We start from the raw sequence: 72089 nt of genomic DNA on the forward strand, positions 1-72089 counted from the left end.
ATTTCTATTTACTTTGTAAGCCCTGGAAGCCCTGCTCATTCCCTTCATTCCTTTATTATTCATAGACACATTTCTATCACATGCTTATAATATTTTTTTTTACATAAAAAGCACTTTGGAACAAAGCCTGCTGGAATGGTTCGCGGCCGTTTGGCGGCAAAAAATCAAGGTTTAAGAGGTACATACATACATAGGACGGCATTGAAGGGTTAAAATTGACATTATAGGCTTTAACAACATTAATCATGACACAAGAGGAACAACCTATTCAATACTGTACCACAAGTATGTAAATCTTGTCATCAGGAGCAAAGTCCTTGCCGAGGGAGGGGAGGGGTTTGAGGGGAAGTCTCTAGTAAGTGGTGCGGGACATACCTCAGCGATGCCGCGGTGCGGGGTGGCGCCCTAGGGGGGAGATTGCATTACGACGGGCGATATCTCCTAAACGCTTAGAGATAGGTTAAAACAAACAGAAAATCGGCCTGAAGGGCTTTACTTTTACGTTTTACATAGAAATAGTGCTTTTTTGGCCCCAAAATACTCAATTGAGGGTCCTTAGTACTTAGGGCCCTTGGGGCACGGGTTGCCGTTATTTTAAAGTAACCAAATTTTAACACGTGAATATGAACACCATTTGGATCATTTTGAGACCAGGAAAACATAACTTTTCGCAATTCTGAAAAATAAGGGCCGGCCTACTCTACAAGCCTACTGACGAGCCAACCCTGACCTGGAGGATGAAAGATGCAGCAGCCAAATTCTACGAGAAAGCAGCCCTTAGCACCGTAAACACAACCAAAAGCTTATCAAACGACGTCCCGCAATGGTGGGATACCTACCGGCGGCCGATATCATCAACAACCCTGGCCGAACACGAGCCCCGAAGAAAGATTAATACCGCAATAAATTAATCACCAACGCGGGAAGTCGCGCACCAAACCAGCAACAGCTGCTGAGAGCCCTAAGGGCGAAAATCCGAATCCGTTACCCGGAGAACGGAAACATCCTCACTTGCGGTGAGTGATATATTCATTCAACATCGATGCTCTAGAATGACTCCAACGCTTTCCACCATAAGAGCTTGGGTAGCTACCTGGTTACTTGGTCATAGCCTAGTTGGTCATTCCTCTGACACGCCAACGACGCACCGCGTCAGCCAGCATTGCGGCGGCATTGAGCGCGGCACCGGCCAACCAGCGCCAACCGTTGAGGACGCCTAACAGCGTCGTCCGCCCAACTCCCCGGCAGTCGAGAACGTCTCCTGCCACCAACCGAGGACTAACGACGCCAGCCTGAATGGGCCTTCAAGGACCTAAAAAGGACCAATTTTGGGACTTGTGGTCTTAGTCAAGAAACTATCGCCACGACATCCGGACACCAAGGGGAGTCGAGCGCCCTCACGGAAAATGGCCGTAGAGGCCGCTAAGAGGACCTTTTCTCAAGAAATTGAAAATTTCTTGGGAACCATCGCCTCGTCACCCGGACGTGAAGACAAGCGCAGCGCCTTCAAGGCCTTCCGTGGCTTCTGGTTCGTAAAAAGACAAACTTTTTAAGCTCATCGGCCCTCTTAAGGGCCTTCTCACAATTTATGCGTAAATTTACTCACCACTAGATCACAAACAACATTGGCCTCCCTCAGAGGCCTATTTACACACATATATACACACGTCAGGTACACACTCGGCAAAGGCATCTTGGGGGAGGCGGGTGCAGTCCCCAGTTGGCGCATTGACCGTTCCTACACCATGGTCGTTCTCGGTCGGCAACCCCAAGGCAGAGGGCAACCTCACTGCACGTCTAGGGGGACCCGCCGGGTTCCCTTCGCTAGGACTACACTCATGCAATAGGTAACACAAACATGTCACTCGAACACCCAAACAAACACGACAATATGGAGTCCCTCGACTCTCCAAAATCTCCCGCCGCGGTAGCCATTATGCCGATAGATCAAGACCTGCGCTGTTGGCGCTCCTTAGTGAACGCAGAGCCGACCTGCGTGCTTTATTTGCAGGCCAGATAGAAGCAGCCAAAGCTATACCTCCGCGGCCGCCTGAATTTACGCCCGCTGTAGGCAAAAAGCGAGTTCGCTCAAATACTCCGCCAATGGAACTGCCCGTTTCCGCGCCGCCGCAGCAGCCGTCCATTGAAACCGCCAATCCCTTAATAGCCATTGCCCCGACAGACGACAACATGGAGGAGGACGCCACCGAAGACACTGAAGAAGCCGCCAACAGTAGGGATAGCAATCAAAAATCCCGCCAATATTTATCACAGATACGACCAAATGGCAACCAAAATGGCTTGCAAGTTTCTTCCTGTCGCTTCCCTCCGGAGTAAGGATATTATGGTCAAATGCCAGAGAGTGGACGACTTCAGAACCACGGCCAAAATTCTCGCGGAACATAAAATCCCACACTATACTTATCAACTAAAGAAGGACAACAAACAACATTTCGTAATCAGAGGACTTCCCGCCGATTCACCACCTGATCTGATTGCCCACGAGCACAAATCCAAAGGCGTCATCATAGAGCACGTGCATCAACTACACACGTCGCACCTTACTCCTGACGAATATCGCCAACGTACTCAGATGCGTCGTAACGACCCCAATACCAAACTGCCGCCAATTCAAATGAAACCACTGCCGATGTTCAAAGTTCGACTCGACAACCCGGAACAGCGAGCCAACTTAACAAATATTAATCATATGCTTGGACTCACGGCCAAAGTGGAAGTTTACAAAGCCGCCCCTGGACCAAAAGAATGCCGAATATGACAAGCTTTTGGACATTCACATAAAGCATGTGCCCTCAGCATCAAATGCTTTAAATGCGCAGGCCCGCACCATCACTCAGCTTGCACTAAGCCAAATGACCAGCCGGGGAAATATGCAAACTGTGCTGGGGCGCAAATTTCCACATACAGAGGCTGCCCATAATACAAGGAACTCGCTCTCGCGATGCGCCTGAAAAATACTCCGACCGAAGAAACCCCTGCAGCTCCGGCTAACACCGAAATCAAATTTCCTCCACCTCCTACTACAAATGCCTGGATGCAACGACGGACAACAAACCGCCCAGCCACCACTCCGCCCACAGTTCCACAGGCCCTGACCGCACCCTCTGCCGCAATAATGCCCTCAGCACCATCGACATCCTCGCCTACTGCCAATCTTCCCCGCCGCAACCCACAACCGCCACAAAACAGCCAGCCGCCATCGGCCCAAAGGCTACTAGTGATTCCTGGAAAAGCCAACTGAAAGACTGGCTCTCAGGTATCATTAAAACAATCATTGCCCCAGAGCAGAGCAAGTCCAGAATGGACGTATTCATAGAAGAAGTCATTGCAGGCGCAATGATCCTCCTCAATGGTTTATAAATCAAGTATCGTTCAGAATCTACGAATACAGGCCTGGAACGCGGGCAGTCTTCGGCCGTAAATACAAGAATTTCTACATCTCCTGCATTGCAATCAACCTGACATCTCCCTCGTCCAATAAACATGGCTCAAGCTGAGAGATGCCTTTAGTGTCCGAAATTACATCATCAGAAGAAAGGAACGAACCGAAGGGAATGGAGGAGGCGGTGAGATGCTCGACTACAAAAAGACTTTACCAGAAACTTCATTACAATCCCCCACCACCGATAGACTAGAACTCGTCGGGTCGAAGTTCACCACCGGCAATGACGTATGGAGTGCCTACCTCCCACCAAAGCAACACGGCATCAGCCGAACAGATCTTCATGCCATACAGACTGTCCTTAAGAACACCGCAATCATCGGCGGCGATCTTAATTGCAAGCACGCTGCCTGGGGATGCAACAGCACAAACTCTAGAGGACGAGACCAGCACCACGCAGAGTTAACTGTCCCGTTCACTATTCTTTCACCACCAAACCCCACGCACATATCTGCCGATCCCAACCATTCAGCTGATGTCCTAGATCTCTTTATAACAAAAAACCTTTCTCCATTCCTCTTGCCTACAACCCTTCCTCAACTTTCGTCTGACCATCTCCCAATTTCAATTTCATTACCTCTCTCGTATCCAATGACTCTACCCTCCCCAATAGTGAACTGGGACAAATTTACAACCTCTGCCTCAAAGATTATTCCTCCAGACCCAAGCACTGGATTTGGGGGCAACGCCCCCATAGACCCTCCACCACCCCTCCCGTTTTCAAGTCGTAGACTTATTAACGGGAGGCTGCTTTTCTTGCCTTGAGATTTTAATGGACTTGTTGATCGTGTTTGATTTTATTCCCGCATAATTATGGGGCCAGTGTCCCCCTTCCCTTACCCTATTGGGCAAGGCTCATCGGGAAGTCGATTTCTCATACTTTGAATCTTGGCTGTTGTTTTAGTTATTGTCATCTTGGTTTAATGTCCTTTTGTGATTTAGAATTTGATTCATAACTTTGCTTGTGGTTTTTTTGATCTCGGACATGAGCACTTTTCTTATTAGTGACGTGTCATACGGAAGGCCTTCCTCAACTATGGTTGGAGGCCATGAGTATCAAAATGTGTCCACTGGGGCAGTATATCACTGCATGTAATTATTTTTAAAGGTTTCTGTGTGTGTTTATTATTGTTCTTTACTTTAATGCATTGCGAGGTTTTTAAAATAGTATGTGTGTTGTTTTTGGCACTTTTTCCCTGTTTGGGCAATAAAAATTTAGTCAAAAGTAATTTTCTTATTGTCCTTTTCTCACAAAACTTTATCGTAGCACCGCTTAATTTTTGTAGTATTAAATGACAAGTGTGCTTTCCAATTTGATTCTTATTTTTAAAAGTTGCAATGATACGATTTCTAGATCCATATTTTTAAATTTTCATTGGTCAATCACGAATTATTCTTACCTTATTCTCAACGCTGTCTCAAGTAAATTTTTGGCAAGATGGTTGAATGACGTATTACATTTAGTTCATTGGGGAATGAATGAAGTTATATCTGGGTGTTCTTTGGAAGTGTTCATGATACTCAACTTGATACATATTAGAATCTTTCCTTTTCTCACGATAACTCTTGAAGTACAACGGCAGTATGCCACATGTACGGACAGGTGGCGTTAATAGGAATATTCTTTTGGGGAGGACTGGGGTGGCTACCCCCACAGGCAACAAGGAGTCCAGGAAAATTTTTGAACAATAACATGCCTAGAAATGCTTTTTGCATAATTTTGGAACTTCAAGTTTAACTTAAAGCAGATACAGTTATTGGGTGTCTAATTCAGGCAATAGTTTTTAAAATTTGTGAGGCTTTTGGGGTGGGGGAGCTATCTTCCCTGCCCCCATAGTTATGCTAATGCAATGGAATTTTTAGTTTGTAATTTTGACCAAGAAAGCTATCAATTAAGGACCCAAGCTCCATTTCCCTAAGATAAACTGATCCAATCATTTTGGCCCTTTAGCAGATTTCTTTCTAATATTAGCATTGGAAGAGATTGAGTGGTGAATCTTACTCTGGCTTGTGTGGACTTTAAATAGGATCTCAAATTTCTTTGTAAATACCATTTGTTTAAAAAAAGTATTATAGGAAGTAGGAATATTTCTTAATAGCTTTGTGTGTGGATTGTTTGTATAGTATACTATCAGGTTATTTCTACATCTGGTACAATAATATAGTTAATTTAGACAGAAATGAGTTCCATAGATGTAGAAATTATTTTCAGCGTTGATTCCAAGGCAACTCCGTAAGGAATCCAAACCTGCCACAAAGCAGTTTTTATGGTGTACAAATCAGTTTTATTGCCAATTCCAGGGTAGTTAAAAAGCAGTTTGGGTGGTGTACAAATCAGTTCCATTTGCCAATTCCAAAATAGTTACAACGCAGTGTGGATGGTGTACAAATCAGTTACACGGGTGGGTGAGTGGTACAAATCAGTTCCATTGCCAATTCTAAAGCAGTTACAAAGCAGTCTGGATGGTGTACAAATCAGTTCCACGGGTGGGCAAGTGGTACAAATCAGTTCCATTGCCAATTCTAATGCAGTTACAAAGCAGCCTGGATGGTGTACAAATCAGTTCCACAGGTGAGTGAGTGGTACAAATCAGTTCCATTGCCAATTCTAATGCAGTTACAAAGCAGCCTGGATGGTGTACAAATCAGTTACACGGGTGGGTGAGTGGTACAAATCAGTTCCATTGCCAATTCTAAAGCAGTTACAAAGCAGTCTGGATGGTATACAAATCAGTTCCACGGGTGGGCAAGTGGTACAAATCAGTTCCATTGCCAATTCTAAAGCAGTTACAAAGCAGTCTGGATGGCGTACAAATCAGTTCCACAGGTGAGTGAGTGGTACAAATCAGTTCCATTGCCATTTCTAATGCAGTTACAAAGCAGCCTGGATTGCGTACAAATCAGTTCCACAGGGGTGAAGTGGTACAAATCAGTTCAATCGCCAATTCTAATGCAGTTACAAAGCTGTTTGGATGGCGTAAAAATCAGTTCCAATGCTAATTCCAAATGAAATTCAAAGGTACAAGAGATGATGAAATGTATTCCAAAGCAGTTTCCATGGCAAATCCAAAATAGTTGATGACAAAGCAGGAAGGTATGATGTCATGAACTGCTGTGTACCTTGTTTCAATTCCACAGCAGTTCAAATGCACATACAAATCAATGGTACAAAGCAATTACACGGCAGTTCCAAATTCCTTACACAGCAGATATTTTTCCCTGAGAGACTACCGATGGATCATCACGGCGATAATATTAATCTTAAAATTTATCATCTTGCCACTTCTCCTCAAGTTCAATGAAAGAATGTTCGAAGAGGCACGGTATTGTAAGGACCATGACCCCTTCCCGCTCAGAAAAAGACTCTGGAATGATCTGAAAGCGGGAAAAACCAGAGTGGGACGTTTATTTGGAAGACGTACGGGGGCCTAAGATAGGCATCCAAGGACATGGACCAATAATCAACTCAAGTAAAACAATGGTTTGAAAAATATTACGAAAATCTTTCCTAGGCCGGAAGGTATGAATATTATGCCCACAAAGTGAAATTTAATTTTCCCACATATTAAGTGTATGAGCTATATGTATCATTTATAAATGTGTTACTCGAAAAAGTTAAATGGTCGACATCGTTCAACAAATTAAGTTTTTCATGGATGGTGGTTGAATATTTTCATGGTAAGTTCTAGTCAGATCTTGGTAAAAGATCGGTGTTACTTTTTAAAATTGTCTTTAAAAATTTGGCACCATAAGACTTTTTCATAAAACAAACATTGTAAAAGTTACGCATTGGACATATTTTTTTAACATATGGTTTTTTGGGTTGAGGTTTAGTATTAATATGTAAAGTTTTAGTTTTACGAGCATATTTATAATAGAATGTTATCAATATAGATCAGATAATTTATTGAAACTAATAAGGTTCTTGTTTTTCTGTAATTCCCAAGTTTTATAAAGTTATCTGATAAATTTTGGATCACTAATCGAGTTTTTAAGAATTGTGGTTAAAATACCTATTGGTAAAATTATATATTATATTATATTTGTGCGTAAAATGTGCTAGTGAAGTTATTTTTGTCTTTGAAGAATACATTTACTGTGATACTATGAGGTGTTTCACAGATTAATGCTCTGTTACTTGATCTCATTGTGTGATTGAATGATATAACATTTCAAGAGTCATCTGGTCGAAATCACATCGGAAAAAGAGTTCTTATGGCTGCAGTTAGAATGTTTGTGCGTAATACTTGAGTGGGTGGATGGGAACTTAGCCGTGATATTATGCATACACGATTTTAGTTCCCACCCCGTATGGGGAATGAATTAAGAAATATTCTTTCAACCACCCTTTCCGAGTGTCTTACAAGGAGTGAACCCTTATATAATCCGGGGCAACCCTTTCTCCTTTCTTATGAATGGGCCTACTTTTGACCTATTTTCGTATACAAATTAGCAGTCTAGAGCGGAAAAGAATCAATATGAAATGTGCAGTAGGATGTGAAAAGCCTGGAAAGGTCAACGTATTCTTTCTTGAGGGATGTCCGCGGGGGTAGAATGAAGCCGCAATAGCCTATGCCCACAGTCAGGGAGAGTGGCAGTGGGTATCGATAGAATTGGCCAATGGAGTGAATGGCAAGGGGATGGAATGTGTGAATGATGACCTTAAATAAGAACTAACTAGAGGGACAATGTCACATAAATAGAGCAATTGACATATACAACTACAAATGAATGTTTAATATTGACCATAAGATATCGAAAGAAATGGCTGGCATTTAGTTACTTGATATATATGTATAAATACCCAAAATTAAAGATCCTAAAAAACTATTTTTTTAACGCTAATGTTTTGATATTCAATTTTCCTATATGACATATTTGGTGCCCTAATAATGTTTTATTTACACATTTAAACTGTGATTTAAAAAATGAGTGAATAATAAGATAGGTAGATATTTAAAGTTTTGATGCAGTTATTCTTATTTCAAAAGTATTAAAAACCATGCATTTATTAAATAGTTCGCTAGAATTTGACTCATGACATATGTTGCTTCAACATAAAATGAGCTGTCGTTGAAGTGGCACTGTTCCTAGAGCAGTATATTTATTTGAAATCATTGCCAAATATTTATTGTGATCATGTTGTTGGTGGATGTGAAAAATGGTGATATCTTCTATTTTCGGCTGAGAGAGTATTTTTATTATTCAAAGAAATCACCGCAGACGAACGGCCTGTGAGATACCTTTATGGATTTCTGCATCTGCGGAGTATCCACTCTTTCTTAGGGGTTCATTTGTTTTAATTTTTCTGTTGTTTTAAAGTAGAAAGATACGTGTAAATATGATCTTTCCATTCTATTCGGTTATTTTCACCGTGTTTTTTGTTTTTAAAGACAACAGATTCGCTGGCGTTACAGTCTTCAGGTCGAAGGTATGTGAAAAAAATTGGAAATTTTTTTTTCGCCTTTTATAGGCATAACATTTTCCGCCTTATATAGTCGGCGGCGGCTGCTGATCCGTTGCTGCTCTCTCATTGGCCGGTTGTCCATCTCTCATTGTTGGTGGTCGGAAAATCCTCTTCCATGCAGTATGCAAGCTGTAGCCTTGATCTCGGTTGAAATTTGCGGGCGTTTTCGCTATCTCAATAGCTTCTCTGAGCAAGCGAGGGAAGTATTTATTCTCCTTAGCTATTATCCTGGCGTCCTCAAAGAGGATGTTATGCCCAGGTTCACTCCAAGCACGCTCAGATATGGCTGAGAGTTGGTGCTGCTTGTTTTTGTGTGGCCCTCCGATGTTCCTGCAATCGGACTTTCATTGATCTGCAGGCCTCGCCAATGTAATATTTACCACACGAACAAGGCACTCGATATATTCCCTCATACAGGTCCATTGGGAGTTTGTCCTTCGCTCCGGATAGCTTGTCTGATATCTTTGTCACGCAATTGAAACGTGCTTTACGTTGTGTTTTCTAAGCATTCTGGCAATGTTTTCTGATGTGCCCGCCACAAAGGGCACATCACATTTTTTTCACATACCTTCGACCTGAAGACGCTGACTGTAACGCCAGCGAAACTGTAGTCTTTAAAAAAACAACAAACGCGGTGAAAAACCCGAATGGAACGGAAAACCATATAACCAACGCCGCGAAAATCTTAGAACCTAGATGATACGTGTAAATATATATATAACTCAAGATCCATCGGAAAAATATTTTGTTCACACAAATATTTGCATGTTATACTTTTTCCTCAACGAAAAATATGTAGTCACTGGAGTTGCATTATACATTTAAACTGTGATTGTATGTATGAGAGAATATTTAGACGGTGTTCAAAGTTTTGATAGAATTATTACTACTTCAGCACTATATAAAAACTATGCATTTATTAAATTCTGCAATAGAATTTACTCATATATTTACTTAAGTATAAAGTGAGCTCTTGTTGATGTAGTCTTATTCCTAAAGTAAGATGTATGTTTCAAATCACTGCCAAATATTTATTGTGATCATGGGTAGATGGTAAAAATTGTGCTAGTTTATATTAATGCTTCAGGTAATGTTATTATTTTAAGACATCACCACGGATGGATGGCCTGTGAAATGCCTTAATGGATGTTTTCATGCATGGAATATGTGCTCTTTTACCCAGTGAGAAATGGATCGTCGAATCTACGTCGAATCTCCGTCGATTCGACGACTATAGATCGATATATGGTCGACGTCGATTTTATTTGTTCAATCGACGATTTTCCGACGTGTTATTCTCATTGGTCAGCGGGGTCAGCGTGTTGATTGGCTGAGGGGAGGACTTAGTGTTGTAGTTTTAATGTCTTAAAAATAACGGTGGGACGCTATTACAACATATGTGTCTTAAATAAGAAATATAAAATTAAATAATTATTTTATTTATCCATACATTTGTTTTTATCTCCTAGAATAATCTTTGATTCCTTTTAATTCTGTAACTTGACCGGAAGCGCATGGCATTGAAGCGTGAACGCATCCTCAACAGTCTCGCTGGTCTTTTGATCCATGTTTTGATCTTTGGTCTGTTGATCTAACAAGCCGGATTTAACAACAACCTGAAACCTGTGTCGGTTGCTGTCGGTGTTTGGTTCGCAATTTGTGTTGTGCATGAGGAGGAAATGATGCAGAGCAACTGTGAAACTCATGTAAGTATTTCATTGCTATGTAAATAAGGTGAAGTTTCAGTTCTTAGTGTCATTACTGTTCATGAACATACCTATGTACGGTCATGTCCCTGTCATTGGGCTTAGACGAAATGGGGTAAGTAATTCATTCGCTCTTGTTAATATCAAGCCCTGGGTACACGATACATTAACTCGAACGTTTTCATGTGGAAGTTAATGCAAGGATGCATGAACCAAATAGAGCAGGTTCATTTACTTGTTCACGCATGCATGCGTTCTTGCTAGTTAGTGTGGATACAAGGTGAATTTTCGCATTCATTTATTGACTCGCACAGGTTAATGTATGGTGTATACCTTTACGCAAGGTTAGTCGGTCGGCTTGAATCCGTGCATTTCTTGTTCAGTTCGCCGTGTAGTGAACATATAAGACGGAATTACCTACCTTGCTTTTAATGCATATTTATTTGGTCGATATCTTGCTGAATCTTTGAGTATATTTGTGAACTTGAGTGATGTGATATTCACCGTTTTATGTACACAGTATAGCGGCTCCCCAGTCTAATGAAGCATTAGATGTTGTAAATAATATTGCATTTGTATTTTTCCTGCAAAGATGACCACCTAAGTCAGTTTCAAACATGATGACCCCTTAGACTAAGGAGCCCCTAAACTTTTCAATTACCATAATAGGTTGTATTTTCTCTTGTCGTTGTTCAGAACCGAAGAAATGTCCGTAGGAGAGCGAGGTGGAGAGCTGAACGAGCGCTCCGAACTCTTGATCAAGTTAAAGCCTTAAGAGAACAGTTGCTGCTTCATCGTGGGTGTGATTCAAGTGATAGTGATAGTAGTAGTGGTAATTTTGAGGGTGAGATAAGTGATCAGAGTGAACATGTCACTCAGTAACGGAACAATGTGGAAGTTGTGGCAGAGGTTAATAACATGGATAGATTTCAAGAGAGGGTAATGCTGGACAATGCTGCTGAGGTTTCGGAGTCAAGCGAAGATAATGGTGGAAGTGGGGAAGAAATCCATGATGACCCAACTGACATGAATGACGAAGAGAAGGAAGCATATGTGATACAGTCTATACGAGAATGGGCCAGGAGTGGTGGTGTTCTGTCAATGAGGAAAGTGGATGACTTCCCAGACGGCACAGGAAGTTTTCGTACCTGAATACGAGGGTGGACCATCAAGATACAAAAATCGCGCTTATGAAGGTACTAAAAAGGTTTTGTTTCTTTATTTCCTATAATGACGAAAAAAGATGCAAGAGGACTGGCAAATTCATATGCATCGATAAAATTGTATCTCATCGATAAAACTGTATTCGGTCTGGGACTATTTTCTTTCGCGGGTGGTGCCATCTGGTGCCATCGTGCCATATCCTCCTAGAAAGATCACATGTCCACATGCACATGTTTTCACAAGCCGTTGGAGATCGCGTCGTTCACGTAACGTCTTACCACATTTCAGGGATTTTTGTGGTTAAGTTTGTGAAAAATAGAGTGTCTGGTAATAGTGAAGTTTCCCTTATTCTTTAATTTCATTCACTGGGCTTCAGAAACGTGTTTTTGAGATATTTTTGTTAAAAATGCCTTTCGTGAGTTTATTGTCGGGATGACGTAATGGAAACTCCGGGACATGGTTCAAGGTTTTAGCTTTCCAAAAGATCCTGAGTTGAAGAAGAAGTGCATTTGGGCGATAAGAAGAAAACATTTCACCCCTACGAAAAGCTGTGAGGTATGTACTGTTTCTCGCTGTAATTATTTGGATGTAATTTTAAGTTAGGTTAAAAGTAGAAACTAGGAATAAGCTGCCAAGTTTATAGGATCGAATATTGCTTCTTAGCTTGCCCTATGGTGTATTACACGTCGGCTTTCATCATTTCAAATTATCTTATGCTATAGTGTAAAACAATAAAAATATCAGGCATACAAATATTTACTATATTTACGAGCCTAGTAATTTGATTTCTCATGCAGAAATACCAAAAATTGGAAATGATTTGACCTAATAAGTTATATGGTATTTTATTATTTATTAATTTTAGGTGTGTGAGCTTCACATCGCACCATTGTGATATCAGAAAGTAATCTGTGGCCTTGGACGAGAAGACGAGGAGAAAATTCTTGCTGAATTGAAGGTGCCCAGATTGGAGGAAGGTACCATTGCTTCACTGTTACCTGTCGCCAAGAAGACAGACATTGTGGCAGACGTGACATATTTGTGGATGTGGATTTCATTTGTGTAAGTTGATTCTGTGATAGTGAACGTTCATCGGAGAAAGTATTGAAGATAGTTTTTATGTATCGACCAGTCCTCTTTTAAATAATTTTTTATTCGAAAGAGAATAAGAGTAACTGTTTCGCTAAATTAGATGGAGGATAGAAGAGAAAATTGGAAATATTATTGTGGTTGACAATAGAAAATACATAATACAGACATTGTGGCAGACGTGAAATATTTGTGGATGTGGATTTGATTTGTGCAAGTTGATGCTGTGATAGTGGACGTTCAGCGGAGAAAGTATTGAAGATAGTTTTTATGTATCGACCAGTCCTCTTTTAAATAATTTTCTATTCGAAAGAGAGTAAGAGTAATTGTTTCGCTAAATTAGATGTGGGATAGAAGAGAAAATTGGAAATATTACTGTGGTTGACAATAGAAAATACATAATATATGTATTGTATTTCTGTGGGTTTTTTCTTTCCTGCCTCTCTAACATTTCTTGTGGCGGTGACTTCATGCAAAGTAAGTATAAAATCGGAGGTGTGATCTAAGAGATACCATGTTTTATTTTACAAGTGTTTATGGTGGTGATTTGGCAGGACTTTCATATTTTTAATAGGTTGATACATTTACTGCAGTGACCTAGAGACTTTAACTCATCCCAAATAATTTTTCAAATACTTTAGCGCCTGATATGGGTAAGTTTTAGTAGCTTAGACTGAACTATTCGTTAATTTTTGCTTGCATTTTGATGAATTCGATCATACTAATAGCAGATGTGTCAGCAATCCTGTTTCATCGGCAATTTTTATTTAAAAATTTTATTTCGTCAGGCTTTAGGGTAAGCTTTTTAATGCTCGTGGGCTATGTGATGTCTTATTTAGTGTCAAAACTAATAAGAATTTACTCTTATTAACATCTCAAGGTTTCCAAGTAAGTACGAGCCACTTAAGAATGCTGGATGCTGGGGATGCGTGAATTAGCCTTGAGAATCTCATTTTTCGCAGTTATTTAACTGGCCGAATAAGTTTTGTAAGTTCTCAATGGGTAAATAATACTATATCATGAATTCTAATTACCATGAAAAACTCACAACCGACAAAAACTTTGTCGGTCGTGAGTCTTTCATGGTAATTAGAATTCATGATATGGTGTTATTTACCTATTGAGAACTTACAATTCATAATGATTCGTAGCAAGGTTCTCGCTACGGTCGGTAGCTATCAATTGTGTTGCGTTCGATACATCTTTCGATCGTGCGAGTTACGATATATCTAATTTCGACCTAATCGATTGAGATTAGCCTGAGTGCCGTGTTCCTGCGCGCTTCGTATCCAATCGTACGTGCTTAGTAGCGGACATTCACATGCTGCGTACGCGCTTCGTCGACAGGCCGCGAATGGAAATTATCCATTGACGAAAAGCGACGGAGCGGCACAGTATCCCCTTAGTCAATGGGTACTATGTACATACGAATTAGATACGGAGGGTTCTGTGCCGTCTGGGTTACTTGGACGGCTTTCACAAGTTTTCCATAAAATGCCAAAGTCCTATAAAACTTTGCTTTCCACAGCCGAAAGGACTGGCATATTAGTTACAGAAGACTTTAAATTATGGTACAAAGGCATTAAGGCAAACCTCAGTAAGATGGATTTAGATGAATATTTCCGGGTGAATGGCAAAATTGAAATCGACTGAAGTATAGATGGCTTGCCATTGCACAAAAATAAGGAATCAAAATTGAAGTTGTGGCCTATCCTTGGCAGATTAGTAGGTTCTCTTGACAGCCCATTCATTATTGCTATTTTTGTGGTGCTACTGATCCTAAAGATATTGATATCTTTTTGGGTGATTTTGTCCTTGAATTACAAGATCTCTTGAGCAACGGATATGGATAAGAAGGTGTGGAGTATCAGTTTTCTGTCCGTGATTTCATACTAGATGCTCCAGCAAGATCTTTGGTGAAGTGTTGCATTGGTCACAGTGGATACTCTGCTTGTGAAAAGTGTACAGTACTTGGGAAGTATTCTGTGGATCGGATGAACTTTGCTTGTGCTGGTCCAGACTGCACTTTGCGCACTGATGACTCCTTTGCCAACAGAGAAGACTTGAATCACCACTGTGGCCACTCACCCTTAGAGTTAGTAGGAATTGGCATGGTTTCCCAGTTTCGGCTTGACTCTGCACCTCTTGTACAAGGGTGCATTTCTGAGGTTTCTTGAAGCATTGCTGACTTGGGAAGGCCCATGGAATCCTGATATTAATAGTCGGAAGGCAATGACTAACAAGTTGGTAAGGTGGGTGGACTCATGCCCAAGATATTTCAATAGGAAACCACGAAGAATTGATGACTATTCAAAATATAAGGCAACAGAATAACGACGTTTGCTCCTTTATGATGGAGCTGTTGCTTTCCAAGAGTTGGATAACAGTGTGCACTGTTTGTATCTTTTGTTGCATTGTACAGTGTACATCCTTGGTAGTTCCTTTCTGAGACCATTGTATCTTGGTGAGGCTGAAGAATTCTTGAAGCATTTTGTAACTTATTCTGCTGAGCTATTTGGAGAAAATTTTGTGAGTTACAATATCCATTCTTTGACTCATCTGGCAGATGAATGCAGGCTTCGTGGAAATGTGGATGACTTAAGTGCATTTGTGTTTGAGAATTTCCTCAAAAGTATCAAGGAAACACTAAGGTCTGGGTATCTACCATTGGAGCAAATTGTTAAACGCGATTCAGAGAGTGGACATCGTGAAACCTGTTTTGGTTTCACAAGAAAACAAAGTTGAATTGTTTGACCCTTGCAGGGATCCGAATGATCAGGAACTTGGTCGTCGGTTCAACAGAATTTGTGTGAACAACATCACTTTTAAGGTTGGTGGAAGAGACTCCTGCTTCATGACAACAGACGGTACAGTGGTGTTATTGCAGAAAATAGTACAGAGAGATCCTGATGTCATCTTGTTCTTAGGGAAACAATTCACTCATTACGAAGATCTGTATAAGTACCCACTTAGATCATCTCGTCTTGGGATCCAGAAAGTTTCTGCACTGAGCAACATCTGTGAAGTGTTCCCCATTAATGATGTCTTTGGGAAGTGCTGGCTTTTAAAAACTGGAAATTATTTTGCTTCACTTCCTCTCCTTCACAGTGCACCATTGCTCCATTAAGTTTTCACTTATTCATTGTTTCACTTCTTTTGTAGTTTATAGTTTTGCGTCATTGTATTGTATCTATCATTTTTAAATTATTGCTTACAATTTCAATATTTAAATTGGATTTTGTGTCATTGTTTAACTAAATTATATCTTGTTTTTTTACCATTTTTGTTCAGTATTATTTTATTTGTGCACTATTTGAACATTTACTTGCTTACCAAATGATTACTCAGGCAAAAAAATCTGTGCTGTGATTGCACTAAATCTGCACTGTAACTGGACTAAACTATGCGTTTAGCACAGTCACAGTACACTCTTCTGTACTAGACTGTACTATGGCAGCTAGAATTTGAGAAGAACTCTACTGTAACAGTGCTGGATCACTGTGCTTGAACTGTGCTAGAGCTCAGACTGCACTGTGACTGGGCTGGGTAACATGACTGGAACTGTAGTATAGCTCAAACTGGACTGTGACAGGGCTAGAAAACTTGACTGGAAGTGTACTGTGGCAAAAAGTGGACTGTGACTGGGCTGGGTAACTGGACTGGAACTGTACTATAGCTCAAACTGGACTGTGACAGGGCTATAAAACATGACTGGAAGTGTACTGTGGCTAAAAGTGGACTGTTACTGGGCTGGGTAACTGGACTGGATCTGTACTATGGCTCAAACTGCACTCTGACAGGGCTGGACTTAAACTAGTCATCATTTAGAGATTTAGTGGAGTGAGGACGGGGGTCCACAGCAGGACACGTGTCTATGTGCCGCTCCCGTATAACCTCAGTTTTAGTGGCTAAATCATTGATTAACTGACGCTGATTATGTCATTAACGTCCGTGAATGTTCCCGCTGCCGCCTACTGTGAAAATATTCAAGATCCAACCAATTTTGGCTTTTTTGTGGCGTTTTTAGTGTTTGCCTCAATCTAGCCGCTGCCGAGAAATTTCAAAGTCCCACCAATCTTAGGGGGTGGCTTTGCCTACCTTGTGATTCTATGTGCTTCTAGTGCCATTCATTCTACTGCTCCTGTGAAAGTTTCGTTTCCCTACGTGCATTTTTCTTTCAATTACAAGTGTCTTAAGTTTTCAGTTATACCGAGTTGGTTTTTGTGTTATAATTCCCTCTGTTATTGAAAATCCGTCCTGATTGAGGTTAATCAGTGTTTCGGAGTTACTTTTCCTTTATATTTCACCCTTCAGTGACATTCTATGCCTTATTTTTTGTTATTTTTGTGTTTCACTCTTGAACATGTGACGAGTTGTCGATCGTGTCCCAATAATACGTTATTTCTTATCAGTGCATTTCCAAGTGTTTATATCCAGTGTAGAATATCAATATTATCTAATTATACTATTCTGTGTGCCTTTTATCTCGAAAAGTGAAAATCTGGGGTTATTTTTTGATGTTTTTCGTAGTGAAGGCGATCGTCCTTTGTTTTTGTCGACTGGTGTCTCCTTATAACCTCCCATTAGAACCCAAACATTGTGTTCCGGATCGGATTGTCAAGGTCCTGGTGTTATTCCGAACGTTCTGTGTTTATTAGGAGGCCGACAAATCATTTTTCAAATTTTAGTGATTTTTGAGTTGAACTTGCTGCTGTGGACCTCCGTCCTCACTACTCAGAACCCGCGAATCGACTCCCGTCCGACCCCGTTGCTGGTGACTTGTTTTTGCTCACCATAGCGTATCAGATTGAAGGACACTACCTCACTCCACGCACGACAGTGCACCGGTGAGCTAAAGACGGTGTAGGCAGGTGAGAGACACTGCAGGCCCGTAGGCCAACAGAGGATGATACGTTAAAGTCCCACTCGGCCACTTTACGGAAAACCTCCGCGAAATGTAACACCATGAATTTATGTAAAATGAAACACCATGTAAAATTCACCATGTATTATTGAATTTCATTGTAAGATATTACATTTTATATTAAATGATTTTATATCTGAATTGGCTTTCATGTCATTTGTATCCAATATCAAAACAGGGTTTAGATCATTCCCTTTTCCAGCTAGTTTTTAGGGTCTTCTTCAGAGTTTATCCATGGCTTTGGATGAAATTTAGTCAAACTTCCAGTCAGCTTCTTTGTGTTCATTGAAGTGCCAAAGAGGATTCGGTTGGACATAAATATCAGTCTGGCCAAATCTGCATCGCTACTTCAGTGGATCTGATGAAGCCAGCTGGAATGTTGGTGATTTTTCACAGAGCCATGTATAAAACGGAAGACGACCCAAAGAAATCACTTAGACTGTACTGTGGTGACTGCGCTGAGGCGACTGCACTCTGACCGTGCTATGGCCACTGCACTCTGACTGTGCTGTGGCCACTGCACTCTGACCGTGCTATGGCCACTGCACTCTGACCGTGCTATGGCCACTGCACTCTGACCGTGCTATGGCCACTGCACTCTGACTGTGCTTTGGTAACTGTACTTTACTGTACTATGGCAACTGTGCTGTATTGTTTCAATTAAGTGCAGTCTTAAGTGCATTCCCAGTCCAGATATTAAGTGCAGTTAGAGTATAGCTTTAGCTTATTTAGAGTACAGATTTTTTTGCCTGAGTAGCCATTGCCTTCCGACTATCAATATCATATGTGCATTAGGGTACTTGAAAGTGGTCACTGAAAGATATTTTTCATCCTCACTTCTTATCAGGTAACTAGTACATCAAGAGAGTACATATTTATTTAATCATTATTCTGTGATTGCTAATATTTTTTCAATCATCTATTTCAGTTTGTTCTGCTGCAGTTTTCTCTGCCAGATGAAAAAAATCCATCTGACACAAGGGAAGTACTAGAAGTAGGGAGCAAAAGTTGGCTGCGAGTTAATCTCGAGTCAAATGAACTCGAATGCTTTTGGCCTGCGGAAGATCTGGAACCCCATCAGCTGAGGGCTTTAGTCACAAAGCATGCCAAACCAGATAGTAGTTGGACTGTTCATGTTTGTGAAGTGGTCAAAAGTTACGGTAAGCCACTACCTTAAGGGAATGCACATGTTCTGTTATAACTCTGTTAGATAACTTGGTCATCTTTTCCCATTTTATTTTAGGTGACTACCTCTCTGCTCATTTAGGGTTGAAGAATCGTTTGGATGATTAAGTTAGGAAACCCAAATTGACCTTGGAAAGGGCAAAAGAAATCGTCTTAAGCGAGCCATAGACTCTTCTGATGAGGAGAGATATATGGGAAAAAAACGACTTTCCGGAAGAACTTCCAAGAATGCCACCTCAGATTTGCCAAAGCCTCCCATAATTTTTGATGACAAAAATCTTCCTGGCCCATCTTTCCGTGGGAAATCCCATTCCTCGGGAGTGCATAGGAAGAGGGTCGATATTAAGAGCAAAGCACTAAAGTCTAGAAAGGACAAAGGTACGAAGGCCAACAGCCTGACTGAGCTGAAGGAAATTTTGGCTCAAAAGAAGATACGTTTGACTCTCTAGGACAATGTGCAAAGAGGTGGTACCAGCAGTGATACACCTTCATTGCCTGATGCAGAGGTCACCACATTCAGCCTAGAATATATTTCCATCCCTCAATTTCCTTCTCAAAGTAATGGGATATTACTTGAAGATGTAATTTCTGGAAGGGTTCCCCACAGCCAGGAAGAGTTTTTCATCTTTCCTTTCTGTGATGTTCCCTCACTAAGTCCTGAGAGGACATCATCTCCAAAGCAAGAGTCAGCAAAGCAAGGGAAGTCATGCGATGCATCCTTGATCCAAGTTCCCTCTTCATCCAGGAATGTCCTCGCTAGTCAAGTTTCCCCAAATCGTATGTTCATTTCTTGATCTTTTCAGATGCTCTTGTGTTGTGATGCATGTTTTGTTTAATTAATCCTATTAATGTCGTTCTCTCTCTCAGGTGATGACTTTCAAAGATCAGTTTTACTTGCTTTGCGGGAGATTAATGAAAAACTAGAGGTTTTGGCTGCAAATCAGGCTAGGTTGAGCCTTCACCTTTTGCCTAGTGATAAGATAATAACGAGACCATCAGGGATACCACCCCTTCCTGTCCATGCAGAGGTGGATCTTCGGAAGGTGGAGGCATTGTTGATGGAATCTGATGAGAGAGTCTCTGACCTGGTAAGTGTCATGAACATTTATATCTTGTGCATTTAAAAATGCAAGTTGTGCTCCCCCTAATTCTTCTTTCATTTACTTCTGTATTTGTAGTCCATGTACCTGAGTGTACATGTTTCCAGCAATAAAGACCAGCAGTACAAAAGTGCTATCAAAGTTATGGTTCATGTAATGGGGAATTCGCTGGCAAAAGAGTACAGCTTCAAAGGACAACGGGGGAAAAACAGTTTCTCTGATTTGAAGCTGTGGACTGGTGTCAAAGGTGAGCTGATATCTTTTCTTTTTAGACAATTAACACTTAATGTTTGTATATCAAGATTTGAACAATTAACACAAGCAACGAAGCATAAATTTGATGGCCTATAAATATGATTTCTCCTACTTCATGACAGTGTTTGAGCATGACTTAAACAATTTTAAGAACACTGAAAAGCATAATTTTTTATTCAAAGAAGCATAAGGTATTATAGGTGTTATTACTGCATAAAGAGACAGAAAAGACATTTTGTAGCTTAATTCAGGCTTGCATGTGTGGAAAATTAGCAAGAACTACATTTTTATTTAATTTGTTGTCCCTGAAGTTGGTGTTAGGGTTACAAAGCACTGTGCAGTCAGTGTTATGTTGAATGCTAATGTTTTACTTTTAATGTAACACAAATTATGTATGTAAACCTTATATGTATTCCACTAAATATAAAGGGGTATGAATTGTGAGTTTTTTAAGTCCTGAACAGGTCAAAATTTGGAATGTAAAGGGTGGAAACAGGGCATAAATTTGAACTTACGGGATTTTAAACTTAGTGTAATGTTGTGCATATGAAGTGTTGCCTCATGTGAAGTGTTTGTATCACTATTTTTATTTTGCTGTTATATTTGTCTAAACTGAGTCTTTTCCTCACAGGAGCCATTCTTTGCAAATTAGACACTGATCTAGCTGAGAGTGAAAGAGCAGCGAAATCTTGGTTAAAGGATGCTGCGTATAGGTCTCAGTTGGATGGATATGTTTTTTCCAAGAAAATTCAGCAAGGCACATCAACTCGTCATCAGCCACAGGAATCACCAAAAAATATCTAAATTTTCATTGTGTTCATACTTGTGTTGACATACAAGGCTTTGGATTAACTACCCCTAATGCGTCTTTTCACTGCCGTAGAATGCGGTGAATAGGCTCACTTTTAAAATTTCTTGTGCTCTAACTTATAGACTTTGTAAAAACATCGCAGTGTATTCAATGCCATTTTGTGCCTCTTGCCCTATATTTCTGATTCATTACCTTAGCCATCTTAATGTTGTTATTGGTGAGATGTAATAATGGTTTTAGTGATCTGATCCAATTGGTCCACACAACGGGGTGCATACTCTTACACAATTTCCACTTGCAGATTATATCCTCGTTTAACTTTCAGATACAAAAATTGTATAGTAAGTACCCATTAACAAAGTAACTCAGTGGTTCGATCAAATGGGTAGCCCCATTCCGAACAAATTGTTATTCTGTCTAAAATAACTTTCTCCACATCTGGGGATAAAACTGTTTGACCACACTCTGGTTTCATGATGGAAACCAGAGTGTGGTCAAGCCGTGTGAGGAATATTTCTTTCAGGGGGTGCAATAAAAATACTTAACCCTGGTTTCACAGCTTCCACTGCCTGATTGATCTCTCGGATCACGTTTTCAAAATCAAGGCATAATGATGGGCAAGCCGATTCGACCCACTTCAAATGAGTTAAGCCACTATCTTGCGGTAATTGGCTGCTACTTTTCACCTAATGAGTTTAAAATTATCTAACTATAGGAGTGGGAGGGAAAATAACCATCTATATAACAGTGAAAATTACAACGACATCACCTCAACAGTTCTCGAACATGTATGCAAAGTTTTCTGTTGTTTGTGTTGACGAGTGCTGTGATAAATCTCACGCTAAAAGGGTTTCCATGACTATGATCCATTTCAATTTTTATACTTTTAAAATTCAAAATAAAATAGTAAGATCTATGCATTATGATAGGTTCAGGAGCCATAGCCACCCTCTTTTAAAAAAAGTTAGAATTGCTTACTGTACCATGTATTTGTATTTTATGTGCATGGGTTTTTACAAGGGAAAATTTATCTTTGTTTCTGAAAAAAATGTAATACCGAGAACATAAAACTAGACAGGTAACTGATCCATATCTTCAACAAAATTGTGAAGTCTCTTCTAGGAGGGACCAAGAGTTGTGTATTCAAGTGCGCAATGCCCTTCCAGTGCATCTAAAACACTCCAACAATGTCTGTATTTAAATGCCAGCTATTGTCATTCCTACAGTCAAAGTTTTTTTAAGAGTGTGTAGGATAACTTCTTTTAGTTTTAATCTAACCTATAACTTGCATTCCTGTAATGCCTCCAGGTTGGAATAAATTATTATTACCCATTTTTATTACATAGTAACAATAACTTTCATAGTTAATGCGACACCAACCCTTTTAGTCGCCTCTTACGACAAGCAGGGATACTGCGGAGGTATTCTCAAATCCCCTCTCCGCAGGGAATGCTTTCCTAAACAGCTACTATTAAATGCTTGTTATACTGAAGAGTAATTCTGATTTTTTTAAAGAATAATGTATAAGCAGCCTAGGTCTTTTATTGTGAAACTTCGAAAAAAAATAATAAGAAGTTGCTAATTCAAAATCAACATTATATTACAACTGAAAGTAACGTTGCACATGAGTTGCATATATTCCCTTCCAGAGTTAGGAGAAGAAGTGTGACTGCAATGTAGAGGTAAATTTACTGTATTCCAGTATATGCAGATTGTACAAAAATTAACGATTTAAGGAAACTCATTTGATGGCCCACTGTGGTGCAAGTATAGAGAACATACACTTTCACAATCGAAGACCATGACATGATCACATCAACAACCTAATTTAAATGACATTCTGCATATTAATAAAATTCTTAACTGCATACCTTGAAATTGCTGGGGTAATACTTACTGAAAGTTACTTTGGTAGAAGTCATCCAGTAAAATGAAGTAGTTGACACACATGTAAGCATTGAAACACAGTTATGAGCAATTTACGGATAAAAAGATTATTTTGCAAAAGCAAAAATTATTTTGCACAAAGGAGAGATTAATCTTTATTCATCACAAACAATCGAAATTTTGTCAGCAAAATTTACCAAAGGTTGTTTCACATTTTTTAGTGATTTGGGTAAAATAGTTCAAATTCAGGCCACTTTATTTCTTTCAACAACTATTTCACTCATTGCTTTCCTATTCCTAAGGTGAGATTTGTTAGGTAAGATACTTTAACAGTGAAATACACAGGTGGACACCATGGGTTTCACCTCTTGATGCTTAGTTGTGAGCAGGGCAGATCCAGACTGCTTTCTTGCCATTAAATCCAGTCTCTTCTGTGCCTGGATTAAGATGAATGTCTCATACTTAAGTACTTCTGGGTTAACATCCATACAACACTTCACAGCCTTGAGCTGAGCCTCTGGGACTCTTGAGGCATGGCTCTCTTCAGAGTATCTAAATGTTGTTTGGATAGACAGAGGGAAGAGATTTCCTGTTGTCCTAGTTTGCCTCTGCTCTGCCCTTTACATATTTTAAGAAATCCATCTGGAACAGTCAAGTAAAGAATACCTACATGAGAAAAATTGGAAAAACAAACTGGATAAACTTAATAACTGCTGCATAAAATTATATGTATTAGAAATGATGATTAAGATAATAATACCTATTAAGCATATTAGGAAATTTAATATTTTTATGTGGGTATATCACAGTTCTAAATATATAAGACCCTACAGGCAATTCCACAGCTGGCACTGATGAGCCTACATAACCACTAACCACTTCTAGTCATTGCCTAGAGATGTTACAGCATTTTGCAGCCTCTTATTAATGGGAGCGGTAGGATGGGAAGTGGATGGACAAGAGACTGTTCAGACTTACTGAGGGTAGAGATTATACCAGAGGTTACATGGGTCAAATTCCAATGCAGCAATGCGACTTCGGTCTATACCAATTATGTATTCTCCAGTACATCTGTGGAGCATTGCAGAAAACGAGAACATACTACTTATGACCAAAGCCCTGGTACACGAATGCAGCTGCCAAAAAACTATTAGCCAAAGTAAATCTCTAAAGAACCATGTTGTGCTGAAGGAAATGCATCAAATTTGCATATAAAAATGATGACTTGTAAAAAAATACCACCTTAGAATATGAAGCCATTGCTGAGAGAATCATTGCATCTACTAGATGGTTGGTGGAATTGTGGCAGCTGCAGGATGGAGAATGAAATGTGCTGACATAGAGATTCAATTTTTGTGTACATAGTACCTTACTACCACGCATATATTATTGATGAATTAAAACAGAGAAATATCAAAAGAGACTATCCCCACTTAAGTGAGAGACAATACTATGATAAACAATTTTGGTGGGTTACGCATACAACAGGTAAACATATTAGAGTTAAAAATAAGGAGATGAATTTCACACTCGAGGCTTTTAAACATGAGTGCTTTATATTTAAAAATCCAATTTGAATGAACCCATGCCTGCCGATCCCTTCAGTTTCACCAACTGGCAGGATCCCCAATCATGGATACCCTAATGTCAACATAACTCAAGACCTCTCCTAAATAGGCCCCATTCCCTTAAAAAATACTTGTCCCTTTAACATTCATGATAATATAGAAACTGGAAATCAAAGATTGAAGGAGAATCTTCCACCCCTCCATGTGACAACAGAGCTCCCCAATCCTGGGTTAAAAATTGCTGAAATGGGTAGATAGGCTATACTAGTGTACTCCAACAAACCTCCTTCGAGAGCCCATGCATTGAAACATGATGCCATGTGCTTCTCATTACAGCACTCACTGGTAGCATGTCATGTAATGATATATTTGACATGCTAAAATAAAAAAAATATGTTTCTCGCTGTTATGGCTTTTAATTTTTTTAATCCATGCATTAAGTACTAGTGATTCATAATCCTGAACAAAAAAATCACCACCAGCCATGCAGAACTGCCACGAATTTCAACAAATGCCAAAATGATATCAAATAACTCATACGAGAGATCAGGGTAAGTTGATGTGATGCGAATAAATTGTACAATAGCACACTCCAAAGAACTTCCTTTTTGGAGCTCATGCATTAATGTATCATGCAAGGTGCCTCTCATGAAGGCATATGGATTGCCGCTATTAAACTAAAATAAATCTATTTTGTAATGATGATCAGTTTGTTAAATATCCCGCAATAGCACCTATACCAATAAGCACATGATCACGTAACATTCATGTTTCGTGCACATACATGACTTTAAATGCACAAACAACCAAGCTTTTCAGTTAACAGAAGAATTTACTCATAACAGATGGGCCCAGCTGTAGATATGACATGTTGAGTGGTCAATATGGATGTCAAACTTAACGGTCGACAATTAATTATAAGCAAACAATTAAATATAGTGAAATCTCTGGCAAGGAATTGAAAATAGCCTCTCAAGAAGATTGCAGGACAAACAGTTACAGGTATGTAAGGCTTTGACAGGGAAAATGGAAGTGCAACAACAATACCCCGAAGGAAGCTCATGTAATCAACACCCCCCTCCACCAACCACGAAAGAACAGTATTACAATGCATTTATTCAACAATTAAAAACTTCTTTCTCTCATGCACCAGCTATTGAAATCGAGAGCGGCTTCATATGCTACAATGGATTTAATTTAACTGCTGCTGCATGCAAATTAAATTATAATTTAGAGACTTCTACAATGCTTTCAATGCCATTCGCTCATTAAAGCCTATATGTTTTCACAGTCATTGATAAAGAAACAGCTATGGTGACATTGACCAAAAACGAAAAACCGTGGAGATGGAAAATGTTTTTAAGAATCGTAACGTACAGTAATATCCATCACATCCTGAGTTAAAATAACCACATAAGGAAATGCAAATGCTTAATTGGTATAACGATGAGTTATGGAAGGAAAATAAAATAATTTAAATGTAAGCTTTTACAATTGGTATGAAACGCTTATGGTACGGTATTGGTATGATACGGTAATGGTCACTTCGTGACCTATTTTTTTGAAGCACACTTTCCTGGCTGAATAAACATCTTTATTCATCATACATTGTATTCCTGAATCAATGTATCAAAATGAAGTCATTCTAAATGTTTATGATTCCAAATACAACGAACACATTGAAGCCAAAATATTTCCTCTAGCTTCGAAGGAAATCAGCAGTTATTCAATGGTAAAGAAGTTTTGAAAATATTGTGAACACTGCCTTTGCATGTGTTTATGGTACTTCATGTCGCAAAACCCTATGTAATAAACATATATAGCGTAAAAATATGTTGATTCACTTCCCTCAACTACCAACAGCATATGTTACCACTTATTCCCTGGTTATTCCACATTACCTATCGAGGTTACCAGGCAAATGTTTCTTGATCTTATCCAGGGAATTACCTAAATGGAAAAGAAACCCCCTTTTACAGGCTTATTATGAAACTGTTAAAAACCAAGTGTTTTTACTCCTCCATAAAATATTTATGAGAAAACGCGTGCCTTCCCGGTTAATGTGGATAATATCCGGCCCCCAGCAGTCTCTGCATCCCATCCAGCTATAAATTATGGAGGTTATGTATGTAAGAACATATGCCCAATAGGTGAAGAAATAGCATATATATATAAATATATTAGTACAAAATTTGTGAGCTTACAATTCAAAATACCTCTCCCTCACCCTACAATCCCAAAGAAAAGGTGTGATGAAGTCAATCACCTGAAATCCACCAAAGGAATTTGAAATCACCAGAAAGGGAAATGAAATCACCAGAATGAATGTCATGTTAATGCACGAACGCAGTGGCAACTGTAACACAAATGAATAATTGACATAATTATGAATCAAGTGAGTGAAAACATTGTCTTACTCTCCCTTGTATCCATCAGTTGATGGCTGCTAAATGATGCTGATGAATAATGTTTCCCCATTGAGCTGGAGTGGAGATCATGCTTACTAACCTTCAATGTCAAGCAATGCATCCTTAGAAGTATCCAATGGAAATTACTCATCAGCTGGTGAAATCTTACGTCCCTCCCCAAGTCAATGGATCCTATTGATTATATCATTGGAGAATAGAAGCATCCAACATCCAGCAAAACTCTCCGCAATTCCATCATGCTCTGGCCCGATATGCAAAGACCAATGGCAGCGGACAACCTATGAGCAAAGGAAGCATTTAGTATAGAAAACAAGTTGCATTAAGGATTCGTTAAAAAGAGAAAAACTTCCCCTGCCTCTCTCAAGGTGGCACCCCAGAAGAGACACCAACCACACAAAATGGCTGTCTCCCACCATTATTTGCCCGTAAATCTCGGGTCTATCCATGGAGAATCCAAATCAATTACATGTGGAACACTAGCGATTGACTATGACAAGGCAAGTGTGGCCACAATAGGCAGGGTGAAGATCAGCCAAACAACTCCCCCTTCCACGCCTCATAAAAAAACACACCAACAATGTACGTGGTTGAAAATCAGGAGGACCTATGTCTCCAGATTGGCATAACGAGCTACTCTCAAGTTCAAACAGGCAACCGGGAAAAAAATGTTAGTGACCTCTGGATTATTTCCAATGCCACAAAAATATTGATGACAAAATGCTCAATTTGAATACACCTATGGTGACAATGTAAAATGAACACAGTGAACATGTGTAAAAATGTTTTTAAAAATCAAATAATCCAATTATATGCCCATACTTCATATTGAGTGACATATTGAGGAAATATTTAAAACAGAGGAAGGAAACATGGAATAGCAAAATGGAAATTCATTGAACACATTGCTAATTTGTAAAATAACAATAAAATCCATGCAAAACAGAACTATTATAGTAAGTACATAAATAAGGTTAAGTAACATTGCTTGCCGCAAAGCACCTTTACATATTTGATAGCAAAGAAATCGTGTGACTAATTCAATATAATTAAAAAGATATCGCTTTCAGTGTATTTAACCTTTTCTCAACTAAAGACAACAATATGTGTGTGGACATTTCTTGACCCGGGAGACGAAAGCCTCATATTTTCTTCACAGCATTTCTTATGCAAATAAATGAATGCCAAATAATTGCGTTACCTAGCTTTCCCCCTTCTACATGGGGATTCCTGGAGAGGGCATAAGCCCTCAGATGTGAAGCCATGCCTAACGGTACTCTTTGAGCATTTAGCCATCATGTCCTGCCCAGCTTCGTCAATTTGCTATAAGGCTGCATGTTAGGAAAATATTGAGTTTTTCTGAAACCAGTGGCTTCACCTTGCATTCTTTAGACAAATGAATCCGTTAGACATATTAAATGCAAAAACAATGACTTTAGACCTATGATTTAAAGGAGATTTTAGGGTTGCCACTCTGCCTACATACTGAAGTTCACCGTTTTTTCCAGGTTTTCACGGTCTCAATGTCACCAAATTGACAGTCTGTTAATAAGCCAACAATAAAACAATCACCAGCCATACATCAACAAAAAATTAACATATGCGACAGATGCTGTGAATGTAAACGCAGCGATGAAAGTGATATCTGTTATGAAATCGCCTTTTGTTTGTAAATTTCGGGAAGGCCCAACCCAACAGCATTCTTGCCCGGACACTGAATACCAAAGCCACATTTAATATGCTTATGCCTTTAGGACCTTTTTCCGTCTGGACACTGGAAGTCAGTTTTTAATTCCTTGGCAAGAGATTGTTTTTTGCATGCGTTGTTATTACCACACAGTTACCAAATTTCCCTAACCCATTTCAAATTCAAAAGGGAATTGAACATGTAACTTATTTTTACACAAATTTAAGTTATTGTGAGGCGTAAATAATATTTCTATTAAAAACAGTACCTAGTAATGCAATAATTTGATGGTGGACTCATGGGCTAGAGGGTCTACTACAGTGCCTGGGGTAACAGCCCGGCACCCCATTGACTTGAGTCCCAAATCAGAGGGAAGCAAACAAAAGGGAAGTGCACTCCTCTCAAAATTACACCTCAATAGAGAGAGATTAAAAATATTCTAATGCTATGAGTAGAATGGAAAACATTTTTCTTTGGCAGAAAGAGTTAAGTATGCCATCTTCAACATAGAGTTTTCCTTACTCAATAACTCACTGACCAGAGGATCTTCCTCAACTTCAGCATCAAGCAGCTGTTTTTCCATGGCTTTTACCAGGGTTTGGGAGTTTTTGTTTCCTCTCAATACATTCACCTCCTCAAGGAGGAACTCCGAGAGGAAATCTGAGATCCTCCTCCGAGAGGGGAGAATAGGAGAAGGGAGAAAGACCAAAAACTCTCACGCGTTTCTGAAGCCAGAATACTCCCTCCCGATCGAGGAAGAGGACATTTTGTCATGGAGGAAGAGCTATTTTGAGGATTATTTCAGGTAACCAAATGTTCTCCTCTTGTTAGAGCTATGCTGTGAAGACTCTGGGAGGAAATGAAAAGTGGGTCCCAACCGCCATTAGGGTCCCTCGGCGCGAGAGGTCCGACCCTTTCCTATTGTCCGTGTGGGGATTACCGCGGCCCATTCCTGCTCTCAGTGTCCCACTCAAGGAAGGGGCTCGTGGTCACTTATTTGTTTATAAGTTAAAATAACTAAAAACTTTCATGTTGCATTTATTGAAAATCAATGCGAGGAATTTCATTCTGTATGTTCTGCTGATTGGTTACAAATTTTAAACGGAATTCTAGCGTTCATATTAACGGAGTTGATCATCACCTAGAACAATTTTTGGAGACGCTAAGGTTAGATGTATAATTGTTATTTTTATAACTTACTAGCAAGTTTATAGGAGCGATATTGTAATGATTTACATCTAAAAATATACGTTACTCTGTTAGCTACATTCTAAGTGTACATTGGCGGTGAAATTCGATAGAATATCCGATTTAACTTCTATGAAAAAAGCCCTCGTAATGTAATAAAATATGATTCTCTCAGTTCTTTGTCGTGAGCCAAAATTACAGCGGCTATTTTTAATAGCCTCTTGCCAACCTATGAATACAAAGGTATTATAAACGAATTTCGCTATAAATTCTGATTAATGCATATCCTAAAAAATCGTAAATTTAACCCATTTCTTCCTAACGTTGCGTGAACGCAACGCAAACTTTGCGATTTTTTTCTCCGCAATTGTTATTGATAAGTAGTTAATATTTTTAATATAGGTAGTTCATTGCTTTCTAAAATGTTATGAATTTTTTCACGGAAGAAATTTAATAACTTTTGTTTTTACAATGGCCTTTTCATTTATATGTAAGTCGTTATTTTAGGTTATCTTCAAAGTTTACATATTTTTATTTATTTATTTATTTATTTCATACACCACCGAAAACAGCACTGTTCGGCCTTTACATCGGGGCTGATAACATACAACAATTACAAACATCCATGTTAAATCTTAGACACTCGATGATTATATCTCTCTGCAAGTACAATGATGCATTTTTATCCTAGGCCATTGCAACAAATTGGGTGAATTTGACTAAGTGGTTTTCAAATTATTTAAGAATAAACCAAGTGTTGCGCTCACGCAACGTTGGGAGGACCCCGGTAATCTAGGGAAACGGCGCGCCGCGGCGGTGTAGAGCGTTTCTTTTTGGGCTGAAAAATGAAAATCTTATCAAGAATATGTTACCTTTTTATGGAGAAACTTTAGTTTCAGGCAATTGTACAATGTTTTAGTCCTACATATTCATCTACATAAGTATTGAAGGGTCTTTACTAGGATGATTGACAGGTGGTGAGTTTTCACCGAGTTGTGACTGTTTGATATTTTTAACTTCACGTATCGAGCAAGATTAAATCAGTGTTTACTTGTACTATAGTGGAAATTTACTGTGACCTAAACAAAGGACGCATAAAAACTTTGCTGTAGAGTTGCCCAGAAAATATAATGATTTCTGTAGGCGTCTGCAATTTCTAGATATACTGGCATCCTAAGGTAAGAATGATCTGCTTACCACAGCTGACAAGTATCCAAAAAGCAAGTGAGTATGTGAGGGTTAGCAAATAGATCGTAAATTCGTATTTACGTGGTGTTGTTGACTAGGATCCAAAGGGAAGGTAGTGGGAGGGTAAAAAGCATAGTTAGGCTGGGCGGGGATATCCCGGCACCAATGGGTCTCCGTGCACAGCGGGGGTTGGCGAGTGAGCAAAATGAATGGAGAGATAAGAGGGATCACACTATCTCAGTATTTTCTGAGAAATTCATGCCCACTGGCCGCTGACGATAATGAGCTGGTAAGGCTCCAAATGAGGGTGCAGGTCATTCCGAAAGAAATTTTTTGAGAACTATGAGTGACTATGAATGCATTGGGATACCAAGAAAAATATTTCTTGGTATTTTGACTCAGGTAAAGGGCTTTCTGGGTATTACGGCATATAGAAGGGGCGATGTTCCGTTCCATCTGCTTTTACTATATCTGCGGTTGTCTGTTGAACAATCGTTCCCTCCAAATTACCTGAACTCACATTTGCAGCCTAAGTTGTTCACTATCGCCAGAGATCATAGTGCGTGAATTCTCAGAAAATATTCCAATAGCGTGGTATTTCTTCCGTTCTGATGTTTAGTGGTTATTACACCTTAGCAAAAAATATTACTGGAGTAAGGACGCGTTCATAATGTGCGTCAAACGATGTCCCGGAAGCGTTTTGTTGAACCTAAAATGTTCTTACGCCTGACTGGTAACAAAAGTTTGGACCAGGGGGATAAGTTTTCTAAGATACGTCCATACTTTGCGAGCTCAACCAAATATTTCTACGGTTTGACGCAATTTCTCATAAATTATCTTTTGACGAGAAGATGATGCCATTTTTTGGCGAAAGTGAAGGAGCAGTTACTCATTATCAATAGCACACACTTTGTTATTTCCGCGATATAAAAATTCCTGTTATTTGACCGGTTTCTTTTTATTTTCTGTACTTTATAATGGTTTAATAGCCGAAACCGGTCAAATAGTATACATTTTTATAAATACTTTGTGGAACGGAACGGGGATATCCCGGCGAATAACGGAATAAATAGTTTGCGAAATACAGTAAGGAAAGACAAGGTTGGCCACAATATTGTTCGTGACGATAAAATTCAAGACGAAGATGCCGAGTTTGTAGCAGTCACATGTTTAGTGATTACCAAAAGTGCTATATTCATTTACATACCGATTTGTCTTCTAAAATGCATGAACAATACCAATTTTAATCAATATTTTGGGTTAATTATATATTTGGGTTACAATAAAAGCGAATTATTTGCAAAAATAAAAGAGTTCCGAAAGAAAAGCAAAACGGCTCATTTGACCTGGGGAACTCCCAACGTTGCGTATACGCAACGTTTCACCAACCGCAAACTACATCTACATCTACATAATACCCTGCGAGCCACCTCTAGGGTGTTTGGCAGGGGGTGATCAATCACCAGCATGCAGCATGCATTTGGACTCCCACATGCACACCACACCGTCCAAAAAACGTCCTATCCTCGACGAGCTCATCCACGCAGGACCGTCTCCTCGACCCTATCAGCGGGGGGCCTACCTCCCGAAAAATGACCACTCTGACTGCGATTTCTAATTCAATTACTCAATCTGATCATCAAAAGTAATTGTTTTCATCGCACTCCTGCCAATCAAGCAATCAAGTACGTCTTTGAACCGTGTTTCTACGATGAAAAATAACGATTTTGTTAACTTTTCTAGAAACGTGGCTGCGGAAAACCGGAAAAATAGCCATTTCAGCAAAGTTAACAAAATCTTTATTTTTCATCGCAGAAACACGGTTCAAAGACGTACTTGATTGCATGATTTTCGGGAGTGCGATGAAAACAATCATTCTTTGATGATCGGATTGAGTAATTGATTTTCAACTTGCAGTCGGAGAGGTCACTTTTCGGGAGGTAGTCTGCCTGCTCGTAGGGTCGAGGAGACGGTCCTGCGTGGGTGAGCTGGTCGCGGATTAGCGACCCTTCGAAGTGCTTCGGCGTAAGTGCTGACCGCATGTCTCCACTCTGTCCAGAGCTTTGCCTCATGTGCCGTAAATACTTTTTTTGTATTGCTCTAGCTCATTTGGGAGGAAACTCTTTTCGGAGGAAAGCCTTTTCATTCTCCTCTTCACATATGTTGGAGGAGAAAAAAACTCTCAGAGTTTTTGTATTTCCTCTGAACAGAGTTCTCCTCCCAAGAGTTTCGGAGGTAAGGAGTTGGGAGGAATCCCTCCTGACTTTCCTCCAAGGAGGACTCCCAAACCCTGGCTTTTACCCTCCAATCATAACTATAGCTGGAAGGTGGAGCGTTACTCCTGACAATGGGGATTCTGAAAACACAGTAGTCCTCATAGATACTGTTTTACGTCAGCTTGTCCAGACAGACAGAACAGATGCATCTCGGTAAGCCATCTGACTGCACAACCTACAAATCAAGAGGAGGGAAATTTTTCATACTAATAATACGTGCAATGAAATCATTTCTTCAAATTCTCCTCAGTCGAAATTGCGATCGTTGAACAACGATGCCGAGTCACGAAAGTCAATCGATAGTCAAAGTATGGCTCGATAAGGGCTGAAGTATGAGAAAAAATCCTTTAAGTTTAGGGCCTCACAGCGACAATATCTCTAGTTCGGTCTAACAATTACACCTCAACAATTACCATAATTCTAAATGCATTATAGAAATAAACAAAAAAACTACTTACTTCAATTTGAAATAAGTCACATATAACTCAAGGAGTTTTTAAGGATGCCCAAGACAGTGGAGCAATAAACATATCCCTCTTGTTAGTTTTTGACCTCCGATGAATACGTAGGGGTCAAATGTCAAAGAATTGTTCGTGGGAATATCAGGACAACTAACATTACAGACAAAAGGTTTCAAAAGTTGTTCTAAGGTATAGCGCTGTCCACATATCATTACCCAACATAAGTTACACATTAACCTTATTGTATGCCTCAAAAACTGTTTGATGCATTTTTCAAGTATTTTCATGCAGGCACCCTTACCTCAGCAACAATGTTACCCATTTGGGAAACTCTTAAGCTGCATGTCTCTTTGGCATTGTTTGTCTTTAGTCATACTGGAAAGAACCACCATGAAGAGCCTTACTCCCGCAATCCGGGCGGATATAATCGAGACTTACATATTAAACGGAAAGTCAGCTATCAAAACGATTCGTAAAATTTTCTTTGAGCATTGGCGTTTGCCTTAGAAGAACAGAGGACCACACGTTATATGAAAAATTTAGGAAGGGAAATTGTTTCATCATGGAACATCTTAAGATGAGGAATTGTAAAGGACACCCAACAATCTTATCAAAGCACAGAAACACAGTTGTGGCTTCAGTCTTTAGCCATCAAGATACATCCACCATCGTGCACTTTCATTGCACATTTCCAGATCTGTGTTACAACACCCTTTAAAAATTCTAAACTTGAGGCCTTAAAAAATAGGAATAGTGCAGGAGCTTCGTGAAGGAGATCATGGCTATCGAAACCATTTCAGCAACTGGATGATTGACAAGCTTAATGAAAACCCTTTGATCACATTTAAGGTTAGTATCTTATTCATTCTGTTGTTTATGTTATTTTTATTTGCTCTTACTGTCTTTTGATAATATTATATCAACTTGTATGATGTATCTATATTAAAAATTAAATTCATCCACTGCCTTAATGTTTCAGCTTATGCTTTTAGACGAAGCAATATTTTTTTAAAATGGTGCTGTCTTTTCAACACACACACGATATTGGGTGACAAGTAATCCCAAGGTACAGCGTGAGAGGTCGTTAAACTGAAATGGTGTAATGGTGTTCATGGCCATTTAAGCTAGCCATGTTTTTGGGACATGCTTTTTCGAAAAAAGAACGTGAGGACAGACACCTATCAGGCTATGCTGGAGGAAAGCCTTTCCCGGGATATGGAGTGTGAAAACTTAGGAAATGCTGAGGAAGTGTGGTTGCAGCAGGTTGGAGCTCCTGCACACAGGTCTAAGGCAGTCCTCAATGTGCTGAAAGAGAAGTTTGGAAATCAGCTGATGTCCATGGGGACAGAAGTTGAGTGGCCACCAAGAAACCCCAACCTCACTCCGTGCGATTTCTTTTTATGGGGATTTTTAAAGCAGTTACTGTGTAAAAAACATTTAATAATGTTGAAGAAGAGAAAAGAGATATAATACGATGTGCAGAGTTTATTGCCCCAATTATGCTTGAGGACGTTTTTACTGGATCATTTGTCAAGTGAATTAAATTATGCTTGGCACGGGAGGAAGGGCTCATTGAATAATGGGTGCTTTATATTTATTTTTATTATTATTTATACATATGACTTTTACCTTCTCATTAATATAAACCAAAATTTTACATTCATTTTAATGCACAGTTAGATTTGAAATTGGCTCAAATCAACCCACCATACCCTTCTTAATCACTAATTTAGTAACTCTGAAATGGGAACGGCACCAACCTTTCAAACACATTTTAAACCTTTAACCCTTTCACTGCTGTTCAATCTCCGGAAACCTTCTCCTCACATGCGGCGAAAATGTTAAAATGTGTTTCCTAGCCCATGGAGCAGGTACTTCCAAGATGGGTGTGGTACACCTTCTGAAGGGTCGCTAATCCGCGACCCTATCCTCGACGAACTCACCCCCGCAAGACCGTCTCATCGGCCCTACCAGTGGGGGCCCTACCTCCGGAAAAGTGACCGCTCTGACTAAAATTTGAAAATCAATCAATCAATCCGATCATCACAAAATGATTGTTTTCATTGCACTCCTGCCAATCAAGCAATCAAGTACGCCTTTGAACCGTGTTTCTGCGATGAAAAATAACGATTTCGTTAACTTTGCAACAAAACGTGGCTGCGGACCACTGGAAACTGCCATTATATCAAAGTTAGCAAAATCGGTATTTTTCATCGCAGAAACAGGGTTCAAAGACGTACTTGATTGCTTGATTGGCAGGTGTGCAATGAAAACAATCATTTTGTGACGATCGGATTGATTGATTGATTTTCAAATTGTAGTCAGAGCGATCACTTTTCCGGAGGTAGGGCCCCCGCTGGTAGGGCCGATGAGACGGCCCTGCGTGGGGGAGTTCGTCGAGGAAAGGGTCCTGGATTAGTGGGTCCCTTCGAAGTGCTTCGGCGAAAGTGCTGACCGCATGGCAGGGAGGAAGAAAAAGTACGTCCACCGCAGTCTACCGTGCGGACGTACTAGGTACGTCCACAGCAGTGAAAGGGTTAATTTAGCATGGTGTTTACCGCTCCATTGCCTTGGGACAACCTTGAAAAACTTCCGGCTAGCAGTTTAATTCCCTGGATATTTTTGTGCAAACCTCAGTGAATGTTGGCCACCTTATGACCTCAGGAGGTTAACGACTTAACAAAATGGGCACTATTCACTCACTTGGTCACCCTTTGGTTGGGGACATTAGTTTCCTTGATATATCAAAGCATGCCTTTATGAGCTTTGACTCACATTATAACCTATGGAGGTCAAAAAATCAACAATACCGATAAATGAACTACAAAACTGTCACAAGCACCCTTAAAAACCTATGGTTTGACAAGCTGGCAGTCACCATGGCCCGACGTTTACCTCTAAGACACTTGACCCCCATTGTGACCTCCTTAGGTCAAAAAATCAACAATACTGATAAATGAACTGCAAAAATGACTTAAGCACCCTTTAAAACCCATGGATCGACACCTTTGATTGTATGCTATTCTTTTTGTCACCCATATGTCCTTGACCGTGACCTTACTGGGTCAACAGTTGAATTTTCATGAACAAAAGTGTTATTTTTGGTTTTCCTTGTATCCGAAAACCTAAGAATTGATATTCTGATCAATGAAATTCTGACTTTTTTCAATCTCGACTTTTATTTACATTGAAATCCCATAAGGCGAATTAAAAATTTTGGTTTGAGCCCACATTGTAAGGTCAAAATTCTAAAATTTTGCTTGCATTCAACAAAACATAGAACCTTTCCGCATAAGTATGACAATTTTCACGAACATTGCTGGAGTGGAAGTTGCTAAAATTAGAGGTCAAAAATGACACACGACTGTTGGGACAGTCTGTACAATAACATAAATCTAGGAAGCAAGACGTATAGATCAGAATTCCTGCAAAAATTTTTGAGGGAGTTGGTAGTCATTTATAAGGAGAAGATCAGAAATAAAGTGATCTCAAGTGTGCTGAAAAGAAAGACAGCTTATTTTGCTGATTTATCAACACGTGAAAGTGCAATGAAGCAAAGAAAAGGAAGAAGTAGTAGATGTATTGTTTGTCCGCAGAATAAAGACATTAAAACAAAATTGTTCTGTTGCTCGCGCAATAATTGGATGTACGTGAGCAATATGATTTATATTTCCAAGGACTGTAAGAAAAATTCTAAGGATCACTGACGAGGAAAATTAGGTGTAAAAATATCAATATGTGTTTATCTTCATTAGAAACCTAGACTAGGAAACTTTGATAGGTTTCGGAAATATGAGTCAGCACACGGCAAAAAATGACTACCATGCATATGCCATGATAACATTATTCACAGTGCATATTGAAGATTCTAAGAAAGTAAATTTCGTAGGAGACAGATGAGAAATAGGTTAAAAATTTTGGAGGGAACACCACCAAGAATAATCTCAGGATAATCCAAGTATTATCGGGTACGTATTTGAAGTGTGAACAAAAATTTCTCAGATGGAGCACCGGGTCACAGTGTCATTGTTTCAGACATGTCAACACTATAATCCATAAGTACTTTCATATGATTAAATGCTAAACTCAAACTTAAATTTTTCCCTTCTATTAGATTCATTCACTATAAAATCTAATTCCATTTGTTCATCTATATTGTACTGCATTTGGGTACTAATAATAACAATAATTAAATTGTTTACTCTTTTATGCCATAACCCATTGTAGATTCAATGAAGCTATACTTAAAAATACATTAATCCTAGAAATTTTTTCAGATAAAATATTGTCTAACCCATATTTTTTTAATGTTCTATGTGGTTTCAGGAGCACCCCACTCGAGTAACCTTGATTCCGAATCTCAGGCGAGTAACGCCGGGTTGGCTGAGCGTGACATCAGAGGCCAGTAAACAATAGTTTACATGGTGCCAGTAGACTATTTATCCAAGTTTTAGTAAAACCTATGCATCTCTCAACAAAATTTATTTTTTAATATCTTAATTCCATCATCAGCTATGTGAAATATTAATCCTGAATAATTGACAGATTTAAAGAATGTATGCAAACTGGAAGACTAATAGCGCTTATTACTTTTTCATCCTCCTCATCCACGGAGATTTCCACAGTATAAGGTTATTGCTCTCACTTAATATTCTGGTGTCTCCTTAGCCCCAACAGTGCAAACGTTCAAATTTATTAACACCTGAACCTAACAAACTACTGAAACACGGTATGTCTCTCTTATAGACCTTAGGGATGCTAAGTAAATTGGCGTAAAATATGATCTGTTGTATTTCTCCAAAACGTTAACATCATATATTCCAATATTGCACCATTAAAAGTAATGTACCATCAAACATCATCAATAAGTATCATCACCACTAAAGTACACATTAAAAGCAATGAGTAAATGACAGTAGTTAAATGAGACACAAACCAAGCTTTAGATTACCAGCGAATGAGATTATTGATTTAATTTATGTTACATTTCAATTTTGTGGCTTCTCAACTCCGCACCAAGAAATCTTCATTACTAGAGAAGAAATAGGTGGCCATGAATTAATCTACCATCAGAATTTTCCCAGGATGCGTCTTTACAAAGTCAGAGTCATCCATTATGCAATACAAGCACCATAAAAACTTTAAAACTATTAACAACTGTTTTTGACACACCGTTGAAGTTATGAATCATTATCGTCATAGACATTTGTTATCATTGTTACTGTTTTGTTATTGTCATGGAGTGAGTCTGCTTTCTCGCTGATGTCACAGGGCGTTTTTACAGCATGAAATAATTTGGTAATTGTTGGGAACTTAGAAGCTCTTTAGCAACAAGAATATTGAGAATCATGAATTATTTATAATGCATATACATTTTATATGCAAAAGTATTATATTGTATATGCTAATAACTTTAATTTACTCAACTAAACTTGAAAAAAATAGCTTTTTATTTTTGTGTAACCCATTCCTTCGTAAGGACTGGGAGAAATTCCCAATGGTAATACCTGTGTTTTTCACTGCTTTTACTCACTCACTTTTAACTCATTCATGTCCAGGTGCATGATGAAAATACATTGGAAATGGAGACATTTAGACATTTGGAGTTCAAGCCTGCTTTTGAGGTTGAACACTTTCAATGTGTTAGTTACTTTCATTGGAATCCCTAGTTTCATGTTGCTATGCTTCAGCTCTCAACACAGAGTAGACATCTTTTCGACCATCAGCCTTTGACATTGAAGATTAGAGTTCTAGTGTGTTGACTACTAATTTTACAAATTTAGACATCCCCGGAGTTTGTGAATTTTTAGTTTAAAGTTTCGTGTTTTATGGAATGGGGGTTTTTATATCTACTTTGCTGGAAAAGTTTTGGAAGATGAATGTCACTAGACCACTTACACTCAAGAACAAAGACTGTGCAACTTAAATGATCTTCGATTGGAATTGAAAGGTAGCTTACTATGGAGAAGGGTGTTTCGTCATATCTCCTCTACAGGAACTATCTCACCAGATTTTTAGGTTTATTTCCTTCACAAGTGTGTTCGTTTGGAAAAATATGCATTTTTACCATGATGCTGCAACCCCCTTTGGGAACATTCTAGACAGCTCAGAAAAAGCTTAAGGGAAATTAGTGTGCAGACAGCAAGAAAAATTGAAATGTAGAGCGGAAAATCTGTGAAGTTTGGTCAAAAGTTATACCCTTGATGTGTAGCTTTGGATTCAAGTTTTGTGGACATTCAGGTTGAAGATGCATACTGCCCACCACAGTGTATCAAGCATGAAGATGTACATTGAAGGATATTAATACAAGTTTCAGAGGTCTTAGCTGTTCCATAATCAAAAGTTCAAAAGTGAGTAAGACTAATAGATTAAGTTATGGCAGGAACGAAATTCACTCTTGTCAAATAGTCAATCCACTTCTGGAAGAAAAAGTGAGCACTTGCTTAGATGCTCCAGGGAAAAGTTTTCATAATTAAGACAGAGTCTAAATGTGATAATTGTTCTGATTACAATGCAATGATAGAGGATCTCAAAAAATGTAAAGAATCAAACTGGGAAAAGCAGTTGTCAGTTCTTACGCTGGTGCCAACAATAGGGACTATATAAAAAACTGCTGAAGTATGCAGTGTCACTAAATAGCAAGTGAAGCAAGCTCAAGATCTGAGGACAAGGAAATGTATACTTCCATATGTGCTCTGGAAAAAAGGAAAACCGTTAGCTAATAATATCAAAAAAGGTGTTATCATAATTTATGAAAGTGATGAGTTTAGCAGCATTTGTCCTGGAAAGAGAGGCACTGTGACTATTGTTATTGAAGGCCAGATAGTGCATTTTCAAAAAGAATTACTTTTATGTAACTTTTCAGAGTGGTAAATTATTTTTAAGCAGCAAATCACCCAATTAAAAGTAGGTTTGTCAAATATATCCCAAATGGTGTGTGACAGTTGGAGCAAGAGGTACCCATTCAATATGTGTTTGTATGGAGCACCATAATGTTACGCTTATGCTAGATGTACTTCCTTCTGTTAAAATGGAATAAAAAAGCAAGGATGTGTTTAGTTTGTGATATAGATGACAATGGGTGTATGGTGCACAGGTGTGAGCAGTGCTCTGGTAAAAAGCAGCTGTGTGAATTGCTGTGCAAACATTTAGCCGAGGAGTTATCTGATGATTTAACTCTTACTTATTCTTAGAGGACATTTATAGATCAAACAATAATTGAGAACACACAAGTAAATGTACGCGATTATATAGACCGGCTTGCCAAAATGGTGGACGACCTTAAGATTGATCATTTTACTGCTGTATCTCAGGACAAACCTTAAAGAAGATTTTAATATCACTGAGGTCATAATTTTACTTGGACAACCGTTAGGCAACAGTTCATCCAATTGCTATCTATCATAAAGTTGATGAAAATGTGTCCTCTATGCCTATATCAGATAAGTTAATTATATAACTTGCGATGGATTCGGGGGAACTGTAAAAAGTCAACCAACAAGCGCCTGTTTACAGCGACCCAGTAGACATTTTATCAGTGTGTGATTTCTTTGAGTGGGTTGATAAAAATTTTGAAGGCATAAAAACATCATTTGTTTTCAGTGATGATGTAGAGATTTGGAAACCAAAATTGAACATGGAGTTTAAAAAATCTAAAACAATTAAGGGAAAAGATCTCATTACTGTAAATTTTCAATCAGTTAAAATGAGTTACAAATCAGTGGACTTTCTCTGCTCAAGATCAGAGTGCCGAAAAAAGCTGATTTTAAATAGAAATGCATAATCATGAGCCAAGGACATTATTAAAAATCCTGGAACTTAAGTCGCCTTGGTGTATGAAGACAGATGGTACATTGGCTATGTTATTCATGCAGTTGAGGACGCTTACCATCAGGCTTAGAGGTCAGACGTATGTACTAATTCTACAAATAGGTACATATTCAACCAGTTTTTCTGCCGAATTGCAAATATCTATTAAGTCCATATATTTGCTAATATGTTGCAATTTTATATTCTTTGAAAATTAAAAATAGATTGGCTGCTAAATTAAAGAATGATATGGGTTTACAGGAACGTCAATGCTCAAATTCTAATCACCTTTTGGGGGAAGCCCTGAAAAATAAGTGATGTAGCCCACCATTTTACAACCATCACTAAAATAAATCATAGAAGCAGTATCAATCATGGGATCAACTTCTGGTTTAATTTTCCTTAAAAAGGGAGGATAGTGCAGGTTATATTAAAAAACTCAGCCCCCTAATTGGTGTTGCTTTTTTGTTATTAGAAGTTTAAAATGTGGCATTTTTCAACAGAAAACATGAAGTGGAATGATCATTTTCATAAGATTCATCAACAAATAAATTCAAAATTGCCCTAAACCTCACTCTATTTTAAAGTTGTTGGTCTTTACCATTCTTACAGAGATTTTTATGGCTTTCATTTGATATATCTGATTTTGACATGTGTTTGAAAATGTCACTTTTTTGTCGAAATTTGTTAAAAGTGCAATTTTTGAACATTTGTAGAAAAAAATGTTTTCAAGTGAAATCGTTTAGATAACAAATTTGATAACTATAGCAGCATGTTTATAGCCTCTAAAATTTTTACTATCTTTGCTCATTTGGTTTAGGTTTTTCAGGGGCACAAATATGGTAGTTTTGAATAATTCGACTGTTGCACAGAATTTTTGTGTGTGCCTCATTGACTTCAAACACTCATACCTTGGAAAATACTTGCAATGGGTCATTAATATTTTGGATTTTTCTTAACTAAGGTTGAAACTAAAAACAAGGAAAAAATGATCAAAATCTAAGATGGTGAGCGTGAGAGCCCTGAAAAATTGGTTGAGTTGACATGGAATGACCCATGTGTACATATGCGTTGAGCATATCAGAACAGGATCTATTTTCTACTCATGCATTCACACAAGTTGTGTGTGGTTACACAGTGCATTTTTGTTCACCTTCATGGGTTCATATATTTAGAAAATAATAGTGCAGGTAAATGCATGGAGTAAACAGACCTTTAAGTAAGAACGGTGAAGCAACGACCTCCACTGCTTTAAAAAGCACTGCAGTTTAATATCCCTTGCAAGAATTATGAGGGCTACTGCATGGGAAAAACATCTAAATATATATAAAATAGTATTTCACAGCAAAAATATCTGTTAGAAATAACACACCTATGGGAATGAGCCCATTTTCCCGAGCAATAAATGTATACCACACTTTCATTTTTGACAGCACCAATATTATGTACACAAAACATTATTAAACAAACAAGTATTTGAATAAACATTTTTAAATGCGAGCACAAATTTTTTTAAATAAATATCTGGCATGTATAATTTTAGAAAATAATAAAGTTATCACATCAATCAATCATGAAAAAAATGCATTCGTAAATAATATTGTTACATAGTAACGAACAAGCACACTAAATAGCCAGGTATGTCAAATCAACTTTCTCAACTTGTTTTAAAATATTTAAATCTATTTGTTGAAATGCCTCATTGGATATTCTTTGCAGCTGAATTATTCTGTTGTAAAACCAAAGAGGAGGTAAGAAACAAAAGAAATATATCAAAACATATTCCACAAAATTCTTCACGTTCATTGATGAGTGTTATGAGTTGGTCATTGGTAAATTCAAATTATTCACTTTTATGACAGAATGAATTGTAAACACTTGTTACACCAAAATAAAAAGCGACTTCGGTCGTCCCCATTGAGGTATCAAGAGCTAGTTAATTAATGCCTCGTCAGGATTCGGAAACACAATGTGGGAAATTGGACTTTTTTCACTGCTCCGTCGATCATTGGCGGGGTCCTATCATAACATTTAATATTGTTAATTAATAAATTTAATGCTACATAAAGTTTTGGTCTCTAATAAGAAGTGCTTTTCAGTTGATTTTTCATGTAATACATTGATGCAGTCACTAAGCATTTAGGCCTGTTTCCACGATGCATGAACAGGTATGAGTTAATGTACGTTTTCTTGAATGATTTTTGCTGACCGGAACTGTACATGTGCGATTGCATGAACCAAATTAGAACAAGTTATATTTTCTGTGCATGCATCCGCAAAAGCTGGGTGGTCACACAGTGCATTATGGCGTTCACTCTCGCGTTCATACATTTAGACATTAACCCGTACGTGTTAATGTACTGTGCAAACAAATACATCGCCCGCCTTGGCAAGTGAATTATCAAATACACGAATCATTACATTTTCAAGTTATTGCTATAATCTCTTGAAACCACAAGTACAAACATTTTACAAAAATTTCATTCCAGTCCATACGAACTTTAAACTATTAAGGCCGGGCTACAAGTTAAGTTAACACGAACAAGTTAATATCGGGTTACGTGAATGATTTCACATTATTTGAAAGTTACACCAGGCTTCCAATGAAATAAAATAAGATGCACTCACCCTCAGGTAATTTCTACACGAAAATTATGTCAGTTCTGCGTCCGATTCATGACAAATATTTCTGAAATTATTGACTTCGATGAGCTTTATCAAGCACAGTGTACATATAGTGGCATGCAGGCCATCTCCAACAGCAACCTACGAAAGGAATGAAAACATATCCGCGAGAGATTACAGACTTGTTGTAGAAAACATACCCATAAAACGGAATAAAACAATAAAAAAGGAGATCAGTAAAATGTAAACCCTCACTTACTTGTAAGTCAACAAAATCGCCTAAGGCACCCTTCACAGTTATCTGGCTTCCAGCAATTGAAAAGAATATGTTGTAATAATAAACATTTTTCTTCATGCAAAGTCTGCACGGAGTGCCCTCGAAATTCCTTTCTGAAGACTCAGAGAAATTCCCAGTGGTAATACTAATATTTTCACAGCAATAACTCATTCTATCTCTAAACCAGTTCACTCCTCAAACAAACCATGCACACAGCACTCTGTTATTTACAAATTTCTAATACATTATTTTCATTTCTATGACTTACGCCAACGCAAAAACTTCAAAATAATAAAGGAAAATTGCATAAAAAGCTCACATTTACATTGTACCTGAAAAATAAATCGCATTTCGACAGAAAAAACAGTCAAATATTTTACCGTAGCCTACGTTATAGGCTACGATTTTACACGTATTCAACGCTCATTGAAGCCCTAACACTTAACTGACCAGGCTAGCAAGGATTAGTTTACATACCGGACTTCATTTTCGTGTTCCACCGCTAGAGGACTGCGCATGCAAAAGGCCTAAAATCGAAAAATCAAATATTTCCAACAATATGTGATGCATCATTCTGGTTTATAGCATTATTTGAATAACACATGTTTTAAATTTTTTTAATTCTGCATTAGAGAATTTTGAACTCTCTCTCATAAATTCTCATTTCTTTAAAGACTGTAGATGTAATGTGACCTTGTGGCCGACGAAGTTGGGCTTTAAATTTCGTTTCTTGCCAGGTGATTGAATAACTTTTAACCAAACATTTTTCCACTAAAATCAATTGAACATTTGATGAATTTTAAATGAAATGGTCCTTTATTTTTTTAAAGAAATAAATTACTCTTCACACACACCGATGTTTGGCCTGCTCTGTAGGTGTGCTGTTAGCGGATAAAATGGCAACTAGAAAACTTGGGTTTTATAGTGTGGTTGATTATATAGTCATATAATAACAAGAGAACGTTATGGATTAATCTTATCGTGGATGTTTGTCCGAAGAATAATCAGTCGTGTCATAAATTGTTGAAATTTTTCTCAATCCATGCTATTGAGTCGTGATATATCTTTCCATCGATTCATCATGCGTTGGATTTTGTGTTCCTTTCTTTGAGAATTCTAATGAAATTCATTTAACTCATCATCTTAGTGAATGTAGTTTCCTTGTTAGATTTTGTGATCTATGTCAATGCTTAGTGGATGATTTCTTTAACGATAAACCTGATTCAAAGAGTGAATGAGATTTTGAATCGAAAACATGAATCGCACCACCGCACAGTGGGCGGAATACCCAATCTAGGCGGAAAAAAATATTTTTTTCTAAATTTGGGAAAAATATGAACTACCTCCATATTTTTGTTAATTTATTAGTGAAAATTATTAGCCAATGATATTTTTAAGTATAAATTCGCTTTAAACTCAATTTTAGCCATTCAATACCATTTGACGGTAGTTAGGGTCTAGTCCTAAACCAGCGGTTTGACAATGGCAACCTTGCATGCACATCCGATAATGGTACTTCCTTTTACTTGCCCAGGAATTGTGATTGTCTCCAAAACTATATCTTCCAAATCGTAGAAAATAATGGCACTTTTGTTTGCGGGGAGGCGGTTAATGGCAGTACATGCCACAGCGTACGTGCGGCTAACAAAGAAACTTACCGTGATCACCCGCCTCCACGAATTCGATTCCGCACAAATTTTGTTGATTTTGACTGAGGCAGAAGTAAAATATAGAAAAGAGATATAAATGATTTTATTGTATACGATCAGGTATTTAAATCATTCCTCAAGACAAAACAAAAACAAATATGAGCAGAGCAAGGCTACAAACATTCAAATAAAATAAAATGTCTATTTCATTAATTCACTCAGTACAAGCGAAGTAGAGAAAAATAATAGTTTTATACAAATGGTAAAGGTGGCTAAAAGTTTAATTAATATTAATATAAGAGTCAAAATTTTGAATGCATGTAATTTTCCCTGCGGCAGAATGATAATATTCACAGTAATGTTACCATATTATTAGTCACTGTCTGACGTTTCGATTTCACTGCTATAATCTACCTCACTTTCTCCTGGTTTCACATGGCTCTTTTAATAATTACAAAACTTCAGCAGAAATACCATTACTTTTCTTTGTACTTTGTTGACGTTTGGATGAAATGAGAGGATCTGAATAAATTAGCAACCTAATGAAGGCATCCTCAATATTTGCGGAACGAGAAATCTTCATAGCATGTCTACTCCTAATTTTTTTAAATCCTTTTCTCTTGCCTCCTGTGCCTCTTCTGACAACTGTCCAATAAGAAGAATGGCTGATTCTATTATGGAAGCATCATGTATTACTTTTATTGGCCGGCAGAATTCAGTGGACGACGGTTGTGGATTTTTCCACAGTATCGTTCAATTCCCCACTAGTCCCTGCATTTCATATAATTCTAGAGGTACGAGAGAGATGACAAAAATAGATGAATCATTCTGAGCACCCTCGTTAAGTTTCATAGCGCTGTTTATATACGCTTTGACCACTACTAGCGTCACACCCCCATTTCAACATTAAATGCAGTTCTCTCTTAATAGTGCACTGCATGAGAACATCCTTTTGCACTAGTGCAATGCGTTCGATTGTGTGGTCCAAAAGAGCTAGTAATTTATTTCTGCACACCTTTCTGGTACTTTTAAAGTTTCCTTAGGAGGATAGCACTGCAATTTTGACTATTTTAACACATCATAAGACGGGTAAATGTTGCTTAATCTGTCATTCGCTCCTGTCCTGATTCTCGTGTACTGCGCCTTTGTCAATCCAGTTTCAATCAGAAGCGCTAGCGCCTCCTCCCTAGGTATTGTGGGTTATGGGGGCGATTTGTAGGCTTTCTTTATTGTATTAGCCCTACTTAGTATTTTGGGTAACTTCTCTCACCATAGCTGCAGCGTCTCGGTTCCCAGAAGAATGGAGAGTATACTGGGCCGCGAACACGATTTCATCCTCTGCGTGCGACTTAATCAACGGCTGCACTCTAGTCCGTTTCGCTCTATTCGTGCAGTGTTCGAACACTTTTCTGGGTCTTCCCTTGGAGGTTGATGACTCAGCTTCGGCACTAAAGTCAATTCTGAGACGTTTTTCGGTCACTTTTTTGGGCAGGAGCAATGGGTTTTGAAGCCACGTGTTATATTTTTTTAAACGCCACTTTTTTTAAACACCTGGCGTAATTGTTTAAAAAATTCCTAATAGCTACACTGTTACACTTCTTAGCATCAATTTTACTGTGACTCAACTCAAATTTCTTCATTAAATAATCTGGTAATGAGTCTTTTGTCTCGATTTTGTCGTGAAGTAGGCTACATAGCTCTCCGTGCGTCACGACAGCGCTCTCCATGTCGCCAGAAAAAAACACAAAAACTATATTTCCGCACTTTTCCGCACCAAATCCTTTTATGGCCTCATTTTTAAATACATTCTCTAGACATTATTACTTAAATTAGATTGACATCCCTAGAACATTTTTTTATAAGTCAAACCAAACATTTGGTATCACAAAAAATCAAGTATTTTTGCAATGTTTATTTCAAAAAACAGTAAAAAAATTGAAATGGCAAATGTAACACTAAATATCATGAAAAACGGTGGAACATACCTTAAAAATAGTAATCCAAATTCTACATATATGCCTTTTGCACTGTTCACCTTACTGCAAGCTCTTCACTTCACTGTCAAAACACAACTGAGCCTGGTCGGAAATTGGTCTATGTAGAAAGGGTGCCTTTAAATGGCCATAGCGGCGCTATTATGCCGAGGGTAGTGACCTCAATGGTGAAAAAGGGTGCTCCAACTATCCCAGGATAAGGCTAACGGCAAAAATTGTCCCAACTGTAAAGTCGGTTTTTGGACTTTTTTCCGCCTAGATCCTGGATTCCGCCCACTGTGCACCGGGATTATCACGGAATCTTTAGATAGGAATCCAGAAATAGACCTTTGCAGACTTTGTAGGGAGAAGCATGATTGTTATTACAGCATATTCACTTCGAATTTAGCATGCAAAATAACTGTGAAGGATGCCCTACATGATTTAGTTGGTTTACAAGTAAGTGGCACATAAAATGATTATCGATTTTCTTTACAATGGTGCTTACTACATTTTATGTTTTAATTCCAAACTCTATTGATGTGTAACTTGTTTATTAACATCTCAGGTTGCTGTGGGAGATGGCCTGCCCACTACCATGTGTCCACAGTGTTTGAAGAAACTTACAGAATTCAGTGTTTTCAAAAAGATTTGTTTAGAATCAAACGCCATTCTGAGAAAAAGCTTCCCGAGTAGTTGCTTCAGGGTGAGTACTTATCGTAATTTCTTATTTGAAGACTGGTGAAGTAGAAGTATTACAGTGTTAGAGGTGAAACTCTTTGGTTCATGTCGACAGCAGTAGGAATCAACAAAGATGCATTTTGCGAAACGGTTTACGGAAAAGTGTAACAAGTCCAATTTCTCGTAAATGGTTTTTCCCTATCCGTCAATCCTTGGCAAGGTCCTATTAATGTTGAGGTTGGTGTTACAATTGCGACGATTGAAGAAATTTTGTCTTCTGGTAAAATTAAGTGTGTGCTAAACTACTAGGAAAGTATGGCATTCAAATTCAATATTTATGAACTCAAAAAGGCAATGTACCCACTGTGCTATACCACGCTACCTTTTTAAGTATTTGATTAGGTAATCGGAGCATGTTAAAGTGAACAAAAAAGTACCTGACGATTTGCTGCTAAAGATTGAAGTGTCAGAGACCCAGAAATTGGTTTGTCAATGCCTTGTCAAATAAAGTCTCGTGTGCACGTAAACATATTACCTTTCTTTAGCTCGGAGCCTCTTCCTTGCCTTTAACTATTATCTCATGAGGCTATGATTATGTGTAACTAAAAATATATTTGCGAAGTTTCGGAAATTGATTGTTTATTTTCAGGTCATCTTGTATGAATAGATGGTGGTTACAATGAAGGTAAGACTGGCAAAGTATTAGAAATTAATTTATGTGCGGAAAAATTAACACAGAAAACATTTTCATCAAAAATGTAAAAATGGAAAGCAAATTAGGAACTTGGATGTGGTATATCTTTTCTGTATTTGTTAAGTTTGTTTTTATTAACTATTTTCCAATATTGGAATATAATTTTTATATTTGCATCAACTTTGATTATTTAAATTACAGCATATTTGACTAGAACCATTTCTGTTAATGCCTTAATTAAAATTATTTGCATTTGTACTTATAAAAACAGGTTTTTACACAATCAATTAGATAAACTTTTCTCTTTCTAAAAATGCATTGTAAAATTTGAAATTTTTATACAAATTTTATGGTAAGCAAGTTTAAGTATGACCTTAGCATAAATACGTTCAAAGGTTACCTGTGTTAGGAAATACACTTTTAAGGTACTGAGATGTTCATCCTTCATAATGGTCTTCAAAATCTTTGCAAAGAATATGACATGCAGAAGCTTACTCAAGAATTCTCAGATTCTCCAACTCCATCATGGCCGACATTTCTATTTCGACGAGTTGCCCAGGTGCCCTGATGTTGATGGACAACTCACACATCGAAACTTCGGCTGATTGTAAGATAGAGTTGGAGAACCTGACCCAGTGGAATTCCCATGTAACTTTCAACGATTCTATATGAAGGAAAAACCTGTTATAATCCTTTTTATGATATGCATGCCTGGCAAGGTTATTGCATTCTTATTTTTTTGGGGCTATCGATGTAAATAAAGGCTATAAATCATCCTCAGAGTAGCTTAATTCTTACAATCTATTTTGAGGTATTTTCTTGAAACCTTTTTTTGTATTTGTTTTGATAACGTTTTGTGTATTAATTGCGTGATATTTGGAATGGGATGCTGTTTTAATTTGTGGATCAATTTTGCTCAATGAGTTTGGAGTGTGTTGACAGAAATAGTTTCCTAGTTCATAAGGAGTAATTAATGTTTTTTGCTAATTTTTGTGGATTACCTTTGAGTTTATGCAGGTAACTGTGGTGATAAACTTTTTCACCTAACTGTAGAGTTAAAGATTTACTTCGTGATGGGTATTTATTTTGTATTTTAATGAACGATGTGATTGATAATTAATAATTGTGGTTAATTAATAAGGCTCTGCCCACCCTATGATAGAAATGTAGCTATTAGAATATCTTATGGGTGAGGTTTAAAAGGAAGGATGTTGTCCATTGCTAGCTTGAGTTTTTCCCCATCATTGTGGCAGAGCTTGAACACGGGAATGGTTTAAGTGTTCATCTTTTGAGGTTATGCATGAATGAAGCCATTTTTAAATGTATTCATATGAGTGCAACTGCTGATCTGCCAGTCCATGTATTATTGAATGCAACAAATAATAATCAGATGTTTCAATATCTGGGGAATTTGGTGGGTGCATTCAGCCTTTGCACTGTTTCCAGCTTGGTTTTAATGCACAATGTTCTAGGCTTGTAATGTGAGGTTGAGCATTTCATGCTGTGGAATTACTGTTCAATCGTTGGAAACACAATTTCCTTGCTTGACACTAAATTCCCAATGCATGCAATCCCTTTGAAATGGCTTGGTGGGCAGCTCCAAATACAAAGCAGTCTCTTCTTGAGTATGGCATTGATCTTCATTGAGAAATGCCTCCAGTTGATTTTCTCTGGAGGTTTTTGGCCTTTCTTCACATAGACAGTTTTCATCATTGAAATGGTTGTCTTTGAAGCAATGATACCAATTGTGTAACAGTGTTTCTGTTATAGCAGCATCTCAGTTAACTTTATGGTGCTCTTCTCTCAACACTAAGTATCTAATGCCGTGACGTATTCATCATGGTTGTTGAGCAGTTTGTTTACTTCATGTCTAAGGTTGAGTCATGATTATTCTGGTAGTTCAAAATTGACCAACAATCAGTGCTACAGCCATCTATTGACTGGCAGTAGGAACTTTGTTTCGAGCATAATACATAATTGATGTGTGATTGGTTTCGCATGTTTTAAGGATAATAACAACAGGCTAATTTTAAAAACCATTTCATGAAATAGTTTTGGAACAGAGGATGATTTTGAGGTCTTTTTTCTTTCTGCATAAATATTACACCGTGTATTCTCTTCCGGAGTTTATATTTGAATATTAACAAGAGGTAAGAGAACATAACAAATGCATTGAAAACATGCTCCACATGTTTTTTCCATGATTCTACTGTTGAGAAAAGAGTAAATAGTGAATTTGGCCTGTTAACAGCTACTACTACAAAAGTGACAATTGCAGAAGCCAATGGAGTGCAAAAATAAGGAACTCGATTTATTCATTTTGTTAACTGCAAAAAATTTCATCTTCAGTCTCATTTGATTTCTCATGATTTGAAAAAATGGAAAACTGATACATCTTAATAATTTCCATTCTCTGTCATGTATTTTGCTGTGAAAGGGCAGCTTCCATGGTCCCAAAGATATTTAGAAAAGACACTGTGTGAACTTGGAATATCAGGGATCTTCGTGTCAAATTTTTTTTCAGTTTGCGCTGAAGTTTTTCAGTATTTGATTAACAGGCATGCAGAGACTAGGCTATTTTTTATATAATAGCAGAGGCAATATGTGTAACATTCTTCTTTGCAATGCTTAGAGTATTCCATATATGTGTTTTTAAAGAGATAAAGGTTTATCCGTTACTTTTTCTGCAGAGTTTTGGAGGACGGGGGGCAGATGATGAGGAGTCAGAGCCTTGTGTGGAGTCTAAGGACTGCATTCAAGATGCCATTGAAAAGACTTCAGAGTTCACATGCTCAGCCCAAAGGACTGAAGTATACATTCCTGTGCCAGACTGCTTACTGCCCCGGGACGATAAGTTGGTAAGTTATATTTTCATTCACTGTGAATACTGAGTCTAATCACCTTCAGTTTTACAAATTTCTCGGTTGTATGAGGAATGGGGGTGTGTCTGTTATAAATTTACGTGGTGTGGTGCCTGAGTTTAGATTATATCCAATATCCCAAATTATAGTTTTCAATTAGTTTTCGGAATCCTCACGACTTCTTTAGTGAACCTGCAAATTTTCATAAGAATCGGATAAAAACTATGGCTGAGACAAATTATTTCCCTCTGGAGGTACAATGCCTCTGGAGACCGCATTCATTGAAAAACTGCAGTTTCACCCAAACTTCAAATGGTCGTGAAAAAAAAATTATTAGAGATAGCCAAGAAATATTTTGCTCTGTTGTATTCCTACATGGAAGGATGAAAATTGCCAAGTTTCATCAAAATTCGAGTCGGTGGGTGTCATGCCTGGATGAACTGACATGGAATGACCCAGGAGGTTTTGAAAAGGCTACCATAGGAATCCAAGGTTGATAAAAAGTCCAGGCATTACAGTAGGATGAGCTATTGGTATGATGCAACCCTGCGATGTGAGTAATCACATCTAATCCATCTCTCAGCAAAGCATGTTTTGTAATTTTTCTGTACTCTTGTGGGTAATTTTCCCAAAATTGAATCTTTTTATCTATATTTTCAAAGACTAATGACAATTTTTACAAATAAAACCGAATATTATCTGCGGAAGACAAAAACTTTTTGTATGCGAGGAAGATAAGACAAAGTTAAGAATGATAGTGAAAACAATATCTTGAACCAATTTAAAATACATCTAAGTCTCAGTCACACATTCAAGCATGAAAAATACTCATTTACACTTTAGTATTGATTTGTTACTTGATACTAATCCTACATTTTCTTGTTAAAATGAGTTTTTTTATTTTAGCACTATGATGGACTTTTTTTGCAATTAAGTGTGTATAAATGTGACACACAAGCTGTGAATATTACACAAGTGAATGTTTTAGGGTGGTGTGTAGATATATATCCATGTCTTAAATAGGAATCATTATTTTTTTGGTGAACCCACAAAGCTATTTCTCTATTGTGTATCTCTGTGTTTAAGGATGCTGATTGTGATCATATGCAGGCACAGGCCTCAACATCTTCCCAGGGTGAAGAGGTGGATGCTGAAGGCACAGGAGCCATTGTGATAGACCTGGACTCTATACCGGTTTTGGCTGAGAAAGAATCTGCCAAGGAGACTGATGCCACTGAGGTATGTATGAAATTCAAATTCAATTAAAATGTTGGAAGAAAAGGATGTTGAGGAGAAATCTTCAATTTTAAATGCTGTAAGCATGGGCTTCTTGAGTTCAGATATTGAAACCTTTATCATTATTATCAAAAATGGCCAAACGTATTTTAACCAATGTCACTTGGCACTCTTAATGGGTAATTTAAAATTGGTGTGCACGAGGGAATGGGAGCTGATGCAATATCATGCGAGTGTGTGTGTATGTGTGTGCAAGGGAGCCTGAATGGAGTGTAAAATGTTTTCCCCTTCCCCCCACGATTCTGCGTCTTCCCGACTTAGGTGTTTTGTACGTGACCAGTGAAAGGTCCACATTTTCCCCCATCCCCACCCTCCAATCAACACCTGTGAGCAGCGAATGGAGAATGACGGAATGTGCACCCCTTCCCTCTACAAAATGAGCACATGCTTTGCCAACCCCCCTCCCCATGTTGAAGATTCTAAGAAAACACACTTCTACCTGTGTTTCCCCCACATGCTCCTACCCCAGAACAGTAACCATCTCTAGGATGTAAAACTAGGATGTGAATCTCAAGAAGACACATTGACCTCAGCTTCGTATTGCGGCCAAAGGCTATGCTGGAGAGCTGAAGGTGTCTTGCCAATGATGTGGAGGTGAGGTAGAGAGAGAAGAGAATGGTGGAAGATAGATCTAGAAGTGTGGTGAAGAAGAGGAAACAGGAGAATACAAGGGTAGATTTCCTGCACCAAGAGGAATAAAGTCAACTCGCAATGGCCATAATTACATTTCTCTCAACCCACGGGAATGAAGATGCAGCAACCCTGACAGGAACCAGCCAAGGATGTCATACACATCTGTGACCGAGAGTCAATAAGTAAAACTGTTATCCCACATTAAAAACATTCACGAAGAATTCCCCAATCAAGAATACAAGAACTAACAGTGAAGAGTTCCCATTGCCTTACAAAAATTTTCCTTTGAATTTTTTTATTCTTTTGGCCCTCCTGTTTTTCCCGTGACTGAGTATATTTTAGTATTTCGGATAGAATGTAGTATTGGTTAGTTTTTGAGTTGATGTTGGTTTGGTCACTTCATTTGTTTTTGTTTTCACACCCGTGATTTAGTAGAAGTGAAGATTCTTGTTTCATTTTTTATTATTTTTAGATGTCATTTGTTTTAGGTAAATTTGATTACTTTTGGTTTCTTTTCACTTTCCAGTATTGCGCTTAAAGTAAAGATAATTGGGCAATAATTTCACTTTTTTGTGTATTTTTCCTTGTTGATTTTTTTATTGCATTAAATTTTTTGTTGAATTTATAATCCGTGCATGTAGTAAGCACTCGTTCTTTCGTGCACGCCAGCAGGCCATCAGCAAACAGCCCTCCCACAACAGGACCCTCCCCTTACCCCCCTTTCTTCCCCTCCCCCTCTTCCCCAACCCTTTGGTACAGGACCACGTCCCTCTAAACGAATCCTTTCACTCCCCTTTCTTCCCCCCACGTCACGTCCTCATGTGATTTGTAGTGTTGTGGCATTGCTGTCTTTGAAATACTTATTTTATGTATTTAAATTAAGCTTGAAGATATAATTTTTGCTAAGTAAATACGGGCGGTCCTCGACTTTCGTACAATTTGCACTTTCGTACGTTCATAATTGACACCTTTTACTCGACTTTAGTACGCTAAATTCGGACTTTCGGACGTTGGTCTGTAATTTTTTTAAAAATTCCCGCGATGTATAATGCGCATCCCAACATTCAATTGTTTCAAATGGCAGTATATGCGAGCAATACGAACGTATATAATGAAGGGAATTGTTAGTAATTGACTCTTAATCTAGGTGATTTATTTGGGAGAGGGACTGCCTGCTATAGGCTCCTTTATCAAGAGAAGAAGAAAGCCTTCATTGAAGACATTTTTCAAAAGAAGTTGACTAGACATCATCGAATAGCTTTCAATTGAACTAATTGTGTTTTTTCGTTTGAGTGCTGTTTAATTCATGTAAACCTTCAGCAACAGTATTGCACGAAATATCACCTGAATTCCATTTGTCTTTTGTCTTTTTTGAATAACATGCGGAATATACGCGATCATGAATGTCACCTGCCAAATATCGAATTTTGGTGTAAAAATTAAAATTTATCTAGAGTGCGGGTTCAACAAATACATTTTGTTATGCTTCTTGATATGTCCTTTTATTTATAGTGGACGTAATAAGTGGAATGTCAACTTAAACGCCAAGAGGAAGTTTCACTCGATAGCCAACGGAGTTCTTGTTTTTTTAACTTTTATTTGCATTTTATGCGTATTTTCGAAAGAAATTAGATGATTTGAGGAGTTTTATTAACATAATATTAAAATTAAGTCAATTGAAATGAATTTCGCGAAAAAAAAGGTTTTTGTACGTATATTCCGCTCTTTTGGAACGTAACCCCTAATTAGTATGGAATTCAATGGTTCGACTTTCGTACATTCGACTTTCGTACAAGTTTTCGGGAACGCATTGTGTACAAAAGTCGGGGACCGCCTGTACTTGAAAGTTTTATTTTATTTGGGATTGAGTTAACCTTAATATTGGATTAATCGACCCCAAACTGTAATACCTCTAATAACTACCATTTGAGGGGAGTTTGGGTTCAAGTAGGGTGACTGTTATTGCAATGAATAATTTTTTATCATCCTGTAGGTTTCAAAACATGAATCCCACGGACAAGTTATTGTAAAAACATAATTTCTGAAAAGCACTTTAAACATTACTTCCAGCAAGCCTGTAAACATATTGTACAAACAAAATAAGATTTGTGTATGGCAATGTTTAGAGTCCAGCGAAAGAAAATATACTTCTTTTTATTTGTTTAGAGGATCTACTACTATTTCCTGAAAGGGTCTAGCCGGTTAAGGTGGTGAAAACTGCACCCTGATATTTCGAAAAATTAAAAAATATGCACTTACAATGAATCCAAAATTACATGTTTTCCCAAAGTTTCAGGCCTTAAAAATGTATAATAACCCAAAAAAATTGAAACAATATTTTTGGTTTTTAAACCATATCTCTAATTTTTATTTTTGTAAAACCATTGTCTTTTTTTTAATTTAAATACAATTACGTTCTACTATCCTGTTTTTTCCAAATTTTTTTGACCGAAAACTTAACTTTTGTGTAAGAGTGAATTTTTCAAAATTAAATTTAAAAATTGAGGAAACAATAGACATGCCGAAAATATATACGTTGTTACCCCAAATGTAAAATATGTTCCGAATTTTTTTTCCAGATTCTTAAAATTGGTGGAACACGGTCAAACACACAAATAACTGCTTCGCGCCATTTGCATCTATGTATTTCAGGAGTATATTTGATTTGATTGTTGAGAGCAACTATTTTTGATCAGTTTCTAATATTATTGATTGAGAATAAAAATTAACATTGCCTATCACATTTAGATTAATCTGAATCATTGTTCATGATAATGCTGTTAAGCTTTAATTTTTCAAGTACTGCATGAATATGACAGAAGCGGTGATAATTGGTATATAATCCTTTCGAATATGCTCAAAGGCTTGGGGAAAATCATTGAGTAGGTTAGTATTAAAATCATTTGTTGAAATTACAAGAATCCGAGCCTGCAAATTTTCAAAATATCTGGGGGCACTTATAGCAATATATCATTGACTTTGGTCCACCTCCAAACATAGATCATGGGCTCCATGCAGTTAGCCTTATCTCTTATACTCTATCTAGGTGACATATGAGTATTTCTTCCACGTAGTGGGTAGTGTCACAAACTCTCATCTCTTATCTTGCAGTCCTTGAAGAAATTCATTCCTAATCATAGACAAGTCTCCATTGGCTTTGGACTTTTCTTGAATTGGCTAATGGCTTATAATCTAATTGTCTTCTGTTAGCACTACTCCAACTTTCTTTCAGCCTGCCTATAGGTTGCTTTCCAATTTCGTCAAAAACTGCTCGCAACAGCATTGAGGGCTCATTCTATGGGAGAACTGATCATTTTACCAGAAGTAAATATTTCCAACGGTGAATAATGCCCTTCTGCTCCATTTGAGTACAAAAAGTATGCCACATCCAGTGCTGTAGCGAGGTGGGATGAATTAGGGGGAAGAAAAACGAAGGGTTTATCACAGAATTGAATTGCATTAATAATGAGGTGTGAAGTAAGATTGTCTCCAATAACCAACTTCTTCCCATATTGTTTCTTAAAAATTATAAGTGGTTAATTGATGTCCCAGTCCTTAAAAATTTTAAATGTGACAAAATTTGTGTGGGAAACTTGAGTGGAAACCCCTCATACACTAAAGAACATTAAAAGAGGTAATAAATTACTGGAGGCCACGGCTCAGAGTAGATACATCCCTACTCTGTGCCCACGTGCTCGAGTCACCTAAGTTTTTGGATAATGTGTACAAACTGTGCTTAACAACATACTGTACAAAAAATGAGTTACTAAGGTTACAAAAAGGCCTCAATTTCCTTCGACAACAGACCCCATATGAAATATATACAATCATATCCAGTTTTGCGCTATTCCTGATGTTTTTTACTGATGAAAGTTTACCGAGTGGGATAAAAAAGAAAGTCGCGTGTCAGTTAATTAACCAGTACTGCTCTCGACGGTGACTTTCCAAACCTCCTAGACATGATCTACTGTCTACCTTCTGCCTATACCTACCAGCAAAGCACTGAACTACATCGCTTTGCTGGAGTTGAGAGCTTGCAGAGAGCCATACATCATTTTCAGTTTTTGGCTCATGTTAGCCCACAGGACTCAAGTAGCTCATGTGTAAATAACTGAACTTGTTATATACTTTCTACACAGGTTTTGAAGTAACCCAATCGATTCAAACTTGGCAACATTATCCTAAGCATACTATTAAACTTCTTATGCTCTGTACATAACAGGATACTGGGAGGAGAATAATGCTGCAGAGATATGGATGAAAATTTTCTCCTGAATTATCCTGAATTTCAAGTGTTGTTAATCATTGAACTAGATACATACATACTTCCAACACAGGTTTTTAAGAAGCTTAATCGATTCAAACTTGCCAACATTGTCCTATGCATACTATTAAACTTCTTATGCTTTGTATCTATTTTCATACATCTTCTTCTTCTGCTTATACTCAAAGAATACTTCTTGTAAGAGCTCATCTTCTTTGCCCAAGTGCATGGGAAACTGACTCAACATGGTGAGGATGTATTCATGGTCTGCAATTTCACAGCAGTGCACAGCAAGAGACCCTTTTATGTGGCCACCAAAGTAAAGAATCTTTCGCCTCAGAGCATCATTTACACTTCTCTGAGACGGTAGTTCAAGTATAAAATGAAACTTCTTTGTGTGGTTTAAGTTACTTCAGCCTAAATGAGTGGTTGGAGGTGCATTCACATCACAAGACAAGTTGATCGTTTCTTTTTATTGTTGCATGCATGCATTATAATTGACTTATGTTTTACTAAGTGAAATAATGGGACCTATAAATGACATCTGTTATAGTATTGAATCAAGTGTAATATTAACATAATTGATAATAGCGCTGGAACTTGGTGGAAATCTTTTATTGTGGGAGTTGAAGAAATAAAAACTTGGCTATTTCTCTATAGTGATTTATTGTGACGATGAACTTGCAAGCCTGCTCTTGCAATAACTGTTACAACATAGTTGCGTATTAGTTTCATTTGACATAGTGAATCTGTTGCCGAATATCCCAAAAAAGGAGGTAGTGCATTTAGGGGAAATCACCCTCATCGAGTCACATACACCATATCTAGTGACGAGTGAACTTTGTGAACTCCTGAAGTTGTGCAAAAATCAAGACAGTTTTTTCGTCATTGCCAGGCATTACAAATAATTAGATAGCGTAGCTATGGGGTCACCGAAATTTGTATGGATAATTTTGAAAAACTTCAGTTCCCTATTATTTGTCCTCCTAAAAAAGCATAAAATGATATCGATATGCAAAAAATGTGTTTTTAGAGTCACAACGCATGTAATTACTATTAATGCGATTTCTGAGAGTTCTCCATTCAAAGGATAAATACATGTATAAATGAATAAAAACAATTTTAGTATGGAAGTCAAGACAGAGGGCATACAATGGAATGTAATGGGTGTAGACCACAGAGTCAATTTGATTACGTATCCACTGCTGTTTATGATTTTTTTATCGTTTTGAAACGATGGAAAATCAGATTTATTTACATTTGCTGTCATCCATAGAGAATTCATATTTTATCATAAATATTATTGATTTACTTCTTGGTCACATGGAAAATATAAGCTAATATGTGCGTTTATATGGTTAAAGAAGTGGTTGTATTTAATCACCTGCTAAGATAGTTCCAATTCCCTGTCCATTCATATAAAATTTAATGCTTACTTTCAGCCTACTTCTATGGAGAATGGAGAGCTGATTCAGAAACAGACAATGGCCATGGAGTCTATGACGGAGGCAGTGGGTAAGTGCTCTTGGGTGCTTGAAAATGACTTCACAGAAAAGACTTGTAACTAATTCTTATGAGGCAAATGTCCCAAAACTGGATTTCAGAATTCAATCAAATTTTGCGATCCTGGCATGAAATTTTTCATGCTGTCATTCTACGTTCTATTCCACAGAATCATGTTATTCGTCAGTATTTTTTTTAGGTTGCTGAAAATTATTTAGATTTTATTTTTATGCGTGGCTTGACACCAGGTCCTCTGGGTGACAACTGAACAGCTTAAGCACTAGACTAATGCTCACCCTTTGCAGAGTGGCTCTTATACATTAATACATTTCACCTGCAAATGTTTTACTGGATTTGTAGTTTGAAATATTTGTTATACATGTTACCCTATATGGGGGTGATTCGAGGACAACTCGCAATGGACTATAACAACAAAATTTGGTTGAATTCCAAGACTAGGTTTTCAGACACTCCACTTGTGAAGGATGTAGCATCTGAATTTTGTCATCCTTCTATGCTTTCTTTTGTTTATGTTAATAGTTCTGCTGGTTAATTTAATCAGGTATGCAATTGTCTATTAGAACTTTCTTCATGTTTCAGTGATAGAAAGCAATATTTGCAGTCATATGCGTTCATGTGGGAATTCCCCCAAAAGTTTACCTAATAATTTTACCTTTAATATTGGTAAATAGAATATTAGCACTATGAAATCACTTGTGAAGAATACTAAGCATGAGATTCCAGCTCCCATGTCAGTTGTGGCGTCCATACACAAAGTTGACATGGATCTTGTTGAAATGAGCACAAATGGTTTGTTTCAGTTTTGAAATAATGGGAAAATTTGGCTTTGATACACACCCCATCCAATTCACTTTTTTGTGCTCATGGCAACTGTGCTTTATTAGGCCAAACAACTATTCATGGAAGAAGTGAACATGGAAAAAAACTGATTTGGCTAAAAATGAGCTAAAATCAATTTCAATACTGTGTGCCAAAGTTATAATTCTGCAGAGTGATGACCGTAAACAACCAGCCCATGCTAACTTATTCGTCGTAGCTAATATTTCAAGGCTATAGTTTCATCTAAATTTTTGAAGGTGGTACAATGAAGTAGAAGGCATCACCCTCATCGATGGTGGATATGAGAAGATCGAATGATTCGGATGTAATTTAACTTATAACTGCTAGGTATATTTTTTCATTAGGATACTATACTTCCATTTTGTACATTGATTTACATTTTAAATACCTTGGCTTTAATGAAAATTGATTCAGATCATATTCAAAATTAAAGTAATATCTTGAATTGTGGTCCTTTCTGCAACTAATTGATTTACTGTAAGGGAAGAGTTAGGGATTTAGAAATTGGGTACTTGTCAAGCACAGGGTAATCAAGAATCATTGATATTTTTATCTTTTTCAAATTAAGTCTATAAATCGACAGTAAGTAAATGCAAAACATATTCCTACAGACTAACTCATGAATCCGGCATTTAGGGTGATTGCTGGCTATACCTAATTATTGGTGAATTCAACCCTGCCAGTGAAAACGAACGATTTTAGGTCGCCCTAGGATGGAGCTGGGAAGTAATGTGGTTTGAATGCGTTACGAGTTGTACAGTTTGCCGATTAAATTCCTGTTTGCATGCAAAGCCTTTTATCAAAATGGTGGAATCATTGTTCAAACATGACAAGCTTTTTGTCATTTTACGATTATGCATAACTGGTCTGTTCTGACGGACACCAATCCGTACTGACTCATCCATGCTTTCAAACTAAGACTCGCAGAAAGAGATAGGGGCGGCACTGTGAGGGCACATTCAAAGAGAGAATCAGAACTCTTTGTACTCTTCTCTTGTGGGGTGTGCATTCACTGAAGCTATAATTTAAAACTTTAAATCCAGATCCGATGCCATCTGCAAATTCGGATCCGATGTATCTGATGAATGGCAATATCAATGGATATTTGGATATAAGGCATCCCATCTGACCATGCTTAATGTTTACCTCGGTATGATGTCAATAATACCCTAGCCCTTTACACTTGAAAGAATTTTATCAATATTGCAAGGTACAGTGGTTACTTAAGTTTCTTTAGAAATTGAAGGGACTGCCCTGAAGAGAAATTGATCTTCACTTGTTGCCATTGTTTCCTTGGTTATGCACCTGAAATATTTCGTTTTTTGAATTTGTGTTATCCTTGAAGGTAAAATCGTATAATATACAGTTTTTTTGCCCATCTATCTTCCTCTCAATGATTTATTAAGCTAGCAGTCATTTGTTTGTGGGCTTTAATTACCTTTTGGTACCTGCTGTTCCTGTCCGTTTTTATTCTGTATATTTTAAGTCTTGTACTGCTGGGAAGAACATATTTTGTTTAATAATAATGGTAACTGTTTCAATTTAACATTATGTGTATGTTATGCCATTCGTAAATTGTCTTAATGGTTACTTTAATGCATAATATGGTGCACTGGGGTGTTTTTTGAAGTATGTATTTGAGGTAATTATATAATAACTTGCTGAATTTCTCTCAGCAGCAGCGCCACTCAACTTGTGAAAACAACGTATGTACACCACCATAGAAAATTTACTCACACCTTTGTTATGGGCATATCATCTAACTTTAACATTGGTTGAAGTGGCTACTTTGATATTTTTCTAATGGATATTATAAATTAGGCCAACAAATCGTAGATTACATGCTTGACGTTACTTGTTTTAAATGTGGATTTCTTTTCTAGATCTCCCAGCTCCTGAAAGAGCTTCAGCTTTTTTTGCTCTCCTTGAACCAAAAATTAAAGCGTCAAATTTATGCAAAGCATGGAAGGTGATGGATAAAGACATTGAAGTATGTGGTTCCCTGCTTGCTGATAAAATAACTCTGTGCTCAATTCCAGGTGATGGACAGTTTCATTCGAAATCTAGGCGTGTGTCTGAAATCAGAGGAGATAGTGCAACAACGACTGTTGTGGGTGAAATAAGTGGTTGTGATAATCCAGAAAGCACAAAGGTTTCCAGGGTCACTGACAGTGGAAAGAGTGGCCCCAAGGCTGTCGTGCGAGAAAACAAAGAGATAAGTACTAGCATGATCAAAAATCCTGGGAAGCGTGCCAAATCAAAGGACAATTCTTATCATTGCTTCAACTGTGGAGATGCATTCAATTCCAAATATGATCTCGGCGAGCACTTCAAGATTCATTTTGGTTCTGGCAGCTTGGATATAGATGCAAATTTGTCCATCGGAAAACAATTGGCTCTGAAACCCCTTGTCTCAAGAGGAGAAACTGATAGTTTTTATCAGCCCACCTCCTCCAAGAGTTTGAATAAGCCGCTAATTAAAAGGCAAGGGGTGATACAGAAAGGAAAAGGGGTTATTGAGGAAAAATTTGGTGGAACAATGGAGAAGAGAAATGTGAGGGAAGTGAGGAGAAGCTCCATTTCAGATGAGAGTTCATACACAGAAAGTCCACGTTCAACAAAGAAACCTTATTCCTGTGGTGAATGTGAAAAGTCTTTCTCTCAAAAGAGTCACCTTGTCCGACACATTCGCACTCATACGAATGAGAAACCTTATTCCTGCAGTGAATGTGAAAAGTCTTTCTCTCAAAATAGTAGCCTTGTCCGTCACATTCGGACTCATACGAAGGAGAAACCATATTCCTGCAGTGAATGTGAAAAGTCTTTCTCTGATAGGAGCAACCTTGTCTGTCACATGAGGATTCATACAAAGGAGAAACCTTATTCTTGCGGTGAATGTGAAAAGTCTTTCTCTGTAAAGTGTAACCTAGTCAATCACATTCGGACTCATACGAAGGAGAAACCGTATTTCTGTGGTGAATGTGAAAATTCTTCCTCTCGGAAGGATCTCCCTGTCAAACACATTCGGACTCATACAAAGGAGAAACCTTTTTCATGTAACGAATGTGAAAAGTCTTTCTCTGTAAAGAGTCACCTAAACTATCACATTTGGACTCACACGATGAAGAAATCTTATTCCTGCTGTGAATGTGAAAAGTCTTATACTACCAAACGAAACCTTGTCTTACACATGTGTGTACATAGGAAAGAAGCCTTATTCTTGCATTGATTGTGAAAAGACGTCTCAATAAGTTCACGTTTTCTTTTATTTAAAAAACAGTTTAAGGATTCTAATTCATTAGTGTTCATTAGCTTATAAGGTTAATAATTGTTATTACTGCGATAACTGCATGCTTGAAATGAAAGAATTGCCTCATAATGTGAAAATAATACAATAATATTCATTTAGGTCTGTGACCTAATTTCTCAATGTTCAGTAACTGCACCTATTTTCAAGGATCGAATAAATTATTCTTTTATCTTAAACTGCTATTTTTACTGGTAGATGGAGTGAATGGTAGAAAAGTGTTCGACTTTAAATGGTATCCGAGCATCTCAACACTTTTGATAAAAGGTTAAGGCATTTAGTCTCAAGAATAATAAATTCTAAGTGGTATAAATTCTAACTGCATTGTTAATTAATAATAGTTTGTCTGATCGATGTTGGTTCATGTATGGCTTCCATGTAATATTTATGAAAATATCAAGTTGATAATTTACGACTGATTAAGAGAGTTCTAAACTATGGAGAAAGTATATTCTAGAGGGCTCACGGCATAGTAGGGAATCGTATTTACTATTTTAATTTTAAATAAGCTGATATATTGCTCCGGAGCTGCGAGCAAGAGGCGAGAGTTCCATTGAGATCGTTCAAGATTGTTCTAATTCCCTCTCTTCTTTCTCTCCCTTCCCACTTCCTAACTCTTCCTCCGTCTTCATCGCCTTCGGCTGAGAGAAGGCGATCTTCGCCTCGGACCGAGAGAATAGCTTAATAGTCTCTCTCCTACAAGCATGCGGAATTGGGACGTTGTGTCAGGGTCCTGTAAGAGGGGTTCTTTCACGCTTGGCGAGCTGCGTCCTCCACGAATCCATCGATCTTCTCTTCTGCTTAGCTTTTCCCATTATCACTTAAACAGTTTTACAGCATGCAGCTGTGAACAAGTATTGAAACATTCTAATGTACTTCGAAGATCGAAGCCTGAACGCTAGACAGAAGAGGCAGGGAATTTTCAGGGGGCCTTGGGCGATATAAATATGTATATTGATAAACAAAACGAATAGGCTATCAAGTTAATAGCGTCTCGAAAATATGTACTCGACCACCACGGATTATGACAAAATTGCGATGGGAGATATGCTCGAATATTGAATGGAGGTTGGAGTGGTTTTTATATACAGCATGGTAACACTATGCGAAACAATGATTCCTTTGCCGAAGAACTGCAGCCTTTCGCAGAGCGGTACTGGAACATAGGCAAAATTGAAATTTAATATCGCCAATGGTACTTTCTCGGAAGACTTGATACTGAGCTACAATGTGAAACTTATGGGCACCATTAAATGAGGCAATGAAATAATATCTATACACAATAGGGCGGATCGCAAAAATTGATTTTTTCAAATTCATCGGGCCCTATGAAAACAAGTTGTGGGAAATAAGGCCTGAAAAATTTGAGACCTCTAGTTGAACCCCTGACCCTCGCTCAAATGCAATTTAGGGGGTGGGTAAAAATTCGAAAAATATAATATTTTATGGTCATTCCGAGAGAATTTCCATTCACTGCCCTTTTAGGACAAAACGTTCGTGCATTTCGACGTATCTTCCACCTTTTAGCCACAAAATTCTTAATTTGAGTTCGCGCCCGCGAAGAAAACATTGATGTGGGTAAACTCTTTTCGGGGCTCAACAAAATTTATCCCTTAGGTTGAGCCCCGAGTCGGAGCTTGAAATGTTGGCCATTATGGAAAAAATAACCCGGTGGGAATCCCGAGAAGAATTTACCCACGCTACAAAGGGAAGTTGGAATCATGCTTATAGAAAAGGGATGATACCTCTTTTTTGGGCGGTATTCGCTTGGTACTATTATAATCAAATACCTTTTAAATTTTTGTAGCTGCTTTTCACTCGGAAAGGAATCGATAATCGCAGATTTTATAACTTTTTCTAATCCTCCGACGGGGAGGGAAACCACCAAAAGTGGAACTCTGTTTCTTCAACTAACACCACATATTCCCCTCTAAACTTGTATTGATAAGTCCGCTTCCCTTTTTTCATCAGACAAGAGTATAGTCTTTCATTTGAATAAAATGGAGCCCTTTGATGACACCTCTCTTTTCTTATTCACAGTAATTTGCATCTTTTTCTGTCTACGTAAGTGATTCAGGTACACTAGCTTTGATATATCTTACGAAGTTATGACTTTTGCGTCAGCTTAAGTTTCGGGAACGATCATTGCTGGTGCTTGGTTCTTGCATATACGTATGGTGCTTGGTGCTTGCGTATTTTCCGTGAAGAAGTTCCAATATGAGTTTATAGTCTCAATGTTTATTTTATGAGGAAAGTAGATATACAAATCGGCTAATTTCTCGCCAGTTTAATTTCCTTCGGATGAATCGATGAAGAAAATTTTTGATACTATTTTCCCGTACAATAATGGACGATATTGACTCATCGCTCTCCGATGATTCCCTTTTTTCGCTCAGTTGTCGAGTTGCTTTGGGATTCAATCCATCAGCCATCATCATCTTTCTTTTCGTCAGCTTGTCTCTCAAAATATTTCTTCATTCGGGGAAACTTACGCCCCACAGTGGTCCCAAATCGAAAAAAGCTGGCCAAAAGTCGTTTTTTCGAAAATTTTCAAGGAATTTTTGGACCTTATATTCGGACTCTACAGGATATGGTCTACAAATTACACTGCTAAGTTAGTATTTTTGTTCATCAGAGCGGCTGCAGTGATCCGTCAAACATGGAGCATTCACCGTAAAAATCACAGTTGCGTGAAATCGGTCGATTTTGATGGAGTTCAGCGTCATGCAGGACAATCTTTACGCGATATATTTGGCCAAAAAACCTTTTTAACTACAAATATAAACATTATTACATAGTGGGACATAAAATTTATTCGGATTTTACTATGTTTACTATTTTATATATATTTTGTGACTTTGAGTGTTTTTTACCCAAATTAAAAAAAAATGTACAATATCGTTTAGAGAGGCACGTGAATGCACGGTGTATTTTGCACCAATACAAAGGGAAAAGTATATGCAACGCAGTAGTGAACAAAATTTTTGCTACTAGTTGCTACTCCGACCTCAGCATTGATTTAACTATAATGATGCAATGCGCTGACGCGGGCGGCGGCCAGGCTGGCACGTGGTAGGGCTCGAGGAAATCCAGTATTTATGGGTGTTATTCAACATTGCTGGATATTTTATTTCTACTAAAAATATTTACCCTGTGAATAAACATCTCTTGCCATACGTAGAACATTTTATCATTAATAGTTTCCACTTGACCTTACCTTTTATTTACGCGTGCCCATGCTCTCATAAAAATTGCTTAAGGACTCGAGCGGAAGGATATATTTATGGAACGAAAGTTCGCAGCTATGCTTATAGTAATCCTCAAAAACTTGAATGCATTCAAAACAAAAAAGAATCCCTCAAATGCTACTCCACCTTTTCCTTCCGCTAGACGGATTAGTTTTTGCCCTCACGCGGCACATTGCCCCTCTGTCGCCTCCTTAGCGGCCTCCTCAACCGCATGCAGGGCAAACGACTGCCGAAAAGGCCTAGGCTATTTATTGCGCCCATCGCGAAAACACAACCACCGCTCTCTGTACACTTGTTATGAATTGCACTTTGGCCACCGGGGATGAACGGAGTAAGCCTTTTCACCCTTCAAATGTGATATTTCCTAGAAAATGGAGATAATCATCGCGAACCTCACACTGTGGAACCCCCAAATTACTTCTAGACATCGCTTGCCCGAAATTTTCCCGCCAAAACTCAGTTTTAGTCAGATTTTGCCAAACGAAAGACGTGAAAGTTAGTTTCCTCAAGCGTGAAGATCGAGTCTTGAAAAAGTCAAATATCCTCGAACTTATTAAAGAAGACTTGTGGGGTTGAAGAAGAGTGCCCATAGTGTTTTAGTTCGATAACTCTGAAAATTTTCACGCGTCTTGAGATGCATGAAAAATTTCTTGAAAGTGGAAAAGGGTCCGTATCATTTAAAAACCAATACTTATTGGATTGCTGCAGTAACAAGTTAGAGTTAGATGACGACGTTAATTCAAAGTTATCCTAAAAAAATTGCGGAGAAGTGTTTTTTCTCTCAAATTATCTTCGCCGGTAGAAGGAAAGAAAAAGAATTGACAGGTTTTGTAGAAGAAAGTTCGCTGATTGCCGAAATGAGAAGTTGAAATTTCCTCCGCCTTTATTTAAACGTCAGCCCATTACATCCAGTTAGTATATAATGTGTAATTTGTGATGAATTTAGAGTGATATTCATTGCACTTAATTCAGTATGCTCGTCAAAATTGCTACTTTTGAAGGTTCATCAGGTTTATTGAAATTGGTCGACCAAAAAAAAATTTGAGAAGTCCAGTGAAAGGGCCTAGAGAAGGAAAACGGAGGATCTTAGAGCTAGCACATCGCCAGTAGAGCATCCATGAGTTATCGAAGCAAAGGTGATGAGTTCGTGGCGAAAATAATAAATGAGATGACAACAACCACTCAAGAGCGCGGCGAGTGTTATCAAAATGGAGAGCCAAGGATGTGAGGCAAAGTAAAATCTCCCACGAAAAAGCCCTTTCCATGATCGTTTCTGGTAATTTCACGAAACATCAGTACTTGCTCCTCCAACGGACATCTAAAGAAGCTGCCCTTCCTATATTCCACTTGTCCGAGGAGGCCATGGAGGTGAGGAATAAGGACATAAGAAGATTCAGGGAGCACCATGCAAGGACATTTTCCTGGATAGCAACGACTGAAGACCTGTTTAAAAGATTACTCCTAACTTCAGATGCAATGATATCAAGTATTTCTAAGGCTCAAAGAAGGAAATTACTTCAATTACCAGTCGAGGTAAAGAGTTAATTAATCCTGAAAGAATTGAGTGGATGACGACTGTGATGAGGATTTGTCGGATAGTGATTATGAATGTATTTAAATTTTTTTCGTAACAATGACTGAGAAAGATAGAGAGAGATGTTAACTTATTTTTTTGATAATTAAAAAAAGCCCAAATTAATGAAAAATCTCATTTAATTTTTCGTACCAAATCATGTGCTCGTTAAATTGATGCCTCACTGCGTAAAGAGCTCATTGCAAGCGTATCAATAAATTTGGCGTTTAACTTGAGTTATAGGAATTCTGAAATATTGTTTATAACAGTTCAATGATTGTAATAATGCCTCCGTTGAAACTTGTGAAATAAGGAACCCCGTTTAAAATTGCTTCCAAATCCATTGGCAAGTGACAAGGAACTGTGAAATTGTGTACTTAATTAGAATTAGATATTATAATTTTTAAACAATTAATGTAGTACAATAATACTAATAATTTACTTATAATATAAATTTCCAATTAATATTAACTTATTTTTCGCATCAAATACGATCAAACATATGATAAAGTAGAAAATGTTCTCTTGGTTCATTCAAAATCAGTTGTTCAAAATTTGTCCAAAAATAAACAATGCAGTCATTTTATACGCATTTATGTATGTTATAAATTACTAATTCTGTTTTATGATATGCATAATTTTTATTTACTATCGCCATTATAATCTCAAATTCCAATGTTAAAAACATTAATTGTTTAAACAAAATGTGAAATAACAATAAAATTACTGAAAATACATAAAAAAATAATTATAAATTCAGAATAAGCGGGTCAAAAACAATAAGAATAGACCTTTAGGTCAAATATATACATAATAACAATAGCGTAATTAATTTTGGCCAGCTTTTTTTGATTTTTGACCACTGTGCGCCCCTCCTTGCACTTGCACGCAAAAATATCGCATAATTTAAAATGTACCTTTAAAATTGTTTCAGTTTTATACTTCGATAAAACCCTACTTTTGGCCGATTCTAATTTTCCCTAACTTATAGTACTTCCTGTGGCACCGCTAAATCCATTTAGTCACATTCATTATTGAAGAGAAGGTTGTCACCATAGCTCGCACACCCTCATAGCCACTCGAGAGGCCTCTTCACAGACCACTGGCTCCTTTCCTACGTTCTCGGATCCAAAAATATTTCATCACTTCTCTAAAAGTTGTAAACGTCTATTTGTTTAACGCCGACGAGGCGCCAAATAAGGGACAAGTCTCACTACGCATCGATTTTTACCTTCTACCATCTTCTAATTCATATTATCAAAGACGAACGCCCTCCTAGCATCACACGCGGGATAACTTTTGCTGCATTCGAGGCGTTGGAGGGAGAGAAGTGAGCGGGGAGGGAACGGGATCGGCTTGCTGTTCTTGTATCCGCGACGCTACGTGGGTGTTGGAATATTTTCTTCGCCGGCGCGGACTCAAATTAGGCATTTTTTGCTAAATGATGGCAGATACGTCAAAATGCTCGAAAAATTTGCCCGGATAGGGCAGTAACTCAGAACAATCTATAGGAAATGACCGTAAAATATTATAATTATCGAATTTTGACCCTCCCCCCTTAAGTTGCACTCGAGCAAAGGTCAGGGGTTCACGTAGAGGTCTCAAAATTTTCAGGCCTTATTTTTGATCCGTCCCACAACTTTTTTTCATATGGCCAGATGGATTTATAAAAAAATCAATTTTTGCAATCCGGCCTAGTGTACAGGTCTCTGGACAAAATATTAATATTCCTGAATAGGGGAGGGTGGAGAGCTCATAAAAGAGGGCGAGGTTGAGAAAGGGCAGGCAAAAACCTAATGAATTTGGAAAAGAAAAAATGGGAGAGAGCAGTAATAGTTTACTGACTGCCGGTGTCCCATTGAGGGATTTGCGAGTGTCGGTGGTAAAGGAAGGGTCGGGAATTTACTCAGGGTAACGACGCGGTAAGTGGGCCTCAACAGGGAGTAGAAGGGAGAGGAATGCAAAACACAACAGGAAATCCAAATAGTGCGAGAGAACTCCGCGTGGTGGTGCGGATCCGGAAAAATGAAGACAAATAAGTTTTTGGACGTTTTGAAAATCATCTTTTACTGTCAGAGTTATTTTCAAATATGGTCCACCTCACTTCAACCTTACTTTTCATGAAAAAAATTGTTAGCGTAGATATTATGCGTCCTTGTTGCGCTTTTTCTAACGGAAACGTGCTTTTCGGTTTTAAAAAATGACGTATTTTGGATAATGTTTTTTACTTTGCTGCGCCAATAATTTTGGAGAAAAGAACTTTGTACTTTATGAATATAGACCATATACTATCATAAATTCTAGATATCAACCTTTTGGGGATGGTGATGATTGCTGCAGGATAAAGATGAAGAGGAATGTCTTTAAATATCGCGTTAATGTTGAGTTACAAAGGAGTGTCGCGGATTTGCGGGGAAACCTAAGATGGTGACAAGAAGGTAGACAAACCTACTTCCTAACCCTGTTTGCCCACCAAGGAGTACTTCCGTGGGGAATTATTTTCTCTTTCAACTGTGCAGCAGCCGTTTATCGTTCAATTACTTATAAAAAGAAGTTAATCATTTAATTATTATTATCTATTTTATCACTATCCAAACTTACTAATGTAACGATAAAACAATTTTGTTGTTCGATGTTAAGCGCATTTTTGATGCAGGGAAAGGAGAAAAATATTGTCTTTTGTCGCATGCATGCAGGACTTTAATCGCGTTTTGGTAATGTTACTCGAACACCTGGTGCACCCGAGGGAAGTGGGAAGCGGTCCTCAGTTGGGACATTCTGCTATTTCGCTTTGGTGCACCACCCAACTTGACTCGATTGCTACACTAGAGGCAGTTTGGCTGCAAGTAAAACACACGTGTTTACACAAGAATGACCGAGGCAAGCCGCATACCTATAATGTCCGCCAGCGGTCATTGACCGTTCGCCCTTTTCTTGCGCTCTCAGACATTCGCTTTCCCTTCACAGTTCAACGTAACGAGGATAGAAGT

General features: G+C 38.0%; 1 long non-coding RNA gene across 2 annotated transcripts; it reads right to left on the minus strand.

Annotated features, from left to right (window-relative positions):
* Window positions 1-22739: 22739 nt before the first annotated feature.
* On the minus strand, window positions 22740-44664 carry LOC124172353. Of its 2 annotated transcripts, none has more exons than XR_006868136.1 (4): window positions 44539-44664; window positions 44283-44420; window positions 27128-27326; window positions 22740-23717 (listed from the first exon to the last, which is right to left on the minus strand). It is a non-coding gene; the product is annotated as an uncharacterized LOC124172353 (long non-coding RNA). The 2 variants fall into 2 exon arrangements; XR_006868135.1 differs by having other exon boundaries at window positions 22741-23693.
* Between the last annotated feature and the right edge of the window lie 27425 nt (window positions 44665-72089).

The sequence above is a fragment of the Ischnura elegans genome, assembly GCF_921293095.1.
Source record: "Ischnura elegans chromosome 13 unlocalized genomic scaffold, ioIscEleg1.1 SUPER_13_unloc_1, whole genome shotgun sequence".
Lineage (NCBI taxonomy): Eukaryota > Metazoa > Arthropoda > Insecta > Odonata > Coenagrionidae > Ischnura > Ischnura elegans.